Below are 72,089 nucleotides of genomic sequence, written 5' to 3' on the forward strand. Positions count from 1 at the left end.
AGATTATAATAAATTGACATCACAGAGATGTCATTAAACATTTGGTGCAGGTTGGAAGCCCAAAGAATGCAAAATGTTGCCCCCAGTTCTCCAGGTGGTCAGCCATTTAGGAAAACTAGACAAAGTGGAAAATGAGGTTCAATGTTGATAAATGCAAGGTTATGCACTTTGGCAAAAATAATATAAATGCAAGTTATACACTAAATGGCAATGTGTTGGGAGTTTCAATAAATGAAAAGGATCTAGGGGTCTTTGTAGATAACACGTTGTCTAATTCTGGGCAGTGTCATTCTGTGGCTACTAAAGCAAATAAAATTCTGTCTTGCATAAAAAAGGGCATTAACTCAAGGGATGAAAACATAATTATGCCTCTTTATAGGTCCCTGGTAAGGCCTCATCTGGAGTATGCAGTTCAGTTTTGGACTCCAGTCCTTAAGAGGGATATAAATGAGCTGGAGAGAGTGCAGAGACGTGCAACTAAACTGGTTAGAGGGACGGAAGACTTAAATTATGAGGGTAGAATGTCAAGGTTGGGGTTGTTTTCTCTGGAAAAAAGGCGCTTGCGAGGGGACATGATTACACTTTACAAGTACATTAGAGGACATTATAGACAAATGGCAGGGGACCTTTTTACCCATAAAGAGGATCACCGTACCAGAGGCCACCCCTTTAGACTAGAAGAAAAGAACTTTCATTTGAAGTAACGTAGAGGGTTCTTCACAGTCAGGACAGTGAGGTTGTGGAATGCACTGCCGGGTGATGTTGTGATGGCTGATTCAGTTAATGCCTTTAAGAATGGCTTGGATGATTTTTTGGACAGACATAGTATCAAAGGCTATTGTGATACTAAATAGTGATGGGCGAATTTGCGCTGTTTCGATTCGCCGAAAAATTAGTGAATTTCGCGCGAAATTCGCAAAACGGCGAAAAATTCTCGAAACGGCGCCGGCGTCTCGTTTTTGACGCCGGCGAATTTTTGCCGCGAATTTTCGCGGGCGTTTTGCGAATTTATTCGCTGGCGGCGAAACGCGCAAATTCGCCGCGAATTCGCGCCTGGCTAATAAATTCGCCCATCACTAATACTAAACTCTATAGTTAGTATAGGTATGGGTATATAGAATTTAATTAAAAGTAGGGATGGGTGTATGTATGGATGCTGGGTTTTCATTTGGAGGGGTTGAACTCGATGGACTTTGTCTTTTTTCAACCCAATTTAACTATGTAACTATGTAAAGTAATCTGTCTGGGGTTAGCCAGTTTGTGATATATGTGGTTTCCTTAACCAATAGGCAAAATAGTTCTCTCTTGTCCAAATATATTTCTATTGCAGTGATTCATTTACAGTTTTACCATTACTTTAGTAATGTATTTTCTCTCACTGAGGTTTTGTGGAGAAGACTTTTGTTTTTGGCCATACTTTAATCCTTCCATAAAAGCCAATCGTAAGAATGGTATTGCTCCAAATGTGATCATAAACCTAAGATGGCATAGATGAATAATATGTCTGCCTTACCATACAACAGCAGCAACCAAGATCACTTGGGGCACATTTACTTAGCTCGAGTGAAGGATTAGAATGAAAAATACTTCGAATTTCTAAGTATTTTTTTGGCTACTTCGACCTTCGACTACGATTTCGACTTTGAATCAAACTAAAAATCGTTCGACTATTCGATAGTCGAAGTACTGTCTCTTTAAAAAAAACTTCGACCACCTACTTCGCCACCTAAAACCTACCGAGCACCAATGTTAGCCTACGGGGAAGGTCCCCATAGGCTTTCCTAGCAATTTCTGATAGAAGAAAAATCGTTTGATCGATGGATCGTTAATCAAACGATTTTTCCTTCGATCATTCGACCGAACGAACTGCGGTACATCCTTCGACTTTGATATTCGAAGTCAAAGGATTTAACTTCGATGGTCGAATATCGAGGGTTAATTAACCCTCGATATTCGACCCATAGTAAATGTGCCCCTTGGAGTTGTCTTAAGACATATTTAAAATTCTGTGCTTAAAGGAAAACTATACCCCCCAAAATGAATATTTAAGCAACAGATAGTTTATATCATATTACTGTAAGTGGCATTAAAGAATGGATTAAAGAATCTTACTAAACTGGTAAATATGTTTAAGTAAATATTGCACCATTATTTCGTGATGGTCTGTGTGCTGCCTCAGAGATCACCTGACCAGAGATACTACAACTCTAACTGTAACAGGAAGAAGTGTGGAAGCAAAACATAGAACTCTGTCTTAACTGGCTCATATGACCCAACAGGCATGGTTGATTTGGTTTGTTTGTGCGCACAGTGAATCCTTTGATCCCAGGTGGCGGCCCTTAATTTTTAAAATGGCAATTTTCTATTTAAGATTAGCCAATGGCACATACTACTAAAAAATATATTATGAAAATGCTTTATTTACATGAAGCAGGATTTTACACATGAACCGTTTTAGGCAATATATTTTTATAGAGACCTACATTGTTTGGGGGGGTGTATAGTTTCCCTTTAAGTTACAAGAGTGTGTCATAATTGCAACTCTAAACCATAGGGGAAGACAGCAGCATTCTGGGGAGACAGCCTGCTGTACAATAGTTATTTATATTTATATAATAGATCCAGGGTGACCATTGGAGGAGCAACTTCTAGGTACTCTTTTGCTGTTATTTATCTTGGAAATAAGTGCGGTGACACACTAACCCCCTATCCTCTCTTCCGCCAGTCAACTAGTTGTAATTCGCCAGCATGTGAAGTAGCAACGGTCCTATTTTGTAACATTTGCAAACAAATATATTCTCATAAATTATAAAACCTTAAACTCCACTAAAGATAAAGCAAGTTTAACTTTATATCTTGTCTTCCAGAACATGAAGAAACTCATGGACTCAAGTTAAGGCAACTGTAAAGCAGGACATTTCTCTGAGTGTTCAACAAGTAACTAGTGCAATAAACCAGATAAAAGAGTTCAGGGGTTCCAAATTCAGGTTCTGCAAAAACAAGGAAACTTCTGAATAAAATTTTTACGATTGTTATAAAATAATCTTTCATAAACTGTGCTTAAGCTATAGTTTCCAATTAATTTAAAACTTCTATTAATATTGCAAAGAGCTCTCCAAGGTGCTTTCTTAAAAGATGCAACAGAGCTTCTAGCTCCAACCTCCCAGATGTGTTTTCAAAGGGCAGTCCTTATTATGGATCAGAGAAGCTAGAAGGGAAGCTACCTTGAAGTTCACTGTACCCTGTAAGAGACTTTGTGACAGGCCAATTCATTAGCAAAATATGCATCCACAAGCACAGAATTAGGAATACTACTGACTTCCAAACAAGTTTTTTTTACTATTCCATTAAAATTCATTTGCCAGGATGCGATCTGGCCATAAACTCATTTAGTGTTTGTTAAAATTACGTTAGCAGGGATTACAGTTTAATCCCATTTTCAACTACCTTTGCAATCAAATAAATAAAACTTTGGTCCACTTCATTTAGTTATATTCTTGTAAAACAAGAAAATATTCCTTTGGTTACAGCATTGAAAAAGTCTTCCGTTTTCTGTGAGTTTGTTTTAAATGTGGAGTCTACTGACAGAATTCAGGTGGCCTTTTCAACATCCTCTCCTGTCTTCTGTACTCTTGAATAGGTTTTGCATGTTGCTTTGAAGCAGCTGGGAGGCCAAGAGATGGGCCAGGAGTAAGTGCATGGAATACCGGCCTGAACATTCTTCTCAAAGAATAAAAATACTGGAAACCACCACGTTCTGGTAAGTAAATTTGTTGGAGAAGAGGTTTTTAAACACTGGGGGGAAAAACAATAAAATAACAATTATTTTAATTTCATTAATTCTCAGATTTAGTATAGTATAGCATTAATTAAGCACTATATTGATAAATCTACAATTTTCACACTTTAAGGGACACCCATTGGGATAAGTGCAGTGGCGTAACTACCGGGGGAGCAGAGGGTGTGATTGGGCCAGGGCCCGCACTCCCTCAGGGTCCCCCGGCAGCTTGCGTGCCAATGACTTCCCCGGCAGAAAATGACGTACGGAGGGGGGCGGGGGCCCGGCTGCACGTCCCGCACCAGGGTCCGCCCCCCTCTAGTTACGTTACTGGATAAGTGATGAGTGGGTTGACCCAAAACCCACTGGTTTGGAGTTAAAATCTGTATGGCCATTGAGGGTGTGCGTTGGAAATGCGTCACATTGGGGAGACAATCTTCTCCCGAAGACTCCCTTTCTTGGAACCAGATGGGAGTGCAGAAAAAGTGTATAGAACTAGTATACATGGGTGTGGGTCCTACAATGGCAACATTTTGCGTGTTTGGGATGAGTGCAGGTTAAGGTTTTGTGGGTAAGGGTTGGGTACAGGTTGAGTTTTCTCTGACCCACACATGACTATTTAAGATTACTTTTGGATAAAAGCAACAAACTATACGCTTAAATAGTGTAATGAGGGGGGAAATATGTTACTTTATTGTTGGAAAGGTTATTGGCACTCTTTATGGTTGCATGGAGGAAATATTTTGCTGTCCTGGTACTCATGGAGCTGGCTCATTTAGCAGTGAAAATGAGACTTATGAGAGAAACTAAATGATTGCACTACAATATATGATATCTGAACCTTACATGTGACAAAAAATTAAAGAACAGAATTCAAATATTTTGATTTTGTGGGATGGAGTAGCTTTATAGCCTTCTCTGTCTGCCAAGGCACTGCAGCAATGATGTAATGGCATGAGATGTGCACATTAATCTGTCTTTAATGCGAGTTTGAGCTGTGAAATGTGCCTCTGAATGAAGAGATAACACTAACAATTATTGTAAGATGGCTACACAAAATATAAAAGCATGTTTTCTGCAAAATGTACAGATCCAGACAAACTAGATAGATAGATCAATGCAGATAGATTGAAATAGATGCACACAAGGAAAGGAGGCAGAACAAAGATGAGAAATATACTTAAAAAGGGGGGTTTACTGGGGTCACTGAGGTGGTAGGATGGTATTGTCAGAAGGCTCCTGTTACATAAAGCAGCCACGTGACACAACTATGAAACATGTAAAAATGTATTCAGATGAAACAGCAACAAAGCTGAAATTCTCAACCTGATGGGAAAATGCTGCCTATGAGGTGCAAGCTGGCCCAACCTGTTTGAGGCATAATGACACAAAGATAATACCATGCAGTAGCACATTGAAATTACAACAGTGTTAAGCGTTATTTAAGAGGATGGGAAGCATGTCTCAAATCAAATCTTATCCACAACTTTCTGGGGGTTATTTATTTAAGTTTGAATGCCAAAAACTTGGAAAATATGAGGTTTTTTTTGCTATAAAATCCAAATTTTTTGTGGAAAAAGAGATTTATTATACTCCGAGCATGGATAAAGTCAGAATCCGAAAATCCGGCATCTCAGACCTACCAAGGTTGTATATAAGTTAATGGGAGAGGTCCCTATCCTATTTGGAAATCCAACAATTTCGAAATTTTTTCGGAAAAGCCCAAATTTTTTCCCAAAAAGTTTGAAATAGTTGGATTTTTGAGTGATTCCGGAAAAATATTTAAAAAAAAAAAAAAAATCGCACAATTTGGATTTTCACATGATTTCTTCTTGTTCTTCGTGTTTAATAATAAATAAATTACACTTGTGTATTCTAGTTTGGTCAGACTTTTTTTAATTAAAATAATCAGAAAAATTTGGATTTCGATAAATAAGGCCCTCCGAGTTCTCGAGTTCTCCTTCTCATCCTACCCTAGCTCTTCTGAAAAGTAACTCTTTAATTGTCAAGCCCAACTCTAGCCCAACACAGATATATGATAACCTTTTAATTTACTAGTCAGGATTAAAGATATCCTGTTATGTGATTTACAGAACAGAAAAAACACATTGTAATACAGTACGTCAGCACTTCATAGAATCAAATAACTGCATACACACAATAAAACAAAACTAAAATAATTATTTGTGCTTGAAAATTGGCAAGTTAATGAAAGTGGCTGAGCAGCTGTTTTCCATCTCATTGTTTCACCTGTTGCAAGCAAATGAAGCCAAAAATATTTCTACTGGGAGCAGTACAGTGTCAGAAGCATACATTCAGTTTATGTCAAAAACCTGGTCTTGTAGGATACATTTCTGAAGCCTCCCAAAATAGCACTTAGCTAGTTAATAGCTAATGGTAACCAGGTGTTTAATTTTGTAATTTTCTTTTAAATAATGAATTTCATAATGCATGAGGAATATAAATAATGGTTGAGTTAACCTTTACGTATATTAAGCTATACAGTATGATAAACAGTCACCTTCACTCATGTAATTTATGATACACTAGCTCTGAAAGCTGAAATAGGTTAAAAAGAAAACCTGTGACCTACCTTTTCATTAGCCATGGTATGATACCACCAGAAGAGTCTGGTAGTTACATAGTAGGCAACAAGCACATCCACTGTATAGTGTTCATGTGCCACTAGTATGCAGATGATGCCTGCAGCACTTAGTAGCCAGCAGATTAAATGATACCACCAAAAGTGTCGGGGAGAATCTACAAAAAAAGGGGATACATTTTAATTTTTTTATAACATCAACATATTCGGTATATATGGTAAAATTCAGAAGCAGGCAGAAACTACACAGATAATTGAGTGTTATTATAAGACAATAAGGGGGTTATGAAATTGGAAGTGCAACATTTACTTCAGTTCTTATCACCTTTAGCAACCAATCAACAGGTAGCATTTACTGGTCTCACTGGTCAATCTGGGTTAATGCACCTGGCAAATTTTGTGCCTATAGTTACAGAGCCTACAGAACATGCCTTCTCTGTATATTTATTTTGAGACTCTGAGCACTCGACTGATGCCCCATATTAAAATGCCACTTTACAGGGGTTATCTATTAAAGACTGAGTGCCAAAATCTCGACAAATTTGTGTTTTTTTTAGGGGGAAAAAAAGCAAAAATTTTTGGGATTCATAAAACCCCGAGGTTGTTAAAAGTCTGAATAAAAACGGACTACAAGATTTTGTGGTTTTCAGGCAAAAATCCCAAAAATTAGTATGATTCGATTCTTATGCGATTTTTTTTTTAGTTTTTTCTCGCACAGGAAATTTTAAGGAAAATGTATTGATAAATAAGGGGGAAAAAAACCCTGTGCGGATTTTGTCGGAGTAGTTTTCAGAAAATACTTTTTGATAAAGAACCCCCTAAATGTCAAAACCTACAGACTGCCTTGTGAATAAATGGAATGGAAGTGGGCTAGTCCAATTCATTTTCACAAGATACAGTAGGTGGAGAAAATAAGGGGCGCAGCTTTATATATTAGTATATTGCAGCTGTGTCTATAGAGAAATCGCCATAGAACACAACAAATCTGTCAGAAGGCATCACTACAGTATACTCAGAGACTAGAGGGAAGGCCACAGAGGGGTCCACAATAACACTGTACATTCCCCACAATAGTTATAATGAAAACTGTATATACACTGTATACACTGTATCAGCTAATGCTGATTATGCCTTTCCATGCATTTTGTTGTGCATGGGACAAAGCCCCCACTCCAACCATATAACTCTCACAGGGCAACTCTTCTGTACCCCTGTATTGGCTCCCCAAGTGCAAAGCTACACAGTGGATTTGGCATCTGCCAAGAGCAGGAGCATACACACAGGTCCAGGCCCACTGGTTGCCATCCAATGCACATGCTCCTGGTTCCTAATCACTGCCATGAAACCTGTGACTGGAAGTGACGGACTTTGCTCTGGCTTTAATAGTTAAAAGTTTGGATGGGTTGGGGGTTATTTTTCCAATAAAATGCATAATGCAATAATATGGGACATAAGATGATCAGATATCTTGCTAATTCGCCAGCATCTGGCCAGAAATGTCCCTTGAGAGAAAGCAGACATGCAAGGAAAACAGCCTATATTACAAGTTCAAATAAAAAAAAATATTTTTACAATTGGAAGCAGGGATGATGGTGGCTGAAAATGGCTAAGGACTCTCTTATATTTCAGAAATGTCTAATTTCAGAGACTAGTAGAATTTACTAATGAATGGATTCATGTGATTGAGGCATTTTACACTGATAGCATTTATACAAAGTGGCAGAATAGCAGTCACATTTGTATAAGGTTCAACCAGTGTCGGACTGGCCCACCGGGACACCAGGAAAACTCCAGATGGGCCTCTTGCTTCTTGGCCTATTTCATAGTCATTCCCTATTTCTTTATGGGAACACAAGGCTTAATAATGAAAGAATAGTAGGTAGAGAAACGAGACTAGAAGAATATAGAGGTTAAGTAAGGAGAGGAGGTATAATAGTTTGGAAAGTGGGCCCTCAGCCTAAGATTTTCTGGTGGGCCCCTGGCATCCCAGTCTGACACTGGGTTCAACTCTAAAGGGCAGCTACATTCAAATGCAGACTTGTTCTCTTAGCTACCCCCTATTCCCAAACCTAATTACACTCTGTTTAGGAGATAAGCCACCCCCCAAACCATCATCTATTTCAGGTACATAATGGCATACTGCGTGACAATGTTTAGGACAAGAGAGTATCTCTCTGAGAGGAAAGTAGCTATAAAAAGAAACCATTACAGCCTTCTGCATCCTGAGCTTGCAGCAACGATAAGTGTCTTGGCTTTGAAAGCTGTATAATCCTAATGATACAGGATGCTCACAAATGGAATTCTGGGTTTTAGAGAGAGCTTCTGACAATTTGGAGAAAATCAAGCACAGTTCTACTGAGATAAATTCATTATCATTATCAGATTTTTAAAGGAGTTAGGTTACTTGCAAAACTCACGTTCTCAGTAACATAAAAACATTGAACATTACAAACTGCAATAAATATGATACCACTGCAATCAAACACTCTATATATATATATATAGAGTGGGGGTTGCCACTTCCACAGCCAGGAAAGCCAGGTCGAGGGGAGGGAGGTTTGAGTGAAAGTTGGGACAAAAGGTACTTGTCTCGTGCATAAATTACCTCTGGGCTAGGCACTAGTTTCCATGACCCCCTCATTTTTTTCTACATTTTTGAATACAACAGCCAATAGACAATAATTTTCATACTAATTTTTGGGTTCCATGGCTCTGAAAATGCCCAAAATACAGTAGTCGATTAACTTTCCCTATGTGTGAGAATGAGAGTATCAGTTATGAGGGCTTTATGACAAAAAGAATTCCATATCACAATTGTTAAACTGCTGATATAAGAACACAATTAGAAATAGTCACAAGCAGGCCATTTTAATGTCTGTGATACAATATTACATGTAATACTATTGTGGCTATAAATTATTATAGTTTTGTCTGTGTAGACCGTATAAACATTTGCAGACATAGGATCAGCACACACATATAACTAAAACTGTAATTTCAAAAGTGAGCTATCAGATGGTGGGTGATTCCTATAATAAACATGTGGCCTACGACACACGTTGCATTTATTCACTGGCTTAAATACAGAGGTGAAAAAAACACCAATTTGGTGCCCCTCCCTATTTGTCAGTGTGTCTACAGAGGAGATTTTGGCCAGAAAACACACACGTGAGATTCATATATGTTGATGCACAAAGATACTGGGTGGACGGGCTTGAACCAGTGTTTTCTTTGCCAATATTTTTACTCTGGGCAGAGAACACACAATATGTGTGCCATAGGCCATAGATTAAAAAGGTTGAGAAGCACTAGTTTAAAGATTTTCCTGCACAAACTTGGAAATCACGAAATCAACATTAGAAGCACACAGGATAAGTTTGCTTTGAGCTTACATTCTTTAATAAACAGGTAAGTCAGGGTGAGAATAACAGTATGGCCACTGTACAGAAAATCGCCACACAATATGTGAGAGCCTGTAATAGATAAACCACCGCCAGATATTAATCGGAGGATCCTTTGCAACTGTGCGTAAAAATCACCATGCAGCTGGAAAAAAAGAAAACAGGTTTAAAGAACCACTAAACTCTACATGTCTACATATTATACACTTTATAACCTGAAATGAAAATATACATTCTACAATTTGGCAACCCATTTCAGGTCCAGGCCATAGCAGTCACAAATTTAATGGGGAAAAAAAAAAACCCTTCCCTTCAGATGGTGTATAAAATATATATATATATATATATATATATATATATATATATATATATATATATATATATATATATATATATATATATATATATACGGACATCCATGTTTTCTCACACTGAGACGAAACCATGACGGCCTGCCTCTGATTCACATGGTCCCACTTCAACCCCTTCCCCAACTTGTGTGGGAGGTTATTTCTATAATGTTATATGCTTTAACTTTAAGGGGGTTATTTATTAAAGTTCGGTTGGGCTTTTTGGTGCAAAATTAAAATGTTTTTTAAAAAATGTTTTAAGATCCTGCAAAAAGTCACAATCCAAAAATCTGCCATTTCAGACCGGCCAAGGTTGTATATAATTCAATGGGAGAGGTCCCTAAACAATTTAGAAGTTTATGTGGTCTATGCTGAAATGAGCCTGAAATTCTAACTATTTCGTGCAAAAATCTGAAAAATTTGGGTAATAAAAAAAAAAAACAAATAAATAGTACGATTCGGGTCTGAGGAGAGAGTACAAAGAATGACAGAGTGAAAATGTTTACCTTTGGAGCACACTGAAAATGGACACCAGGCACTGGCAGTGTAGTAACATACATAGTAATACATCGATACAAGTATAATGTTCCGATTATAAAGAAAAATCGTCGGCTCACAATTGATCTGCAAAAATTAAAATAAAAAAGGGTTAAAAAATTATTTAGATACTAGATCGTTAGCCCTCTTGCTTTCTTACCACTAAAATTTCCCAGTCACATTAGTTTCAAGCAGTGTAATTAAAGGAGAAGGAAAGGCTTGTTTATTTGGGGCTGCACATTTGTTAGGCACCTCACCATACCTCACAACTGTCCCGTTTTCAGAGGGACAGTCTCGCTTTTGCTCAACCCACAGTCCCGCGTTTGTACTGAAAAGTCCAGATTTCCTCTGCACTGAGCAGCCAGAAAAAGATACAAAGTTTCTAACTTAATTGGCTTTTGGCAGAGAGCCCAGAACAGCCACAGGTGCAGTTGTTTTGTAACAATTAATATTAAGTAATTGTAACAATTTAGATAAGGAGGTCCCTTGGGAAAAGTTAGACACAGCCTAATGGGCACAAACTTTTACTTCAGTGAATGGGCAATTCACCTTCATTAACAAAACTGTAATAACTGAAAAAAAACACAGAAATATGATCAAATTTTCATAACCTACCAAATTTTGTAAAATGGACATGGTAATTAGGGGGTGTGGCCACCAAAAATGGGAATGGTCAAAAAATTTAACTGTTGTATTATTTGTCCCTCTTTTTATTTCCAAAATGTTGGGAGGTATGACCTCACTGTAATTATATCGCTAACAGACCCTGATGAAAAAGGTCCCAATGGGGACCGAAACGTCGGGTATAGATACGATGTAACAATAAAATAACTGAATTTTTATAACAGGGAGTGCTGGTCTGAGAATAATTGGTATATATATATATATATATATATATATATATATATCTTTGTGTGAGCAGCACTCCGCTTGCCTCGGGTGCAAGGTAGTAAACTAAATATTGAAAAAATGTCCAGCAACTCCGAGATATTGGTGAATTATTAAAAGGTGTATTAAAGAATCACATGACAAGCCGATGTGACGTTTCGGTCCACACACGGACCTTTCTCAAGGCAACTGAGAAAGGTCCCTGTGTGGACCGAAACGTCACGTCGGCTTGTCATGTGATTCTTTAATACACCTTTTAATAATTCACCAATATCTCGGAGTTGCTGGTCATTTTTTCAATATATATATATATATATATATATATATATATATATATATATATATGTATATATATATATATATATATGTGTATATATATATATATATATATATATATATATATATATATATATATATATATATATATATATATACACATACATATATATATATATATATATATACATACATATATATATAATATAAGCCACATTAAGAAACCCATCCTAGTATAGTATAGTATAGTATATAGAATATAGTATTGTATACTTACTTGTATCTCAAGAAGACCCACTGGACTGTCCAAAGGCCAACTAAAATCATCCCAGCTATCTCTGAAACAGAAAAGGCCCATGTCACCCTACTGACGTAGTCAAAAAACTTGTCTGGAAGCGGAGGGCTGATTTCCTTTGGAGGCACTCTCTCATGTACCACTGTGATCATAACGGTGGTGAGGACCATGTTAAAGAAAGCATAAATAAAGGCAATGCCAGTTTTCCACCACTCCAATGGAAATTTGTTCCTAGAGTCCGCTGCCATAGTAATTCGAATATAATCTGGATAATGTTTCAGTCCTTTTCGCAAGCCATTAGACATGCTTTTAGGTTTGCTTTTTGCATTTTTCTCATCATCACTGTTTGATGAAATGGATCTTGGAAAACCATTTAGTGCTTTGTTATGATGATTTAAGGAATGGTTGTCTGTTGTTGTGGTCTCAATGTTATCCATTTGTGTAACAAATATAAAAATAAGGATTCTTCTTAAAGAAGTATGGATGGAATTACCACAGCATTCGTTTCTTCTACAAAATGTATCTGATGGAATCCAGATCTTGAAAATATATAATAACCCTTGCGAGTGCTAGCACCTGAGGCAAGTCATATCCTTATCTTATGAAGCGGTCACCTGTAAAATAAAATACTTTCTATATAATTATATTAAAATACATTTGAGACAATTAAAGTTGTAACTAGGTCACTAAAATAACATGCAGCAATGCTCAGAAGGCTATGACACAAGAGCACCGAATATCCTGGAAATTATATCTTTATAAACAGAGCTTAGTTATGTCACCAGATATAATTGGTGCATAGTTATATAATTTGTGGGACATGACCTGAAACTTCAGTTTTATAAAATATAATCTTCCCATATTGTAAATATGAGAAGACATCCACAATCTATATAAAATCAAACAGTTTGTGGCTTTTATACTCATATTTTACAATAAGAAAACACTATTGCTTACATATTATATTACACTAATGTTTAATTATATATAGGTATATGATCCCTTATTAGAAACCCATTAACGAAAAAGCTTGCAAATAATTATCATTTTTAAAAAAAAAAATTATTATTTCCTTTGAAAATAACAAAACAGTACCTTGTACTTGAGCCTAAGTTAGCTGCATAAATCCATTTTGGTAGCAAAACAATCCTACTGGGTTTAATTAATGTTTAAATTACTTTTAGCAGACAGATTAGAAATCCTAATTATAGAAAGATCCCTTATCTGAAAAACCACACGTCCCAAGGGCCTATAACTGTATTTTCTATTCTACTTAGAACCCTAGTTCAAAAAGCACAGTATAAATTAATATCGCCCAACTTCAATCTATTTTGCAAGAGCATTGAATGGAAAGGGTGTGAAATAAAGCCATGGGATTCAAATCGGGTGTGGCTAGACATGCCCAGGGCAATCAGGGATATGGAATAACATATTCAGATTTCAAGACCAGGGAATTTTGGGAGGTATGCAAGTATCAGCATCAGAATATCTGACTGTGGATTCATACTAGTGAACCAACACAAATTAAAACTCAGTAGTTAAGTAGTAAAAAGTATTTCTACCTCCACAACAGACCTATAGAAACCATCAAATGCTTGCATACCAGTCAACTTGAACTGCTCAGCCTTCACTATTGGGAACTAGAACTGGAGCAAATTCTGCACCTGTTATTACCCTGATCTTGTTTCACCATGTAAACCTAATCAAAAAACATAACATTTTGTCATAAATGCAAGAGTTCAGCACAAGGCTTATTCACTGAACTCATATTAAAAAAGGGGTATTATTCCCTGTCAAGTACTAAAAGTCAACCTTCTGGTTTGTGTTAGGCACTTTGCTCACACACAAACCAAGGACATGCTTGTTCCAATCAGCTTTTACTGAGCATGTGATTAGCTACCGCACTACACTGAATGTATGGTCTAATTACAATATAACACCAATACTGATAAAAGCTTGCACAGAGCAGTGGACAAAAGCCTTTATAGCAAATGCAAAACTATTAGAATTTTGGGGAAATTAAACAGACTGAGTAAGCAACATGGTCAAATGTGGTTAAAAAAAATACGTGTGCCTAAAACCAATGTAATATTGTTGAAATATTGGAAAAAAAAATCACGACTAGAAGAGTTGTCACTTTTTTATGCCTGTATGTTGGAAGCCAGGTTCTCATGTGACTATTTGTATATTCATTATGGCAAAAGCCCTATCTTGTTTTATTGCAGGGATTCTACAGATAAATTAAGAATTGGAGCTACTGTCCCACAACAAAAAGCAGGATCAAATAGCTTGTTAAGCCTTGAACTTCATAGGCAGGTGTATAAGGTATTTGAGGTGGCCAATTGCAAGTTGTGCTTCTGTTTGACTCTCCTCTGATGAGTGACAGAATGGGATCCTCAAAAACTCTCAAAAGATCTGAAAATAAACATCTGTATGGCAGGGTAATGAGAAAGAAGCCCTTTCTGCACTCACGCCACAAACAGAGTAGCTTGTTGTATGCAAAAGCTCATATTAGACAAGCCACAGTCATTTTGGAACAAAGTGCTTTGGACTGATGAGACAAAAATTTAGTTGTTTGGTCATAACAAAAAGCGCTTTGCATGACATAAGAAGAACACCACATTCCAAGAAAAACACCTGCTACCTACTGTCAAATTTGGTGGAGGTTCTATCATGCTGTGGTTCTGTGTGGCTAGTTCAGGGACTGGGGCCCTTGTTTAAGTCGAGGGTCGGATGAATTCAACCCAATATCAACAAATTCTTCAGGATAATGCTCAAGCATCAGTCAAGTTGAAGTTACGCAGCGGTAACTTGACCCTAAACAATGACAATGAACCTAAACACACTTGGAAATCTACAAAGGCATTTATGTAGAGGGAGAAGTACAATATTCTGGAATGGCCGTCACAGTCCCCTGACTTGAGTATCAAGGAAAATCTATGGGATGATTTGAAGCAGGCTTGGCAGCCATCAAATTAAACTGAACTGGAGAAATGTTGTATGGACAAATGGTCAAAAACACCACCATCCAGAATCCAGACACTCATCAAAGGCTATAGGAGGTGTCTAGAGGCTGTTACATTTGCAAAAGGAGGCTCAACTAAGTATTCATGTAATATTTTATGCACCTGTCTAAATTTGTTATGATGCATATTGCAAATTTTCTGTTAATCCAATAAACTTTATGTCACTGCTGAAATACTACTGTTTCCATAAGGCATGTTATATATTAAAAGGAAGTTGCTACTTTGAAAGCTCAGCCAATGATAAACAAAACTCCAAAGAATTAAGAGGGGTTCCCAAACTTTTTCATATGACTGTGTATATGCCAACTCTGTACATGTTCTAATTGATATATTTAGTTGATACATTTCTTTTCTTTGGCCCTGCTGAGCGGAGTTTCATTAAAGGCAGCTGTTAAAATTGATACAATAATTGCTAATATTCTACAGATGCTGCTGAGAAATGTATCAACTAATGGAGCTTATTGTAACAGTTCAGAATCTGCACCTTGATTACTAAGCTGCCAGACTGAAACACCAGAGACTGCAACATTAAACTTTGGTTTCACAAAAACTGTAAAAATTAAAAGATGGAAGGCAACTGAAAACAGTCTTTATTTCTGGTGAATAACCTAAAAACAGCTAAACTGAAAAAAAATGTTTGGAAGGTGAACAGGCAACTTCGGGCGACTATGGAAAACGCCTCGCCGTATGTGCATTAGCACAGGCAACTTTTCATTATAGCCTATGGGAAAACACGCTGAGGCAGTTCGGGGAGATTATCGCTCAGAAGACGAGGCGATTAGTCGCCAGGCGACAAAATCTCCCTGAATCTCCTAGTGTGAACTAACCCTTAAAGTGTGTAGAACATTAATGGTTTTATAATAAAAAGAGGAAATTAGGTGATGACTGTATTCATTTAATCTTGATACTAGGGTTCTATTAATTGTATATATGGGCTGTATATATAAATTAGTTCTTTTACCCATACGTTAGTGAACTTCATTAGCAAACATCCAGACTCTGAAAAAGCTTTCAATGTTAGTTGTTTTTCTTGAATATGAACAGGTAGTAAATACTTTGCATGTGTTGGTTTCTCACGGCTGCACTTTCATGCCTCAATAAGGATGCAGTTTTCTGACATAACTTGATTTTATTCCTTTACTACAAAAAGAAAAATAGAATACAAACTAAAAAGGGGCTAAAGGTTATTATCTTTGTTTACGTGAAGTTTCAATAAGGCAGCCTACACATTCTTGTTAACTCATTCACCAGACATACTGGTTAAACTGCTGCGATGTCTTACGGTAACAAATGATTCACAAATCTGCCTGAGGTGTGACCACAGGGTCTGAAGATGTCACTATTGACCCTTCAGGCAGGTTCATTCCAACTGGATAGTTCTCACATTACAAAATGCAGTTTGTTACCACACAACCAAAAACAAATCATTACATTTCCACTAAGAAAGAATCCACTTAGAAAATCCAATACCTACTGCCCTACGCGTTGGGGGGGGGGGGTTAGGGGCCAGAAGTGCAAAGTGCTTTGCAGTGCAGTCTAGCTTTTGTTGGTAAATAAACAAATCTAAGCAAATAATATGATGGTGCAATTGGAGGCCCACATCTAGCTCATAAGCCTCTTGTCAACGCTGATTTATGGCAAAACACCAAAAAAAAGAGTGAGTGACTGCAATGCCTTTTGACTGAGAGTAACAGAAAGAGGGTCTGCTACAATTTGCCCCAATACTGACAATTGCCTTCCCAATGATCCTTACAATGATGCATTGGAGGATGTAGTTGCATAGGAATGGCCACATGCAATTTGTAGGTGCTTCCAAATTCAGTGAGATCTGTCATTGGACTGATACTGGCCTCTTAAGGTGACAACAGAAGTTACAAATACAATCTTTCCTGCTACCTCATTAGTTTTCAATACAGATGTGTTAGAGCTGAATTGTCAGATATATAGGTAGAAACAGTAGAATTGTATCTGTATCTGACGATTCAGCACTAATAGTGGGAACAGCAAGTTCCCATTAGATCACAAATACTGATAATTGTCACTGTTGTGACTGCACTGTTATCGTTCCCTTCAACTTCCTAAATTTAGTGGGAGGGGGTTACATTTAAAATCCCAGTAGGTGGCACTACAAATTCATAGGGGGTGGAGCTACAGTGTTCCTAGTAGGCCAAGTTGATTCCTCAGATCCGTTGGTGCTTTTTTACTTATGAATGCTAAATCATGCTTACATTAGATGTGACATGATTAGGTTGAAAGGAATATAAAGTACCAGATTTCTATGAATAAATAAATAGAAAACCAACTCAATTTAAATGGCAACACACATGCAACCAAAAACCCTTTTCATAACAACTCTAATAAGTTTGGCTCAGTGATTTCCCACTAGAGTTTTAAGTGCACCAGCAAATGTTGTTAATGGAACATTATGCTAATGTAATGTTCACAAGTCAACCACTCTTTTTTTCTGTTTCCAAGAATTTAATCCATTTATTTGAAGCTTGGGATTGTTATTTGTTTACAAATAGAGTTGGCCAGATCATTCAACAGCATTTAGCAATGCTACATTCACTCATGAAACCCAACAGTGTAACAGAAATGGAAGAGAAGGGTAACTGGGAATTACAGCTGAAAAAAATGACTGGCCACTAAAGCAAAGTGTCTACAACATACTGCCTGTAAATATGAGCCAACAGCAGTAATGGTTCAATTTTTACTCTCTGGCTGCTAGGGTGCAGAGGTAAAATCTGTTCTGCATGAGCTACCAAAGAATTGTCAGTTTTCAGATGAAAAGCTGAAATCTGCAAAAAAAAATTACTGTATAAAAAGGAAGGTGTTTGCTGCATATATTGTGCCTCTTGGTGTGTATGCATGTGCAAGTGTGTGTGTGTGTTTGCCATCTCATTTCAGATAGCAAAAGCTACCCGCAAAACAGAAGGGCTGGAAGGACCAGTAGAGTCTATGTTTTCGCTTAAAATTACCATGTTGTTGAGTTCTTCTGGCTAACTGGAAAACGTTTTTACTGTAAAGTCAGAACTACACAGGAGATTTTGTTGCTGAATTGACAGATAGCGTCCTACAAGTCAGATGCAGTTATTCACATCTAAAAATAATGGAACAGACATAAAAATATGCATGCTGCTTTTAGTAAATTAAAATACATTGTTTTTGTCCTTTTTTCATGCACTATAGTGGCTACAACAACTGGAGGGCATTGGTTCCCAAACTGTGAGGCTGCCATTCTTATGGTGACTCAGAGCAATGGCTAGAAATGGATATCTTTAAAACCTTTGCTGAATTGCTGATAATTTTCAGATTGTTTTCATGAATTTAAGCCCTTTGAATTATGGAGTAGCAAAGACGTGGGCAGCTAGCATCAAAGTTTGCATCCTTTTGAAAAGTGGTTATGGCATGAGCAACCCAAGGCCAGAAGTTACGAGTGTGCCATTTACAGTATTTATATGGTTCTACACTCACTATACACATTTCAGTTATGAGAAAGAGAAACATGGGAAAGGTGATGACAGGGAAAACAAGACCAATGTTCTGACACAGCTTAAAATGTGGTAGCTATGGAGGTTGAAATATGCCTGTATAACTTTCATATAAGTAATACAAAACTGATTCTTGGTTTGCCATCTATTTAAGTGTGGTGCCTTGTCCTATAAGAAGTTTACTGCCCATTTACAGTGCATTGGACTAAAACAAATCCTGTTGGAAATGATAGCTCTGTCAAGCAATTTAGAATGGAAAGGAGGCTGGACAGTAGTCTGAAGGAGAGATAAAGGGTTATAATTAAGAATATATTGTGGTAATACAGTAATTAAAGGAGTTTCCTAAGTGTAAATTGAATGGGGTGGGTCTGTGTTTGACAGATGTGTTGGAGACAGGATAGAAACTATCAGAAAGAATGGAGGCATTTGTGCCATCAGTACAAAAGTATATAGCTGGGCTGAATGCATATTCCTATAAAAAATTTAATCTTCTTCCTCCCCCCTCCAAGAGCTAAACTTCATGTCAGGAAGGTGTCACATACATTTAAGCCCTATTTGGCTATTTTACAGGCTAACCACAATGCTACAATCTGAAAAGAGGAACTAATGGCTACACTTAAAAACCACTAATGAGTCACCACAATTAGAACTAAGGAAGATTTTTTACGTAGAAATAATACCTTCTAATACCTTCTATACCATTCTCTACATTTCCCAATATGTTTACTAACTGATCAGGACCAATACTTTTCCTTTTTCCTTCTAGAGTTTCTTCCTTTCTATATTTATGCAGACATAACATTATACAAAGGAAAAACATGGTATTTATAGGGAATAATGTGCATCCTTGTATACAAGTCATCAAACTCTGACATATCTTCTCATATCCAAAACTTGCAATGACTGTAAATGATGACATCAATAAGCACTGTTTATAATGTACAGGATAATTATGGCTTATGTATCTTATGTTTTATAGCACGGATACTGTATATACAGTCGTGCGTGAAAGTTTGTGACCTAAAACATCATCTGATAAAAGAAAACCTAGTTAAACAAATTAAACAAAAATGATTATATCTGGTCATGTATTTAATGAAAGAAAAAGACACAATCTGCGTGTGACAAAAGTAAGTGAACACTTAGGATTATCATATAATTTGAAGGTGAAATCAGAGTCTGGTGTTTCCAGTTAATAGGATGACAATCAGTGCGTGAAAGACCCGGTTTTATATAAAGAACGGGGATCCGACAAAGCCTTATCACATATGCAACACATTTGTGGATGCATATCACGACTCAAGCAAAGGAGGTGTCTGAGGACCTTGGAAATAGAGTTGTTGATGCCAATAAAGCTGGAAAAGGTAACAAGACTATGTCAAAAGAGTTTGGACTCCACCAATGAACAATCAGATATATCGTGTACAAATGGAGGAAATTCAAGACCATTTTTACTCTATCCAGAAATGGTCGGCCATCAAAGATAACTCCAACTGCAGGGTGTCTAATAGCATGACAGATTACAAAGGATAACTTCTAAGCAACTGAGGCCTGTCTCACATTGATGTTCATGAGTCCACCATCAGAAGAACACTGAACAGCAATGGTCAGTATGGCAGAATAGCAAAGAGAAAGCCACTGCTCTCCGCCACACATATTGCTTCTTCTACTTTTAAGACTTATTTGAAAATCAGATGATGTTTTAGGTCACATTCATATAAAAATATATAAACATTCACACGTTCAAACGTAGAACCTGTTTCCCAAGGGATAAAGGCTCTTTTTGTAATTTCGATTACCATACCTGAAGTTTAAGAAAAATCATTTAATCCTGAAGGAACAGTAACATCAAAAATGAAAGTGTATCAAAGTAAAATATAATGTGCTGTTTCCAAGTTTCAAGCGGCTGTCATAATAACATTGTATTTTGCACAAATTCATATTTATTTAGCAGCCCTTCATATAATAATTCACAATCAATTATACAGCTGGCCATATTGAACAACAGCTCCCCTCCAGCTGTCACAAACTCATGTATCCTTAGCCATCTGAGAATAAGGCACCGTTGCTTTTGGACCCATTGTAAGCTGCAGCTTTGAAAAAAAATATCTACCAGCACTACTGAGCATTGAATGTCATGTTACTGGCAGTAAACATCTTCAAAATAAAGTAAATAAGAACAAGAGCAGTCGGCTAAAACAAAAACTGTTTTGCTATACAAGTCCTGTCTCCAGGATTCTTATCCTGCTCTATTCACTGACTTCAGTTTCAATGCCAAATGTTTACAGCTGCTTTGCACATGAAAGAAACCATTCTACAAGTGGTGAAAAACTTTCCAAGTTTAGCAAGGATACTATAGTGATTCAGAAAGACTGTACCTAGTCATGTGATCATTTTTAACAACAGAGAACACCGTCACCCAGAGCCTGTGGAAGTTAAAAGACAAATAAAACTAAAAAAATCAAATGGTTTTATACAGTATGTATTATTTTATAAAAGTATGGGATCTGTTATTCCGATACCCGTTATCCAGAAAGCTCCGAATTAAGGAAAGTCTGTCTCCCATAGACTCCATTATAATCAAATAATCCAAATTTTTAAAAATGATTTTCCCTTTTCTCTGTAATATTAAAACAGTACCTTGTACTTGAACCCAAAATATAATTAATCCTTATTGGAAACAGAACCAGCTTATTTGATTTATTTAATTTTTAAATGATTTGCTAATAGTCTTAAGGTACGAAGAAGGTATTAAGAAACACACATTATATGGAAAACCCCAGGTCCCAAGCATTTTGGAAAATAGGTCCCAATACCTGTATTTTTATTTTGTATTGATAAAATGGTGTCTTTGTTTCAAAAATATTTCTAAGGTTTATATTATTATGCTGCTGTTTAGCCATGGGGTCAGCAATTCAAGTTGAAGGCAAAAAGGCATACGTAAAGGTGGCCATAGACACAAAGATCCGCTCGTTTGGCAACATTGCCAAACGAGCGGATCTTTCCCGATATGCCATTAACAAGCACGGTTATATCGGGGGTAATCTGATTGTTCGGCCATATGGCCGAATGATCCGATTACGATGTGCCATGGGCTCCGGCGGGATCGGTCGGGTCAAAATCAAACCTGACCGATTGACCAAACGACTGATCTCTGCCGGACGAAAGATGTTGGCACACGCCACACACGATCCGAAAATTGTACGAATCCTCGATTCGTACGATAGGATCTGTGTGTCTATGGCCACCTTTACACACACAGTAGATAACAAATAAGCTCAGAATAATTCAATGGTTTTAATTCTCATACAGCAAGGTATTCAGACAAAGGTCAAATGTCATTCAAGTCTCTCAACAGAACTTTAGAAAGAATATATTAAGATGCCCATACACAAGCAGATCTAAAGGTGGCCATCGACGCAAAGATCTGCTCGGGGGGTAATCTGAACGTTAGGCCACCTTAAAATGCTAATTTGACCCATTCAGACCAAGTTGGCCTCTGATTTGCCTATGGGGACCTTAAACAGACCTGCACTACTGATATCTGGCCAAATATAGTCCAGATGTCGACTGGACAGGTTTTGATTTTGACTGGACAGGTTATCCGATCATCTGGCCTATTTGGTAACCTTCCCAAATGAGCGTATCTTTACGTGAACGAACAGTTTTAAATTATATAAAATATTGCATTTGTTGCAAAGAAAATAGCTTATTTTTAGTGCTGGATTAACAGATACCTAACTTAAAAAACTTTGTTGGTGCTAAATCTTTGATATTTTATGCTTCTCCAATTCTCCTCACCCTCAGGTTCAACTGCAATAGGTGCGGCAACAACGGAATGGCAGAAACTTATTTAATCTAAAGGAACATATAGGATCCAAGATGCCACAAAACAAATCAGCACTACACAGTTTTTGTGGAATAATAATATTTGATGATTTCATGGGGCTAGCATTACTAGACTCCAGTGTCAGGCCTATTAAGGAATGGCTTTAGATAAGAAAGAAGAGAGCACTCAAATGCAGATTTACTGCTGTGATCTAAAGCTTTAACTTCAGATGTGTGGTACGTCTATGTTAAGAGGATTGAAGCATTCATCACAAGTGGCTATTGGCTGTGCACTTGATTCATTCATTTTCCACTATTTAGGAATGGTTTTAGGGCTAGTACCAAGATGTAAAGGACAGAGACAAAACATCTTTGAAGTGCCATAATAAAAAAATAAAAAATAAACAACAGTGTGACATTCTAAACATATCACAAAGCATGACCCTTATATTACATGTGAACAGTGGATTAGCAATGAAAATAAAATGACTGTTAAATTAATACACTACACAAAATGTCACTGCCAGTTTTAGAAGCATTCTAGTTAACACGTTTCTAGATAATAGATCCCACACCTTTTGCATCTAACAAATGTACACAAGATTTCACATTACAATACACTGGCACATGTCAAACAGCACTGTTCTCAGTTCTCTAGAAAAGACAGTGATGTACTACATGTGCTTGAAAGACAAACAGTTAGGTTAAATAGTAACTTGCCTTATCTTCCATACTGTATGCAGATATGTACTATCTTTTACCATGCATCAAAACACCCCTCCATTTTCACCATGGCATTGCATATGCCTTTTTATTGACGATTTTTAATTGCCATCCTAACAATCATTCACAGAGTTATGATTTAATGCATACCAGATGCCAATTCAGCTGATGCATCAGGGAATCCATGGGCTATTCCTCCCTTGCAGCTGACGTGTTCAATGATTCAATAGCATTAGGGTGTGCCAACACTACTACTCTACTCTATTACTCTAAGGCATTTAATATACCACAGGCATGAATCGCAAGGAAAAATACTGACTGCAAAAATACAAAGCAGCTAAAAGCACAGATATGGGGGATGAGTCAGCGGCCAACTCTGCTGTAGCAATGGTATCAGATATTCTCTATGAAATCAAACTACAGACCATTGCGGGGAATTTGGTATGTATATAAGGAATATGGATATCTCCATGGTGCCCCCCCCCCGCCTCCTTGACTGTTTTCATGAATACTTAATAAACACTCTCCCTTAACAGGTGAACAGTAGTATTGCTTTCCAGTTTTTCTTTTCGGATGCTTTACTTTTTCACCAGTTTTTAAATTTAAACTGATTGCTGGTTGCTAGGGTAATTAAATGCTACAACCATATACCAGTTTATACTCTGAGGCAGAAAAAAAATAATAATTTAAAAAAATGGAGGCCAAATGCAATTTTTCTCAGAATACAGCTCTCCACAACACAATTAAAGTTTATTTTAAGATGAGCAGCAGTTGTAACTATATAGACTATATATATGTCCTTTAATCATATCTCATTTCCAATGTTTTTTTTTTATTAATCTGAGAGCAACCAAACAAAATTTGAGAACGAAAAAAAGGCCAGAATTTAAAAAAAAAAAAAAAAAGAGCAAAGCATCAAGATTCAGTTTCTGGTTTTCTCATGAACTAAAACAGCAGTTTCAATGTTACTCCCATTTTCACTTCAGAGGAGTTAATAAAGGACAAATTCAGGCATTTGGACACTGCATTTTTATCAACGAAAGACTACAGCACGCTAAAGATTTTACTTAGTTTAAATAGCCCCAAGAAAAAAAAATCTGAAAACTTTATTTAATGAATTAGAAAATTTATATGGAAATAGAGCAAACTGATAAGTTATCTATTAAAGTTCGAATGCAAAAAAACTACTACAAAAACTAGAATTTTACGAGATTTATTAGACCACAAGGATGGAAACAGTCCACATGCGATAATCCGTCTTCTTAGACCTACCGAGGTTGTATAAGTCAATGGGAGAGGCTCTGATGCTATTTGGAAGTTTCTGTAGGCTGTGCTGGAATTAGCCCGAAAATCCAACTATTTCACACTTTTCGGGCAAAAATCTGAAAAATTCGGGCTTCTCGTCGAAAAAAATTTGAAAAAAATCGAGAGATTCCCCCAATCCGATTAAATCTTGCTTATTTTTAATAACAAATCAGGTCCAATCGGGGATTCTAGTTTGGTCTGACTTTTTTATTTAAATAAATTTTGATAAATAAGGCCCTTGGTGTTAGTTTCTCAAACTGAAGATAATTTCCTTAGCACATCCACGTGGACAAAACAAAAGCCTCATATGAAAACTACAAATATAAACTGCAGCTTCAGATTTACCCGCCAAAAGAGCCAATTATGTGTGCCCTGGCTGGGTACAAATTACAAGGAACCTGTTGGTCTGGCTGAATTTAACCACATCAGGGCATTCCACAACCACAAGAAAATGGCAGGGAAATGTGTACCATACCACTTATAAAGTATAACTGCATTCTCTATAGTTTATATTTACATAAAATAACAAAGACATGAACAGAAATAGCCACCAATATTCTTTCATTCAAGAGACAAACAGTTCATTTATACAGTACATGAGAGACAAAACTCCACATGTAATCAATAGTTAAGTTATATTAAGTTATATATAGTTATATTAAGAATTAAGCATATCTGATACAGGTAATAATATCTAGTGCAGTGTCAGACTGGCCCACCGGGATACCAGGAAATCTCCCGGTGGGCCCAGGTGTCAGTGGGCCCTCGTGCTGCTAAACTTTTGGCCTATTTCATGGCCATTCCCTATTTCTATTAGAACAAACAGGCTAAATAGATGGAACAATTGATTATTGTATGTAAAGAAAGACTAGAAGAATAAAGGTTGATTGAGGAGATGAAGAATATTAGTACTGAGAGTGGGCCACTGGTCTAAGGTTTTTGGGTGGGCCCCTGGTGTCCCAGTCCAACACTGATCTAGTGGCATTAGGTCTTCCAATAACAAAATCAATCAAATGTGCACAGTTGAACCATTGTTTTAGGAAGGATATAGAGGTCGATAATATCTATATAATGATTTTTATTTACTTATTTAGTGATGCTGTGTTTCCAGTCCATGTCAGGAGACTATTGGCATTCTCCGTTCAACTAAAAGGAAACAATGTGCTTTTATTTGCCTGTAACATTCTTGGCCAGCACAGAAAGAAAAAGGATTTCCTAGCTGCTGAAAAACAGCATGTCTGTTGTTACTAATGTTAACTCCTTTCTATCTAAGGTACTGAACAGTACAGCACACAGACAGGTTAACACTTCTTTTAAAGGAACAGTTCACCTTTAAACTAACTTTACATGCATTATTTTAAAGTAACCTTGATTAATAGACTGTTTGATATTTTTTTCTGTTTGATATTGATCCTAGCAACCAGATAGTGTTTTAGACCGTAGGTTGGAGACAGCATACAAAGAGAAATAATTAAAACAAGTCAAATACAGGGTTGTTTAGACAACCACAATTTTAGGTGCATTTCCCCATTTAACATAAAATATTTATATAATCATCCATGTAATTTACATCACACATCTCAGTCCCATAATATTTTGACCCATGTAACTACATCCGGCTTGGATGCAATCTGTTGATCCAACATCATCCTACAAAATTGTCTGTGTCTGTTTGCCTTAGAACTTAAATGTTATATAACTTTGTGAAAACAGATGGATCATATTCTTTATACAGGCATCTTGCACCTGCACAAAAAGCAACATTCATTTCTCCATCAGCAGAGCTACAAAAGCTTTCATTTAGGCTCTAAGCTTAACATACTGTAATTGATTTAAAGGTGATCTCCACCCAAAAGGTAATTTTGAATACAAATTTTAGTGATTTTAAGTTGTTTGTAAATGTATCTGCAGCTGAAAATAGTACCTGTTTATCTCTTTGTGCTCTTAGATTCTGACTCTTGAAACAATGTAGCAGAAGTCAGTTCTCCTCCAGGTCTTTTTGTCTGGCTTGCAACATTGTTTCAGGAGCCAGAACCTGAGCCTTAGATCATGCACAAGTGCATTACATGCTATGAAAAACAGCTATGCTCCCTAGTTAGAAGTAGGATAGGGAAATGCATCTTCATGCAACCATGGGTGATACTAGCAGTTGCAGGGTTACCAGTCCTCTTTTCACTGATATCAGTGGGCAGCAACATATAATGACACTGCTATTTGTTCAAGCCTAAATAATATACAATACATGGTAGAGTCTTCTGATTTACAAATATGGGTGCTTAATTTCGCCAGTGGAGTTACCCATAGCAAAAAAAAGGGCTTTGCTTTTACTTCCCAACATTTAGTGGCCTGTTCCAACCAATTAGGGTTGACTTGGAGCAGCAGCATGGGGACTCGTTTAAAGGCCACTTAGAGAGAGATTTGAAAAGAATTCCTACTTGTTTTTCTAGATATACCAGAAAACTCAATTTAAATTTCACTTGGGGTGAGATTAGTGGTGAATTCATCTCTGTTATCCTATTGCACTTTATTAGTTTTGCTTATGAATGCCATAATACCTTACCAAAGGCACACCTAATACCTGAGGGGTTGTGAGATTCATTCACAAAACTGTTGCAATTTTACTCTGGAGTAGTAACTCAGCACAATCAATCAGAAACTAGGTTTGATCAGTCAACTTGGGTAAGTTGCTACAGGTTACTGTACGCAGGCACAAAACACAACCCCCCCCCCCAACCAATTATACACCAATTGGCTTCAACAAATGTTTGTCTGGCATTTGTAGCTGGACCCAAGATTTTAATGTTTAAAAATGCCATTGCCCAAAGAGAGGACACCTATGAAAAATCCATAGTGTGCTGCAGGGGAGCCCAGGCTATATAGGGGCCCCATAAGGCCCTAATTCATATACGATTTCAATAAATATTGGAAAAACTGGTCAATCTCTAGACATTTTTGGGGCCTGAAAAATTAAGGGCTGCGAAGGCCCAGTAATATCTAGTCACGCTAATGATAGAGGTCCTCTTTAACTTTTCAATAGCAGAGTCCAGTACTAGGCCCGAACTGGCAATCTGCAGATTCCGGCAAATGCGGAACAGTCCATATTTTGACAGCTCATCCCGCAGTCTCGGTTCGTTACTGAAGTGTCCCCACTTTCTCTTCGAGCTTCTGCATGGAACAGCCAGAAAACGATACAAAGTTTCAAAGCTGAGGCTTTTGGCAGAGAGCCCAGAATGACAGGTGCACTTAGACAAATTTGTAACAATTTAAGATAAGCAAAGAAACAATTGTAACTATTTAAGATAAGCAGGTCTCTTGGGGAAACAGTAACTTGCAGCTTAAAGGGCAATTCACCTTCATTAGTAAAACTGTAACAAGACATAAAACCTGAACCCTAAAACGCACAGAAATGTGTTAAAGCTTTCCATAACTTGCCAAATTTTGTAAAAAGGATGTGATATTTATGGGGTGTGGCCAATTTTGATGCTACTCATACAAGTGTTCTTGTCCCTCTTTTTAATTTACAAATGTTGGGAGGTATGCTATAGACAGTCACTGTTTAGTGGGCTGGTAGGAGGCCTATTTGAACCTCTGTGTAGTTGAAATTCCAGAGCTTATTTTGTAGCCCAGTCCAGAACTGTCTGGTACCACATGGTGTTTTAAGAGTAAAGAGGCTGACAAGCAAGGGGTTTAAGATGACATAGACTCCCTTTACATACTAAATAATATTTTCACAAAACCCATGCAATCAGACCTGGACTGGCAATCTGTGGGTTCTGGCAAATGCCAGAGGGGCTGCTATAAGGTACCATAGAAAGTCAGTATTTAGTGGGCTGGTGGGGGCTGTTTGTGCCGATTGGGCCTCTGTGTACCTGAAATGGCAGGGCCTATTTTAATTCTCAGTCTGGACCTGCACGCAATAGCATTTAGGTTATCCCAAATCAATCACTTAAATTAAAATGTGGCTAGTATTGCTAGTTCCTTGGGAAGCTTGATTTAAAAGGGATGCAAACCCAAAAATACATTTTAATTTTGCAACTTAAACATTCATTAAAAGATATTTGTAAGTGTAACTGCAAGTGAAAGCAGTATTTTTCTCTCCAGCGCTACATGCTTCTGCACAGGTCTTTCAATCAGCTGGCTTGTGAAAAAGAAAATACCTGTTTTATACCCTTTAAAGCAATATATAAAATAAAGCTAAAAGCTCTTTAGCACACACATATAGTGGTAAATCAGCTGATAAATCCATCTCTGAAGCCTTTCATCTACATGTTGGTACTAAAAGCACGATCATTCCCACACGCCACACATCTTAGCATTGATTACTGTTGTCCTACAAGGCTGCTATAAAACCTATTTTAAGGTACAATGTGAAAGGGAGGAAGTGTTGTTCTGCCACAATCACAAACAGCACAGACCATTTCTTAGGCATCTGCACACAAAAGTACAGTCATTTCCAGCCATGAAAGAGTTAATACTCCCGCGAGCTCCCTGTTTTATGATGAAAGGAGCACCAGTAAATCCCTATTACAGAATCACCCTCTTTGCATTAAATACAAGAACACATCCACACTGACAGAAGGAGCAGCAGTAGAAATATGTTCATGTTACACTGGTGATCACCACTCCCAAGCTCCGCTCTGACACTCAGCCCTTATCCAAACACAAGGAGAACTGCTGCAGGCCAGATCCTGAAATTCACTCTTTGATAAATAGCGTTGACACACATAATCAAGGCAAGCTTACCTGTAATATCTCTGAGCTGCATTGCCAAGTGCTGTATTAAAATGTTAAAAGAAAAACTTGATATATCAAATAGATTCAAATACGTTTACAGGCATGCAGCACAGATTATTAATGGACCAACAAGAGCTGTGCTTTTTTTATGCCACTGTATTTGCCCTCATGGGTAGAAATAGAAACCTTACAAATGCCCCAACAGCAGCTGTCAGAAGAATGATGGGAGCTGTAGTTTAACTCGTGCTGCAGGGACTCCAGCTAATCACACAGCTCTCTCAAGATGTCCTGCATGGCCGCACACCCCTTTAATTAATTTACTACTATTAACCCCTGTGTAGGCCTAAGTTTAGTGACAAAGCTATTGTTTAGTAAAACTAATCAAGCATTCTTTTATTTCTGTACAGATTTGGTTATTTGCTATTGGCTGAGCTGTCGCCTGTCGTTTAATATTGAAAGGTAACAAGGGTGTAACTATAGAGGAAGCAAAGCAGTGGTGTACTTTTGTTTCAGTTTTGTATATTTTATTCCAAAACTTTAAAGGACCCTGAATTGAAATGAATTGTGGGCGGCAGTAACTTGTAATGAAGTCACTGGTTATGTAAGGGAGCAGCTCCCACTCATATGAATTGTATTCCAGAAATAATAATAATTATAATGATAACAATAATAATAATAATAATAAGGTGAGCAGCCACAATGTAGTCACAGGTAATGGTTCCATTTTCATTCTGACACAAACTTCTTGATTTACAAACTTCTCAGTTTAAAAGGAAGTGTCAAGCAGTTTATGTTTCAGTTTTCTATATGGAAAGATTCCCATGAAAGAAGTACCTTTGGACGCCACACTTGCCTGCACACGCCCCCCTCCACTTCTCAGCTCCGGAGACGAATCCTAAATAGTTTCCACCGAAAGGTTTCACTAGGTTTCTGGGTATCCACTGCTTTCCACCAACACCCCCTCCGAAACAACTTAATGGACTCACCTGACAGAAGTCGTGCTTTGGATGCAGAGCGCTGGGATCCGGACATTCCAATACAGGAGGTGTGCTGCTGCTTGTTCTTTCTGTGTTGCACTGACTCTGTGTTTACAGTTGTCTTCATGGTCTCCGCCCGACCCCTTTTTCCCGTTCACTCTCCAGACTGAGCGATCTCCTCCTACCACTGTCTGACATCACTGATCTCCATCAGGCTCATAACACGATCACTACTCTCACCGCCCACACCATTGCCAAACACTGACTCACTGCTTGCTCTGCTGTCAGTCTGCAAAACCAGTCAAACCTCCAGGAATGTACTGTCCCTAACTGAAAGCCATAAGGGAGAGGGAGCGGCAGATAATACAGGTGGTTCACCTTTAAGTTAACTTTTAGTTTGTTATATGATGACAAATTCTTTCAATTGGTCTTCATTATTTTTTGATTTATTTGCCTTTTTCTTCTGATTCTTAGCTTTCAAATATGGGTCACTGACTCCATCTAAAAAAAAATGTATATGTAAATGTATATATCTATAATAATGGTTGGGCTGAAGCATTGGGGGGCTATCGGGGCTGTGACAACAAGGGCCCACCGGAGCTTCTACAACAAGGGCCCACTGGGGCTGCGTCAACAAGGGCCCACTGGGGCTGCGACAACAAGGGCCCACCGGGGCTGTGACAACAAGGGCCCTCCTAGCAGTCACAGGCCCAGTCTGGCGCTGTCTGCAATGCTACAAGTTTATTGTAATTGCTACTCGTTATTGCTCACGTTTCTATTCAGGTCTTTTTCCATTACTATTCCAGTCTCTTATTAAAATTGATCCATGGTTGCTAAGGTAATTTGGACCCTAGCAACCAGATTGCTAAAACTGCAAACTGGGGAGCTGCTGAATAAATTAAAAAACACAAATAATAAAAAAAAAATGAAACCCAATTGCAGATTGTCTCAGAATATCATGCTCTACTTCCAGGGTTGGACTGGGAGGCCCAGGCCCACCGGGGCTACTGCCCCAGGGCCCCCCTCCGGCCACAACCCTGCCGTGCCGGTGTGCACCGTGGTTGTGCGCATGCGCACACACAAAATCTTTTTTTTCTTAAGGAGCAGATGTGGGCACGGACTTGGGCCAGCGGGGCCCACAAAAGCCCAGGGCCCGCCAGGGTTTTTCCCGGTGTCCTGCCGGCCCAGTCTGACACTTTCTATGTCATACTAAAAGTTAACTCAAAGGTGAACAACCCCTTTAAGGCTAGGGATATCTTCTGCATATATTCACAAATGTGCCCATCTGAACTTGACTTCTACATAAAACACAAATAGATAAGTAGATCTTTTTTTTCATCTGCATGTTATTTTCAGCTTCAGTGTTCTCCCTATACCTGAGTGACTATCAATTGCCTGTAGTTTTCTTTAGCCAAGTTTTCATTGTAACAATCATAATGAATCTATTATTATGGGGCGTGCAAGTAACTGGGTGTGTTCATTTGATGAATAGTGGGCTGGTGGGGGATGTTTGGGCCTCTGTTTGGGCTGTTGGGCCTCTGTGTACTTTAAAGTCCTGACCTGCCTTGCATATAAACCAATGCAGTGTGAACTGTGAACGTTTGTTAGCCATGGGTTAAGATAGTATAGCACAGGGCTCCCTGTGCATGGGCATGTAGCTCTGTTCTGTTACCAGTTTCCAGTGAGCACAGATGCATGCCAGTTCTGTGTAGAATCTGTGGATGTGAATAATGATATAGAGAGGCAATGAGTAATTTCAGTATGATGTGTTTGGCTGGATAAGCAAAGTTAAAATACAGCTTTGTTGTGCTGAAGCTGCCTCTTGATTTAGTTCTTTACAAAACTATTTTGTTGTATGTTGCTGTCCTGTCCTGGTTTGTGCCTTGGCTGCCTCCTGGCCTTGCATACTTCTTGCCTGTTTATCCGGACCTGTACTTTGTTTGCTTGGCTTCCCCAGAATTAGACATTTTTCAGAATACTGTTACCTCTGAAATCAACTCTGACCAAGACCCATCCTGATCTTTATTGAACCTGTAGTTCTTCCATTGTTGCTGAGCCATAAACTCACAAGCAGCTGGCAAGATTCTGGAAGTTGTAGTTAACTACTGTACAATTAACTTGGGGATCTGCTTGGTGTCCTACTGCCTAGGAGGTGCATGAACCCATATATATATATATATATATATATATATATATATATATACTGTATGTATATATACAGTAAAAAAATATATGTATATATAAAAAAACTCATGGTGCTACTACATAAGTACAAGATGGCTTGAAGTGAATGCAAATGTAGCTTTTATAGAGTGTGCAGTATGAAGAGTAGATGGAAGCTGAAGTTTGCAAGATTAATTAATATCTATTTGTTTTGCCAATGACACATATGGGTTGGGCCAAACTGAACATATTTGAGCTCAGACCAATACACAGGCTTATGTTCTTATTTGCTGACAAGTTTTCAACCTCATTTAATAGACCTTTAAAAGCCGAACAGATAATATTTTTGAAAACTTTTTTGGCCCAACTAGAATAGTAAGTGGTCTGACAATTCATCAAAAATTGATGGGGTGGTGAATCATTTCTGTATGGGCAGATTTAGTCGACAAGTATTCTGCTGAACAGGTGCTTGGATATAGTTTCCAAACACAGATTACATTGGGCATTGAGGAACAGAGTTGGCTGCAATATGTCTTTGTCTATCTGCTTATATACCTGTAAAGGCAAGTAGTTACTATGGCTTAGGTCTCAAATAAAGGTTTGCGTTCCTAATTGTCATGAAATCTGCATAAATTATACCCACACTTCAAGGCAACTGTATTTTGTGAATCATTAACATGTGCCGGAAAATTGAATCATTCAAATTGTAGTCCTCTTGGTTCTCTTACTGTTATCCTATGAATCGCAATGTTTTTAATTACATGTTTTTGTAATCAGTAGATCTATAGTTGAGCAGCAGATCAGCATGTTTTTCTAAGTGCAAGAGTGCATGCACACAGACATACATTTTTTTTTTATATATATGTATATATACTGATGGGCGAATCTGTGGCGTTTTGGTTCGCCGAGAAATTAGCGAAAAGCATTAAAGTCAATGGGCATCAAAATAATTTGGACGCGTGCGACAATTTTTATACGTGCGACTATTTTGTCCAAATGCATTAAAGTCAATGGGAGTCTGAAAAATTTGATTATGCATGCGACTATACTGACGCAAGACAATTTTTTTTTATTTTTTTTGTCACAACAGATTTTTCGCCAGCAGTTTCACGAATTTATTCACTGACGGGCGAAATGTGGAAATTCGCCGCAAATCCATGCCTGGCAAATTTATTCGCCCATCACTATATATATATATATATATATATATATATATATATATATATATATATGTATATACAGTAAAAATGTAAAAAAAACTAATAGGGCAAGAGTAACATGAAAGGTGTAAGAGTAGCCTGTCAAGTTAAGAATAGACAAAGTATCCACAGAGGCTCTTGAGGCCCCTGCCTAGAGAGTCCTAATGTGGATCTGAGACTGGTACTAATAGGCACCAATTGAAAAATCAGCAAGGGTTCTCATAAATCAAAGTTAGACTGTCCACAGCACAGTATGACTAATGGGACAATATGTACACTGCTGTAATCAAGGCTCTGATTAAATATAATATGTAATTATACATTCAGTTTTTAGTATTGCATCACTGCTGAGCATTTGTCAATATAACCAGTTCTACGATAAGAACCTGCTCACCTAAGTGTGGCTAAATTGACAACATGTTGCAAAAAAAGGGAAAGTAGGCCGCTCCACACTCACCCCCTGTGTGTACTTGTCAGTGTAGCTCCATTTCTTAGTTAGCATGGTCTAAATTGACAACATGCTCTATAAAGCAGATCAGCAACAGAAAAAAACAGGAACCCATATGTAGAGGGCCACTTGCATTTCTGTACCTGTCCTCAGTTCAAAACCTACAGTAGGAAAGATTTGCTAGAGTAAATTCACAAAACAGGTGGTTTTACTCAAAGGCTTTTTTAGGTCAGAGAGGGAATTGACAAACTGAACAAATTGTTTAACCAGTATGTGCTACATTTAGAAGCATTTTACATGAGCTTACCGCTGTAAACGTTGGGCCCGTGTGCACATGCCCCAGACCTTCAGCAAGGGGAGCCAAACACAAGAAAACTTCAAAAGAGGCTGGCACAGGCCTGGACCCACGAAGTAGTAAAGCCAGAGTCAGGTTGTAAAGGGTTAATAAAGCTTACATTTTATTTTCCATAATTAAGAACCAGGCCTGACGCGTTTTGTGTCTACCAGGGCCACTTACTCATAGGCTGAACAACATACACAGTATTTAAAAGAGAAATGGCCAATGGGAGATGAGTAGGCGGTGCTACCCTATGTGTCACTCAAAGAAGACATACAAGTCCTAGGATCCAATGGAATGGACACACCTCCCAGGCCAGAACACTACATGGGTTATCTTAATTATAGAATACAGAGTATTAATTGTAATATGTGAAATACAGTACAAAGTAAATTAATATAAGGGAAAAAGAAAAAAGGGAGATGAGGAATGACTATTATACATAGTAGGAAACATCAAAATCACAATTTAAACACACAAAGGTGATATTGTGTTGTTTAACAACAGCTAGATGTTTTTAGTATTTGCATCAGGAATGCCTATGTCCTAATTTAAGTTCTTCAGCTGTTGTTCATCTGTAAGTGCCATTGTCTAACTGCAAGCCTTCGTATTAATCAATAACCTACAACAGCCAATCAGAAGTATCATTTCATGATTATTATTATTGATGGTGTTAGCTTCTTTATCACAGGCTCAATATTAATACTGTTTTTAAAGGTCTAAAGGAGGTGAAACCTGGTAGCATTAAATGTACAGAGAAGGATGTGGGTCATTCATAAGGTAAATGTGTTCAATGTTGGATGCAAAGAGAAGTAGCAAGTAAATAATAGATAGAAATAAAAATCCCCATAGCACTCAGATACCTGCCAGATCCTAAGTGACTTACATTATTTGAACGTTAAATAAATACTGACATTTAATAAATGCTTGCACCTTAAATTTCTATTTAGATTTAAAGGGACAAACATTGCCGTGATTTTACCACAGTGAATCTTATGAAAAAAAGACCCACCGTCACACTGCTGGTTTCATTATTTCCCTTCAGAATAAACTGTACCTTTGTGCATAACTATAATCACCCCTTATGAATGCAGAAAAAGATGCATATTATCCAGCTATAACCTCTCTTAAATAATTCAGCTATACTCCTTCTATAATCTGACTTAATCGTAATAATAGTAATAACCTGCCTTTTTTTTGCTGGGAGATGTCATAGGAGCAGAATCACGAGTTACATTGAATAGACAGGAACTCGGTATGTATAATCAGCAAGAGTGCATGTTTGGCTATATAAAACTCATTTGCATTGTTAAATTGTAAAAGTCTGGATTGTTAATATGTTATTGAATGATAGATATTTATGAGGTACCAGAACCATTCTATCAAATATAATTAATTCTATTAAATGTCAGGGGATGGCCACCATAACCACATAAATACTGTATGTCAAGACAATCCAAGGTAAACATTTATAAGATATTTGTAAGGGTAACTCCACTCCCTTTTTTTCTGTAAACTGAATGAAAATATAATTCTTAGCAACTTTCCATGCAGTGGTGTAACCCCGCAGACCCCGCAGTCAAAGGGGGGCCTGGGCAACAGGGGGAGGGGGTCTGCTTCCTCTATAGCTAATAAAAAAACCCTCCTCCCCAGCCACTCTCTTACCTGGGACTAGGGTTGCCACCTTTTCTGGAAAAAAATACCGGCCTTCCTATATTTTTGTGTTTTTTCCCTATAAATAACATTGGCATCATGAAACATTTTTACCAGCTAGGCCGGTAAAATACCGGCCAGGTGGCACCCCTACCTGGGACGCAAGTCAGGGCGTGGGCAGAGTCAGGGCCAGGAGTGGGCGGGTGAAGGTGGGACATGGGCGGAGTGGAGAAGGGATGTGGGCGGGACAGAGGTGGACAGGAAGTGGGTGGGAGGATGGGGGGATTTTTTTGCAGGGTAGCCCGGCACACTCTAGTTACACCACTGTTTCCATAATATATTAGTTTCAGTGTTTTACACTATTTGTAACTGTAATTGCAGTTGAAAGCAGTATTTCCCCCTATGTTTAATTAGTGTATATTTTAAAGCTACTTAGAATTATATATAATTAGTTTTATTATTCATTATTTCATTCACTTAGGAGTAGTGGATGTTCTTCCTAAAAATTATTGTTATCTTGTTTATTGATGCAAATTAATAACTGAGAACTAGATGTGCAGCCAGAAACATAAGCATACCAGTCATCAGCCTACCAGCTTGGGTGAAGGAATGGCAAATGCAGAATTTAAAAGGCAAACAATATGGATAGCAGGGGATGTATGTGAGATAGGTCACTTGTTGATCAAGAAAAGAAGATAGCCAGTACATACTGAAGACTGATGGAGAACAAGTAAATAACTGCAGTGCAAGACCAGGCCAACTGAGCACCCTAGGCAACCAGGCTGGCCTTATCCCCCCCCCCACAGGAGCAGGTGCATATAGGGGCATGCAACCAAAGTCACACATGCACGAACAGGTGGCTGTGCACAAATTGACTATGGGAGCGCACCAGCGGCCATTGAGAGGACATGGGCCAGGAATAGGGGCATGAGACAAAGAGGTACATGCCCAGCGCCACCCCAACATTGTGCCCTAGGCATGTTTCTCTCTTCTGCCTACCCCTTGTTCTAGGCATGCCGAACAGATCCCTGGAGTAGAGAAACCAGTCTAAATGACAGCCCAATTTGGTTGATATATGGAGTTCACTGGCTGTCCTAGCAGTACATAGGCTCTAGCTTCCATGTAGAGGACTGGCTGCTTGTCCAGTGTGCTGATACGTTTTATTTATGTATATATATTTTTATTTATATAGCTCTACTTATGTACGCAGTACTGTACAGAGAACAATAAATTAATAGAACAAATAATGAGGGGGTGATTGTAATAGTAAATACAAAGTAGCATAATGAATACAAACAAATGCAAAGTACGGCTTCAATTAAGATTAAGGGCTTAGTGTCAAAGAGATAAGGAGAACGAGGACTCTGGCCTAAAGAGCTTACAATCTAAGTTGGTTTAGTGCAATATTAACATCCATGTATTATGACAAATTGTACCTCCCTGTAACTGGTAATCACAAAATAATTGGCTGATCCCCATGTATGGTCAGTAGTTGGCAGTATAACTACTGCTCCCTAACCCCAAAGCCCCCCATCTCAAATATCCTTCATTATTCTTCCACTAGCCAGCAATAATTAACAGTGCAGTACACTAGAGCCTTGGTATTGAGTAATGTGGAACTGTATATGCACAGTACTGGAGCCTCATACCCAAAGGAATTGCTTGGGTGGGTGGAATATTAGGCAGAGTATTAAAAGCAACTAGAATGTTTTTCACTGATTCTGATTTGATTCCTGCCTTTGGTAATGTGCCAATAGCACCATAATACTATAATACATTCTTTAAGATTTTGCTGTAAAGTGGTGCATCTGGATAGTGGTATATAAGGACAGGGAAAGTATCGGTGTATAAATAATTCATGGAAATCTGTATTACTAATGGACACTTATATGTGTAAACAATGCATTGCTGATGAATGAAGATGTGTTAGTGCTGTATAATGTACTGAGGAAGTGATAATGAGAAAAAATTATACACCCATCACGTGTCATTATTCAGTGATATGCAGTTTGCTCACCAAATAATGTAACCCTTGCTAACCTGCTCACTAATATGTAATACCTTTTTATCCTTTATCCTGGAGCAGATTATTATTTATAGTGATAAGTGAATTCACGAAACTCTGAAAAAATTTGCGGAACCTCGAAAAATTTGTGACACAAATTGAAGGCAAAATATTTTTCATGCAACAATTTTTCGATGCGTGAACATTTTTTACACACGACAATTTTTTCTCATTCCAATTGCATTAAAGTCAACTGGTGTTTTTTCTTAGGGTGACTTTTTTGTCTCAGTGACAATTTTGTCTTAGCGACTTTTTTGTCCAAATGCATTAAAGCCAATGGGCATTTTTTTGTCTCTGCGACAATTTTGTTGCGACAAAATTTTCCATGGCAATTTTTTGCTGTAGTTTTGCAAAAAATTTGCAGGTTCCAAATTCCTGGTGTGGAAATTCACCAACAGTGTGGAAATCCATGCCTGGAGAATAAATTCGCTCATCTCTAATTATTTATAATGTGGTCTGGCTACAGAGAGGATATTTTTTCATTACTGGATTACCATTGAAGTGTGGAGCAATAGCAGGTGTTTCTGCCAACTGGAATTCTGTGACATTATGAGGCCTATTTACTAAAACTCAACTTTTTCTCACTCTGTTATTAAAAAAAATAAATTCCCAAACCCTAATCCCCTTTACCAATAATTGTTCTCCAAAAAATTGGTGTGACAAAAAAATCAAGACGAAATCAAGCGTCAATTCAAATCGTGCAACTTTTTTGAACTCGGATTTATAGGGTTATGGAAACCAGCTCAAACAACCCAAAACTATTGAGAATCCTGAAGGTAAAAAACATGATCCGATTGTTAATAGGACTAAAAATGTTAGTTTTTTTTTTTAGAGTGGGTTGCCTTCCTACTAACTTTTAGTATATTATAGAATGGCCAATTTTGAGAAATTTTTCATTTGGTCTTTATTATTTATGTTTTTATCGTTTTTGAAATATTTGCCTTCTTCTGACTATTTCCAGCTTCCAAATGGGGGTCACTGACCCCATCTAAAAAACAAATGTTCTGTAAAGCTACAAATGTATTGTTATTGCTATTTTTTTCATCTTTCTATTCAGGCATTCTCCTAGTCATATTCCAGTCTCTTGTTCGAATCAATGCATGGTTGCTAGGGTAATTTGAACCCTAACAACCAGATTGCAGAAACTGCAAACTGGAGAACCTCTGAATAAAAAGAGAAATAACTCAAAAAACACAAATAGTAGAAAATTAAAATCAATTGCAAATAGTCTCAGAATATCACTCTACATCATACTAACAGTTAGCTCAAAAGTGAACAACCCCCAGAAAAAAAAAACTGAGGTTTAATAAATAGGACCCTTTATATATTTATATACAAGGAGTAAACACTTAGGAGGTTATTAACTAAACTCTGAATGCAAAAATCAAGAAAAAGTTGTGATCCTTTTTTTTTTAGAAAATCAGCCTTTTAAAAATCGAAAATTTTCTCGGAATTTTTGTATGAAAAAGTACGAATGTGAAAATCCAGCATCTCAGACCTGTCGAGGTTGCATAATGGGAGAAGTCCCAATGATTTTTTGACGTGCGCTGGGTTTCGTGCAATACCCCAAGGTTTTCAGAGTTTTCGGGTGAAAAATCATAAAAAAACGAAAAAAAAAATTTGAAAATCTATTTTTATCCCCTGCAAAGCAAATTTTCGCGAGAATTTTATAATAAATAAGCATAAAAAACCCGAGCAGATTTGATCGGAGTTTGTAGCTGAAAATATTGAGATAAAATCGGACTTTGATAAATAACCCCCTAAATCCCAGGCTTTTCTCTCTACCCCAACATGAAGAAGTAGAACTCTCATTATACATTAGGTTGGGAAGTTGTGATTTAAATACAATGCCTAATTAGAATGTTTGCAAATTGCTATATTTTAAAAAGGCAGGTGTCTAAAGTAAGCAGAGAAGACATCCAATAAAAAAGCAGTGCATAGGACTTTCTGCACTTTTTAATATAAAAGACATTCTTGTGTAAAGTCAGGATACATATACGTTTTGAGAACCAGTTTATGGAATACAAAAACACAGCAATAAAGTCATTAAAACTCACAGAAAATTACTGTAGACCTGCAACAATACAGCTATACAAAAAAAACTTATATCATCATTTTCTATGTATAATGGCATTCTAAAAAAGGCACATGCTGAGAAGTGCATTATTTCATTTAGGCTGATGTCTATATAAACTTTCATAAGAGTAGAAAATGCAGTCATATGCATGTTTGTACAAGATACCGGTAATATAAATAATTTTTATAAGACAACTTATCATTTTATAGCGAAAACATATACGTGTGTACCTTTTGACTTGTAAGGAAGGGTAAATGTATGGTATATTATGTTTCTACTTTTCAATGATAATTAAACATTAACTACATGGTTATAATAGATCAGGTGATCTATGTATATTTAAGAAAATACTAAGTAAAAAAGTTAAGTTTGTGCTGTTGAACAAATGCAGTTATGCAGTGAACCCAAGTCATGAAACCCCCATCAAGCAAATACTGTGATGCTGGAATTTGTGCTTCTTTTTCTTTGGAGTGTGCCATGTGCTATTGCAAAGGGTAAAACACACACAATCTTTTGCAAAATCTTTAGAAAACCTTATATTTTCAACAACAGAAATATCCTATTAATATTCATAGAAAGAAGGAGTAGACAATAAGGGGTGTTCATCTTTAAATTAACTTTTAGTAAGTTATAGAATGTTTAATTCTAAGAAACTTTTCAATTGGTCTTTATTATTTTTTTTATCGTTTTTAAAGGGATCTTGTCATTGGAAAACATGTTTTTTTCAAAACGCATCAGTTAGTGCTGCTCCAGCAGAATTCTGCACTGAAATTCATTTCTCAAAAGAGCAAACAGATTTTTTATATTCAATTTTGAAATCTGACATGGGGCTAGACATTTTGTCAATTTCCCAGCTGCCCCAGGTCATGTGACGTGTGCCTGCACTTTAGGAGAAAAATGCTTTCTGGCAGGCTGCTGTTTTTCCTTCTCAATGTAACTGAATGTGTCTCAGTGGGACATGGGTTTTTTTACAGTGCTACGCAATATGTTGGCGCTATATAAATACATGTTAATAATACTAACAGACAGCTGTTATCTATGGGGTGCCGTTTGTCCCAAATACATTCTGTATACAAAACTATCCCTAATACACAGAATGAATGTCTCTCATGTTATATAAGTATTTGTGACCATACACACCATACACAGAGAAAAAAAATATACAAAAGACTTATTTCTATTTAAGAATGAAAACAAAATCTGGTTAGTGCACAAAAGGATGTCTTTATATCACAAACTCTATTCTGTACAGTTTAACAAGCAATCTGCCTCACAAATGTTTAACCTCCATGTAACGGACTCACTTATGTGCAAAGTTACAGAATGAATTATGTAAAAACAAAGTTGGACATAATATCTAATAGTGTAAATAACTAGTGCTTGTCAAGCTAGATTTGACTGACAAAATAGATATCTGTGACAGAAAGCAATGTTTTATAGTACAGGATTCATTCTTTCCACAAAATGACAGTTTTGTTTCACAAAACAGATAAAATAACCATTCTGTGAAGCAACACTGTCAGTCACATTCTTGAACCAATAAGAACAAAGCTTATTGCCATATACAAACAAGATGAGAAGTGGCCAGCTCTGCTCCACATGGCTAAGGCAAAGTATCTGACCTGCTATAGAGGGCGCCCTCTAATGTCCCCTGTGCTGCATAGTAATAAACATGAACAAACCTTTCCTAAAAGAGCTGCTCTTAAACACTACAGGTTCATAAATGGAAGTTTTTAAAAATGGCTGAGAAATATAATGCTGCACTTATAATGATTGTAGATAAAGAAAAGTATGCAAAACTTATATAAATATGATCATTTTAGGTGATATGGCTATTCTTATTGTAGTAACCTGCTTGTGTGGCCAATTTTATTTTGCCCTACACATGTGCCCACTGTATAGGTAAGTTTCCATGAGTCAGGAAATGTAGGGGGGAAGGAGGGGAGCCCCAAAAAAATGTGCGATCTTTTTCAGCCTATCACCCATAATGTAGAAAACACGCCAGCGTTTTTTGGGACTTAGAAAAAATTTTGACTGTATTTGAAGCAATCCCTATCTACTATATTGCGCTTCGCCTGGTCTGAGGTGGCGAAGGAAGTCTAGCGTAAAAGGTAGCGTTCAGTACACTGCGCGCGTTGTGAATTTGCGTAGTTACGTCCGTAGCGATAATTCGCCAGGCGTAAGGGTGCGAAGTAACACTAGCGAATCTAGCATTCGTTAGTGAATTTGCGCAGTAACGAAAATGCCAAACGCTAGTGAAGTAACGCTAGCGTTCGGCGCTTCGGCGCTTAGTGAATTTGCCCCTGAGAGTCAGGCAAAGCAGCCAGACAAGCACAGTAACTTCTGGTACATTTAATACAACATCGCAGGTGGGTGTGGCCTGTCCCATAATTACTCTCAGCTTAGACAGGAAGAGGAACAGGAGTGAGTCATAAGACAATGGCAAAACAGCAGGAATACCCTTAACCAAAATGGCTACACAAGCAGGTTACTACAATAAGAATAGCCATATCACCTAAAATGATCATTATTATATAAGTTTTCCATACTTTTCTTTCTCTACAATCATTATAAGTGCAGCATTATATTTCTCAGCCATTTGTAAAAACTTCCATTTATAAACCTATAGTGTTTAAGAGCAGCTCTTTTAGGAAAGGTTTGTTCATGTTTATTACTATGCAGCACAGGGGACATTAGGGGGCGCCCTCTATAGCAGGTCAGATACTTTGCCTTAGCCATGTGGAGCAGAGCTGGCAACTTCTCATCTTGTTTATATATGGAAGTAAGCTTTGTTCTTATTGGTTCAGGAATGTGACTGACAGTGTTGCTTCACAGAATGGTTATTTTAGCTGTTTTGTGAAACAAAACTGTCATTTTGTGGAAAGAATGAATCCTGTACTAAAAAACTTTGCTTTCTGTCACAGATATCTATTTTGTCAGTCAAATCTAGCTTGACAAGCACTATTATATATTATGTCCAACTTTGTTTTTACATAATTCATTCTGTAAGTAACTTTGCACATAAGTGCGTCCGTTACATGGAGGTTAAACATTTGTGAGACAGATTGCTTGTTAAACTGTACAGAATGGAGTTTGTGATATAATGACACCCTTTAGTGCACAAACCAGATTTTGTTTTCATTCTTTAATAGAAATAAGTCTTTTGTATATTTTTTTCTCTGTGTATGGTCACAAATACTTATATAACATGAGAGACATTCATTCTGTGTATTAGGCATAGTTTTGTATACAGAATATATTTGGGACAAACGGCACCCCATAGTTATCTTGTGTTAGGGAGCTGCTATCTGGTTACCTTCCCATTGTTCTTTTGTTTGGCTGCTGTGGGGTAAAAGGGAGGGGGGCGATATCACTCCAACTTGCAGTACGGCAGTAAAGAGTGATTGAAGTTTACCAGAGCACAAGTCACATGACTTGGGGCAGCTGGGAAATTGACAATATGTCTAGCCCCATGTCAGATTTCAAAATTTAATATAAAAAAATCTGTTTGCTCTTTTGAGAAATGGATTTTAGTGCAGAATTCTGCTGGAGCAGCACTATTAACTAATTCATTTTTAATTTTTTTTTTCCCCATTACAGTATCCCTTTAAATGATTTGCCTTGTTTTTAACTGTTACCAGCTTTCAAATTGGGGACACTGACCCATTCTAAAAAAATGCTCTGTAAGGCTCTGTAAACAAATTGCATGGCTGCTAAGGTACTTTGGACCCTAGCAACGAGATTGATGAAATTACAAACTAGAGACCTGCTGAATAAAAAGCTAAAACATTAAAACCTAACTAGAGAGGTACATTTCCTGAAGAAAATGTGAGTGGTGCTTGCCGTGGCAAAACTCAGGCCCAAATCTGATTGGCTGTTGTTGCCCCGCCCCTTTTTTTCCTAATTGTGAACCACAGTCACTCAGTGACTAACATACCAAAGTTTGGGAATGCTGTCATTTAATGTGTAAAAATGGCAGCATTTCTATTTTTTTCTATTGAAAATCAATGAATGAAATTTGATTGGTTGTTGGTGGCTCCACCCACTTTTTCTAAACTTGAAGTGGAAACCCCCAGCGACCACATTTGTGATATTCAAGGTCCCTGACATCAATACTGAGAGAATGGCAGCCTTCTTAATTTTTCCCATTAAAACCAATCAAAGAAATCTGATTGGTTGGTTTTGGCTCCACCCACTTTTCTTAATTTTAATCCCAGTCCCCCAGTGACCAACTGTGCCAACTTTGAGGAGGCTGCCATTAACCGTCTAAGAGCGGCAGCAGTTTAAAATTTTCCTATTTAATTGAATGGCTGAAATTTGATTGGCTGTTGTAGACTCCGCCCACTTTTTGTAAATTTTGGCCGCAGTCACCCAGTGACCCACAGTGCCAAGTTTGGGAGCTCTGGCTTTATTACTGTGAGAATTACAGCTGTTTACATTTTCTCATTGAAGTCAATAGGGAAAATCTGATTGGTTGTTTGCGGCTCCGCTCACTTTTTTGGGTCCCCAAAATAGGACAGAAAAGTCACAACACCCCATTCCCGAATAAGCTGAACGGTTTGACACCTCATTCATGGGTCTGCGACAAACTAATTATTCGATAAATTCCCCATTATAAGTCAATGGGGCAAATTTGGGGACCTCTCCTGCCCCGGGGGTAAAACTTATACCCTCGTGTGGGGTATCATCTGACACAGGTCGCAAACCTCTTCAAATGTGGTAAATTTAACGTTTCTACAAGATTCCCTCTCTGCGCTAGAATCCGTCAAAAGTTGGCCTCAATGTTAATCTATGGGACTTTTCGGGGTGGTTAATTGCCCCCGCAAGGGGCAATTAACCACCCACCCCTTAGAAAAGTCATACCACCCCATTCCCGATTAAGCCGCACGATTTGACACCTCATTCATGGGTCTAGGACAAACGGTGCGGGACTAGTTACGCGCCAAACTTTCATACGGAAGAAGAATAAAAACTAGAGAGGTACATTTCCTGAAGAAAATGTGAGTGGTGCTTGCCGTGGCAAAACTCAGGCCCCCCATATATGTTGGGTGTTTTGCCCAGTCGCCCCTGGTGCCTAGAGAGTACACAAAGTCGGTAGAATCCGGATTAAACCGGTGAAATTTAAAGCCAACCAAATTTTACCATTGAAATCAATCCAAACAAACTGGCTATTTTTGGCTCCGCCCACTTTTAAAAATTTGCAACCCAGTCACCAAATGGACCAAGTTTGAGCACTCTTACATTAACAGTGTAAGAATGACAGGAATTTAAATATTCCCATTGAATAGCGTTAGGTAAAATTTGATTGGCTGTCTTAAGCTCCGCCCATTTTTCTGAATTTTAACCCCAGTTACCTAGTCATGGTCAGTGCCAAGTTTGGGGCCTCCGGTTTTAAAACTGTGAGAACGGCGGTAATCAAAAATTTTACATTGAAGTCAATAGGTGAAAACGGATTGGCTGTTTATGGCTCCACCCACTTTTCCTAAATTTTGACCGCAGTCACCCAGTGAGTAATTGAGCCAAGTTTGGTACACCTAGCATTTAAACCGTGATAATAGCAGCAGTTTATCATTTTTCATTAAGGTCAAAGGCTGAAATCTGATTGGCTGTTGTTGCCCCGCCCCTTTTTTTCCTAATTGTGAACCACAGTCACTCAGTGACTAACATACCAAAGTTTGGGAATGCTGTCATTTAATGTGTAAAAATGGCAGCATTTCTATTTTTTTCTATTGAAAATCAATGAATTAAATTTGATTGGTTGTTGGTGGCTCCGCCCACTTTTTCTAAACTTGAAGTGGAAACCCCCAGCGACCACATTTGTGATATTCAAGGTCCCTGACATCAATACTGAGAGAATGGCAGCCTTCTTAATTTTTCCCATTAAAACCAATCAAAGAAATCTGATTGGTTGGTTTTGGCTCCACCCACTTTTCTTAATTTTAATCCCAGTCCCCCAGTGACCAACTGTGCCAACTTTGAGGAGGCTGCCATTAACCGTCTAAGAGCGGCAGCAGTTTAAAATTTTCCTATTTAATTGAATGGCTGAAATTTGATTGGCTGTTGTAGACTCCGCCCACTTTTTGTAAATTTTGGCCGCAGTCACCCAGTGACCCACGGTGCCAAGTTTGGGAGCTCTGGCTTTATTACTGTGAGAATTACAGCTGTTTACATTTTCTCATTGAAGTCAATAGGGAAAATCTGATTGGTTGTTTGCGGCTCCGCTCACTTTTTTGGGTCCCCAAAATAGGACAGAAAAGTCACAACACCCCATTCCCGAATAAGCTGAACGGTTTGACACCTCATTCATGGGTCTGCGACAAACTAATTATTCGATAAATTCCCCATTATAAGTCAATGGGGCAAATTTGGGGACCTCTCCTGCCCCGGGGGTAAAACTTATACCCTCGTGTGGGGTATCATCTGACACAGGTCACAAACCTCTTCAAATGTGGTAAATTTAACGTTTCTACAAGATTCCCTCTCTGCGCTAGAATCCGTCAAAAGTTGGCCTCAATGTTAATCTATGGGACTTTTCGGGGTGGTTAATTGCCCCCGCAAGGGGCAATTAACCACCCACCCCTTAGAAAAGTCATACCACCCCATTCCCGATTAAGCCGCACGATTTGACACCTCATTCATGGGTCTAGGACAAACGGTGCGGGACTAGTTACGCGCCAAACTTTCATACGGAAGAAGAATAAAAATAAGTTTGCAAGATAACAGTAGTGATGCTTTGCTTCGCAAGCACCACTAAAAAAATAAGTTTGCAAGATAACAGTAGTGATGCTTTGCTTCGCAAGCACCACTAATAAAAAAATAAAAGAAGTCCCACATTTTTATACAATCTGCATTGATTATTTATCTGATTTCCAGAGTAAACTGTCACGTTTTGCTGGCTTAAATTATGCCATTGCCAGCATTGCGAGCATTTATTTTAACCATAGGCATGCCCAATCTGTGACTCTCTAGTTCTTTTTACAGCAATAGGAAGAAAGTAGATTGAACATCACTGAGTTTGCTGGAACAGCAAACAGTTGTTACATGGTGTTAATACTGTATATCATACTGTACATCAAGGTCTACTCATTTGGTGAAGTCACCAAAATGAACAGAATTTTTCCCTATTTACTGTTACAGTGGCCTATGTAGACCTGTTGATGGGATTTTTAAACCCACCCAAAAGAAATCTGGCTAATCCTCTGCCAAATATAGCTCAGATAGGCCATTGTTTTGGCCAATATTATAGTCTAGTAAACCAGTCTGGAGGGGCCCCATTGGCTGCTAAACTTGGCCAGTTTAATTAATGTATATAGCATTTGAACTGTTTCAGATGACTGCTGTGCATGCTGATACTGTACAGGCTCTGTAGGAGTTTATTCAAGTAAAAAAGTGGAATATTCTTGAATGTCAGTCGCCTGATCTGAATCCAATTGAGCATGGATTTCACTTGTTGAAGACTAAACTTCGGACAGAAACAAACAGCAACTGAAAGCCACTGCAGTAAAGGCCTGGCAGAGCATTAAAAAGGAGGAAACCCTGAATCTGGTGATGTCCATGAGTTCAAGACTTCAGGCTGTCATTGCCAGCAAAGGGTTTTCAACCAAGTATTAGAAATGAACATTTTATTTTCAGATATTTAATTTGTAATTACTTTTGAGCCCCTGAAATGAAGTGATTGTGTTAAAAAAGGCTTTAGTTCTCGCTTTTAGTCCTCACATTTTTATCCAATCTTTTTGTTCAACCCACTGAATTAAAGCTGAAAGTCTGCAGTTCAACTGCATCTGAATTTTTTTTTTCTTACAACTTTTAAAGACAATCCCACTTAAATATGAACAAACACCAGCATTTTTTTTTTACATTTTTATGACTCTTCTGCATTCAGGATATGACTGACATATGATTGAGGAGGCTGTGGCTTCATCTTATCAGTTCATCAGGTCTAGTCGATAAAGGAAACTCTGACGAAAGGAGAAACGGAATGGAAAATTCACACACAAGTGAATTTGCGGAGTAACAATTGTTCGCCTGAGCGGAAAGTCGCCTGGCAAAAGGGCACTAAACTTTGCTAGCGACAGTCTCTTTCAATAGCAAATTGTCCTCTATGACTGTTAGTAAATTGTCCCTGCGGATGGTATTTGTGGCAAATATTCGCTAGCAGCAGCCCCTTCGCCCTTTAGTTAATATGCCCCTATGTATTTAATTACATAACTATGATGAAATAAGTACATCCCATGCCCAATAATACCTGCTGTTGATATAGCTCAGATAAATCCCACACAGAAGTGTTTGAAGCAAGGCAGTACAGAGAGAAATAGGTTAAATTGATGTGGCACTAAAATAGAATGCTGATGGAGCATTTTTTATTTTAAGCTTTCTACATGCCAGGCTATATTAAGCTTTCTCTCCCAGTATCTAATAATGACAGAAATAGTTTGTGCTAGAGATTTCCCACGACAATTATGGGACATTTTGATTTTATTTGTTTGTAGTAGCAAGATATTCATAACAATCCATTTTGTATATCACAAGGGTAAACGAAGGGGCAGATTTATCAAGGGTCGGATTTTGATGTACTAAAAACTTCGAAATTCGACCGTCGACCATCGAATTTGGCAATCCTACGATCGAATAAAAATAGTTTGAATCGAACCATTCAAACTATTTTAGCGTATGGTTGAAGGATTTTTATTCGATGTGTAAAGACTTGGCAAAGTATTGAAGTCAAAGTTTTTTTAAAGAGACAGTACTTAGATTATGGAATGGTCAAATATTCGAACAATTTTTACTTCGAATTCGAAGTCGTAGCATCCAAAAAATTACTTCGAAATTCGAACTTTTTGTACATCAAAAAATTCACTCGAACCTTAGTAAATCTGCCCCTAAATATAAACTTCCATATGCCTGCTGCTCTATGAATCCCTCAGGCATCGGAAAGGGGATGTAAACATGCAATAAACTTCCCCGTTGTGCATTATATCAGTCATCTATCAGAGAGATTATTCTGATTTATTGTCTTGTCAATATTACACTGTCAGCAACCATCACAAGGGCAGATTTTATGTTGTTTTGCTGTTAAAAACACTGTGTTTAGAACATCTTGCAACAATAATTACATGAACTTAGAACAAAGAGCAGGGAGTACAAACAGCAGGCAGAAATACACCCCCCCCCACAGGCTCACCTTTTTGGCGCCAGAGGGGTTCCAGGGGGCCAGGACGCTAGTGCAGAGAATCGCAATTGTGCTCCCTGTGCTAGAAGAGCTGAATTTCCAGGTTGAAAAATGACATACTATGACCTGGATGAATGAGAACCTTCACAGGCAAATAAGGGCCTTGCCCCACAAGAGCTTTTATTTTATTTGGCTTCATCTCAATAGTAGTACTCCAAGCAATACATTATATATAGCACTTTTTCTGTTTAATCACAGTGTACTATATCTTATATATTGGGTAACATTTAAAACCAGCCCTACCTTCCTGCTGCTTTCTCAGCTATTCCATAAATATCCCAGCTATAATTTTCAGCAACCTAAATAGCCACACTTCCTATTTTTAATTTAGTTTACATCTGATTTACTCCTAATCATTCACAGCCTTAATATAATTTTATACCAGCAATGTCCCTGCAATGTATTTTATACCTTTTAACATGAAAGGACACTGACATACTTTATAGTGAAGCTCGGGAACATTTTAAGGTGTCTGTCTGTGGGCACAGGGCAAAGATCTAATTGGTGGGACCCCTGCACTACACCAAGAAATTGTGATAGTGCTGCCCTCAAGCACATTCATTTGTATAAAATAAGACAGAAATAATCTGTGTATACTAAAGTAGAAATGGGCATAAGCCATAATTACAAAATGAAAAATAAAAAGGTAAATTCCTTAAGTAAGGAATTAAAACCAGGGGTCTGCCATTTCTGACAGATGATTTAGTTAAAAAAAAATAGAAGATGAAAAGTCTGATTGTCGGCCCCCTTGTGCCCATTTATAAAAACAGCCATAGTGGTCTATGTTTACACTAAATAATTAATATACTGTGGGGGAAATTTACTGAAGGGCGAATTTTCGCCTCAGATTTCTCCGTCACACTTCACGCCACTTCATCAGATGTTAATCAAATTCATCAAAATGCGGTTACATCTCGGCAAACAAACTTTGCCAGCGAAATTAGTCAGCGCGAGCATTTCTGCTCGCTAGTGTTACTTTCTTCCTAGTTAACTTTGTGAATACACTTAAGCTTATGTCAATTTAAATAGGGCAGTTACATATACTGTAGGTCATAAATGTTTTTTTTAAAGATGGTGAAAATGCTTGAAGTGGCCACTTATTATTAAAAGTGTCCAAGGAAGCAAAATAAAGACAAAGGAGATCCTCTATTGTCCTAGACATGAGCCCACCCTAAAACAAATGTGGCCTGACTTTCAAATGGTTGAAAAAAAAAAAAAATATATATATATTGAACAGTTACTTTTAAAACTAATCCCACTTTAAAATATGAATGACTTTTCAACATACAGGATATGATGTCACTGACAAAAGATTGTTGAGGATGTAGCTTCATCTTATCAGTTCTCCAGGTGTAACCAGTTGAAGCAGACTCTGGTGAAAAGGGGAACGTAGTGGGGAAATTCGCACTTTTAAATTTGTGAAAGTTCATCTGGCGAAAGGGTGTGAAACGTCATTAGCGCCGCCGCCGAGCTCTTTCGCTAGTGAATTGTCCTCTATGCCTTTTAGTAAATTGGCGATGTCCCTGCGGATTGTCTTTTTGGCAAATTTATACTAGCGACGGCCACATCACCCTTTAATAAATCTGCCCTGTGTATTTAAGGTAATTTCTGCTTTTCAGTTCTAAATTAGACATTAAGACCCTTTTTTTAAAAAAATTGTACTCAACCGAAATCCTGAATGGTGTATTGGTGTGCTGCCCTTTTTATTATTACCATTATCTCCCACTTAGGATGCTCCCCCAATAATCTGTTACTCTTCTTACTTAAATATTATATGAATTTTTATTCATCTTTTATTCATCTCCAAATGACTGCTTTGCTCTGTTCAGAAAGTATAATATCCCAAAACACTCCGCCCGCTTGGTTCAGGAAAAGGGGTGCAACTTTCCTCGATCAGGTCACCGGTATCCTGATATCTGTAACTTGATTTGTAAAGAAATGAGGAGAGCACTCTGCAAGCATATAATGCTGTGGTTATCTTTTTATTGCTTGACTACTTGTACACGACATGTTTCGGGCCTATATGCCCTTTATCAAGTGTTGCTTTGCTCTGTTCTAGAATTCCATTCTGGAAATATCTGTAAACTCTGTAAATAGTATATGTGTATATATATATATATATATATATATATATATATATATATATATATATATATATATATATATCTATATATATATATATAGGCAAGTTTTGAAATTTTTACAGTTCCAACTTGACAAAACAATTTAGTAAATAATGCAACTTAAAAGTTTTGCTATGAGAACACAAAGATTTAACTCATACGATCGTACTATTTTATCATACAATCGTACCATTATTCTTTGATACCCAAAAACGTAGAAATATGCTCTGGCAGGTCCCCATAGGCTAACATAGCACTTCGGCAGGTTTACGTTGGTGAAGTATTGAAGTCGAAGTTTTTTAAAGAGACATGGTCGAATATTCGAACGATTTTTACTTTGAATTGAAGTCTAAGTAAATTTGAAATTCGAACTTTTTGTACTTCGAAAATTCACTGGAACCTTAGTAAATCTGCCCCAATGTGTTATTATACACTAAGGGGCAGATTTATCAAGAGTTGAATTTTGAGGGTTAAAAACCCTCGAATATCGAATTCGAAGGATCTTAGCGCAAAAGGTTAGATCGAAAAAATCGTTTTTTCGATTAAAAAAATCGTTTGCTCGATCGAAAAAATCGTTTGTTCGATCTAAAAAATCATTTGTTCAAAAAAATAAAATCGTTCGAATGGAACAAATCGAACGATTTTAAGCAATTGATCAAATGATTTTTATTCAATCATAAAAAGTGCCCAAAACCTATGTACAATGTCCCCATAGGCTAACATTCAATTCGGTAGCTTTTATTTGGCGAAGTATTGAGTCGAAGGATTTTTTAAAGAGACAGTACTTCGATTATCGAATGGTCGAACGCTTTTTACTTCGAATCATTCGATTTGATTGAATTCGATCGAATTTGACCAATTCAATGGTCAAAGTACCCAAAAAATTACTTCAAATTTGGAATATTTTTGGATTCGAACTAATCCCGAGACTGTGGGACACGAGGCAACTACTGCGTCCGTGAGCAGGATCGCAAGGAAAGCGAGCGCAGCATATTGTGAAACCGTGAGGAGAGCATTGACACCGCGTATAAGGAAAGGGCTGAGCCTTACCACACTGCGGATCTATACCAACTTGCAGCCGTGTCCGGGAAATCCTGTAAGTACCAACCAAGCAGGGCCCTGATACCGGCTTCTACGATATTTCACATTGGTGTGCCTTTTTCTTTTGTTTTTAAAGATAAGAAACGGTCGCTGGCTGCAGGGATTGTGAACATAATATTCGGACAGATCCTTTTGGCTCCGGATCTCTGTAGAATACAGGGACTTTTTGAGACATTTGGGGGACACAAAAGTTATTGTATTTTTATTTGTAAACGGAAGCGCATACAAAATCAAATGTTTTAATATTATTTTAGGGGTGGAATCCCTCTGTACTTTGCGCATCCAGTTATTTTTGCGCAAGACATATACTGCTATATACCTCTTTGTTAAAAACTGTGACTATGTTGTTCTTTATGATATTGTTTTCTTTATTTGTATTATATTTTAAAATACCAATAACACATATGGGAAAAATGTGTTTCATCATAAGGCAGGAATTATTGCCTGGTACTGACTACTTCAAATCTAAAGTCTAAAGTAGACAATTATAATGCCTTCTTCTTTAAGGGCTGGCCAGACCAGGGATGACCTTGACATAGCTTGCCAATTTGAATATATTGCAATATATATAGACAAACAATTCCTGTTTTGTTTAAAGGGGGGATAATTTTTTAGGCAGCCAAATGTCATTCTTAATATATTGATGTGGGTGCATGCAGATGATGTTTGTCTTGAAACATACAGTATCTGTATAAATCTCTTAAAGGGGTTGTTCACCTTTGAGATAACTTTAAGTATGATGTAGAGAGTGATATTCTGTGACAATATTTTTTTTTTATAATTTGTGGTTTTTGAGTTATTTAGTTTTTATTCAGCAGTTCTTCAATTTGCATTTTAAGCAATTTGGTTGCTAGGGTCCAAATTACCCTAGCAACCATGCATCAATCTAAATAAGACACTGGAATATAAATAAGAGAGGGTCCGAATAGTAATAAAAATTAGCAGTAACGATAAATGTGTAGCATTACAGAGCATTTGTTTTTTAGAAGGGGTCAGCGACACCCATTTGAAAGCTGCAAAGAGTCAGAAGAAAAAGGCAAATAATTACAAACTTATAAAAAATAAATAATGAAGACTGAAGAAATTGAAAAGTTGCTTAGAATTGGCCATTCTATAACATACTAAAAGTTACCTTAAAGGGGACCCATCACCCAACAAAAATTATTCAAAATCCTATTTAATCACATTAGTCAAGCAAAATGAACTTTAATTACACTATGTAAATTATTTGAATCTTGCTTCCTTCAGTCTGGGATTTCAAAATTATAGCAAGCAGGCAGCAGCCATTTTGTACACACTGTTATTAAGCAAGACTTGCATCATCTCAGAATCTTGTTTGTGCACCAGAATGGGGGACCCAATGTCCACCCTCATGCCCTGGCTACACAATTAAATGGTAAAGAGAATGGGGGAATGTGTGGAGAGCAGTTTCATCTAGGAAGTGCTGAATGGAAAGTGAAAGTAATTGTCTGCCCCGCCTCTATGCCCAGGGCATAGAGGAGTGGCAGACAATATTTGATTGACAGCTGAGATTTTTAAATGAGCTTACAACAGCTATGACTTTTATTATACAGATTTTTGTGTCTGGGTGACAGGTCCACTTTAAAGGTGAACCACCCCTTTAACATTTCCTGTTTTACAGGTGCCTTCTTATATCACAGTCCTACGTCTCGTCCCTGGAATAATTGCACCACCCTAAGATATCATAAGTAACAATAGTTATACAACAGGAACCACCTAGAGTTTAAAGGAGAAGGAAACCTAGTCGACGCAAAAACCCTCCCCTGTGTTGCTTCCCCTCTCTCCTCCCCCCTGGCATACCTGTCCCGCTGGGTAAATGCCCCTAACTTGTTACTTCCCCTTCTGCGCAGGTCCAGTCTACGGAGTTCACCGACGCCATCTTCTTCCAAGCGATCTTCCTCATGCTTTGACCGGCGCATGCGCAGTAGGTGCATTTCGCCGGTACGATCTACTGCGCATGCGCCAAAAGTCATGAAGTGAAATCGGAAAACTTCGTGACTTTTGGTGCATGCGCAGTAGATCCGTACCGGTGAAATGCTCCTACTGCGCATGCACCAAAACGCCGGTCAAAGCAGGAAGAAGATCGCGTGGAAGAAGATGGTGCCTGTGAACTCCGTGGACTGGACCTGCGCAGAAGGGTAAGTAACAAGTTAGGGGCACGTGCCCAGCGGGACAGGTAGGCCAGGGTGGAGGAGGGAGGGTGGGCAACACACAGGAGGAGGGAGGGTTTTTGCGACGACTGGGTTTCCTTCTCCTTTAAGATGTAGCAACATGCAGAAATCCTAGGACATGTTTTATGTATATTTCTTTATGCAGAGGCTCATTTTGTTGAGATACTGAATAAGGATTTTGTATAACTGTTACTGTTGCTTTTCACACTTCTTTTGCAGAGAGCTGTCATGTGTTTTGTATCTACTCTCCTAAATTGGCAACAAACTACAGATCTGTTGTCCTGAGCGCCTCAGTGGAATGTGTTTTGCCATCTTGGTGGCAGGTTGGTATAATGGTCAAATGAAAGGAAGCTAAACTCTAAGATTCATTTTGTTTTTACTAGCAGACTCCCTGGCATTGTAAAACTTTTTAATATTGTGTCCCTAATGTAGTCCTTGGCAGTTTCTACCTCGCCTGTTGCCCATGAAGACCTGTCCAAAGCAGTGTCTCTGTTACACACACCTACTGATTAAAGACTTTCTGTCCTCTATTAAGTGTGTATTATTAGTATAAGTATTGCTGTATTACGCTGTAATATTTCCTATAATACCTTCTTTTATTTTATGCAAAACAGTGTGCTATAATTATTGTTGTGTTTGCCAAGAATGTGTAGCCTTTAAGGCCTATAAGGGCATTGTGAAGAAGGATAAACATTCATGTGCAAATGATAGGAATGTAATTACATAGCATTAACATTAATTCACTAGGTACAGAATGTTTATAGAGAAGAATGAGGATGACTAAAATGGCATTGCCTTATCATGTACAGTAATTTTGTTAGAGATACTTCTACTCCCATCTGCACGGTACATGGGGAGGCCCATTTATGAAAGTCTGAATTGATCTCATTATTTTCTGAAAATACTCCGACGAAATCCGCACAGGTTTTTTCCCCTTATTAATTAATATATTAATTAATATATATCTCTGAAAATTTCCTGTGCGGGAAAAATAACTCTGTATCGTACAAAAACTCAGATTTTTGTCCTAACACCACGAAATCTTCGGATTATTGCACTTCTCCCATTGACTTATATGCAACCTCGGCAGGTCTGAGAAACCGGATTTTCAGATTCAGACTCTTTCCGTCCTCGGAGTATAATAAATCCTGAAAAATTTGTGGGGTTTTTTTTTCCACTAAAAGTTCGGACAAAACACAATTTGTTCGGGGTTTTGGTATTAGGCGTTTAATAAATAACCCCCTTAAACTGGCTTTCTAGTTGGGCCAACTATCCACTGCACGAGGCATTCACACAAGAGCACGTCACTTCCCTTTGGTAACATATGCTTAAATGTCTGAGACAACATTTGAAAATCACAAGTTATTGTAGCTCTTTGTCACACATGTACACACACAGACACACTGCTTTAGCACATGTCTCTGGTTAATTCAACCAAACAAGCATATTTTAAAGTTTTTATAAGATTTACATATTATCAAATGCCCCACTAGGCACAGGACAAGTAAAGAAGGAATGTAATAGTACCACTTTTTCAATTACCGACCCTATTTACATAAAATACAAGAAATTATTCTAAGGAGGGCTTCAATTGTGCACTGAAATAACAAAGTGTTTCAAGAATTATTTTAAAACAAAAGTGGGGCTCATTTACCATTGCCCTGGGTACAATTGCAAAAAAAACTAAGGGGAGCAAAATTCTTTTTCTTAGGGCCTATTCTGGGACAGTGGTCTGTGTAGCCTGTGCTCAAAATGACACAAAAGCTAGGGAATGAAAATGTGCCTTCCACCACCAGCATTTAGCATTTAGTGGGCAGCTAGTTCTTTCCTTGCATTATCTTGTCTGTTTCTGTGTGATTGTTTTACAATTATATTTTAACTTATTTTACCGTAGGGTGGATCCTGAATCTTGTCCACTGTAATTTTCCTAACCGCAGACTTTTGTTGACATTGTGTTTCAAAAGAAGAATGTAATTATACTTTTCTTTTTTAGTCTGACTTAAATATATACAAGGCTTGCCTGAACTATAAAATAGCCTCCCGACACAGGGGTATATTTATCAAAGAGTGAAGTTAGAGACCGCCACAGCCGTCTGAAATGAAATTCCGTCACTCTCCATTCATTTCTATGGGATTTTTGAAAGGATGAACTTTCACTTTCACCCATTGATAATACTTATTCAAATCAGTGCATGGTTGCTAGGGTAATTTGGACCCTAGCAACCAGATGGCTGAAATTGCAAACTGGAGAGCTGCTGAATAAAAAGCTAAATAATTCAAAAACCTTCAATAATAAAAAATTAAAACAAATTACAAATTGTCTCAAAATATCCCTCTCTACATCATACTAAAAGTTATCTCAACGGTAAACAACGAGGGAAATGCCCCATTGAAATGCATTATAAATTGGTGGGACCACAAATAAAAAATTTAAAATCAGGGGACATAAAACGGAGGTTTCACTGTATTTAAAAAAATAGCCTTTAAAATAATTTTTTTGGCCTTTAGATCATTCAAGTGATGATATATATTTTGAATATATTTGTGGAATATTGTAGTATATTCTGCTGCTGCTATTATGTATTGGGATGTCAGTATTCTGTAACATCTTCAGCCATCTGCTAGCAGGGGGTTAGATGCAGTTTTGTCTAATGACTTTTACTGACCAATGAGTGATTTAGTTTAATACAATTCCATTGTTTTAAAAGTTCAAGTGTTCCTTGAGTACAATATCTATTGCTGAATTGTTGGCATTATGTACATACCACAGAAAAAACTGTATATATTTACAAGAATGCGTTCATGCTTTCTACTGAATGTTCATGAACAGTTTAGTGACTTTAAGACTGCGATGGTCAGGTTATTCTATTTTCCAGGTAGGCTATTTATATTTACTAATGCAGTCACTCTCACCCCTCAAGGGATGTAGCATGGCAAATGGATTTTTTTAAATACCTTTAAATATCACCAGGGATTTGCTAAATCCATAACTGTGGAAGTGGCCACAAAATGATTTGACCAATTACCAAACTAACCAGGAACATTAATTTGCATATTAAAATGTTAGAAATGTAAAAAAAATGGTCAATTTCAGTTGAATACACCTTAAAAGTCACTTCATTTTAGGGGTTTGGTTGAACACTAACACCAAATCCAAATCCAGCAGGTTGCTAGGATTTGCCAGAATTCAAAGCCGAATCCTGGAGTCTGGTGACCCTTTTCGTAACTGGTCTGTATGCATATTTTACCTTTTTTATCAGAATGCCATAATTACTGGAAACATTAGATTGTAAAAAAAGGTTTGAGGGTGAATGTAGAACTTGTACCTGTACAGAATTATTTAAATCATTGTTTCACTACTACTATTCTACATACTCTCTGAAACCAATGGCCCCCCTCTAGCTAGCTAGCTGTATATCTGTGGCAGGATGCATATGTAAGATCAATAGCACAAGGGTATTTTATATTGGTACAGTCCTCTCTTCCGGCTGTAGCATCTGATATTGTAAATAACATCTATACTTCTGCAGGGCAATCCTGTTTAGACACACAGGGCCTTTTCCTGACTGCATTTGTTAACAGTGCTTCAATTAATGGAGACAGTCATATTTAATTACAGAATCCTGCAGTGTAATCCAGTTTCATATTTTGCATAGTAAGGCTGGCATACAAATCCACTAATAATGCTGTCCAGGAAAACTAAGCATTCTTCTGGCAGTAAATATGGACCACATCGTTATTTTGATATAGTAACTCTCTGTGCATTGATTGGTAACAATCTCTTGTAATATCTAAATTATGCATGAAATGCAGGTAGAAAATCAAATTTTCTGTTTAGTTAACCAGCAGAACAACATTTGTATATAGCAAAGAAAGGGTAATACAGATATGGGTTATCTTATCTAGAATTTTTAGGATCTGGGGGTTTCTGGATAATAGACCCATACTGGTATTTGAACTGTACTGCATGTAGATATGCAAAAAACCTTTCATTCAGGGGACATAAGACGTAATTTACTAGTGTTCCAGATGCAATAGCTAGAGTATTACGGGGGTCAAAATCATGCTCAGTTACTTGGTACAAGTATGGGATCCCTTATCTGGAAAATTTTTATCCAGAAAGCTCTGAATTACAGGAAGGCCATCTCCCATAGACTTCATTTTAATCAACTAAATAAAATTTTTGAAAATAATTTACTTTTTCACTGTAATAATAAAACAGTACTTGACCCCAACAAGATCTAATTAATAATTTTTGGAGACAAAAGAGTTTAATTAATATTTAAATTATTTTTTAGTAGAGGTATGGAGATCTAAATTATGGAAAGACCCCTTATCCAGAAACCCCCAGGTCCCAAGCATTCTGGATAATAGGTCAAATACCTATACTTACATCTCGACAGGATTCCTTTGCAATATTCACTAGCTAGCACTCCCTAACTTGCATGTCTACATGACACACAAGTTGGTGAGTATAGGGACTACGTATGGGGTTGCCACATTTCACTGGCCCGTGATCCGGGCAGGGGCTGGCTAGTGATGTCACCAGAGTGGTTCAGTGGTGCCACAGGGTGGACCAGTGATGTCATGAATGGGGAAAGTGCCATTGTGGGGGCGGGCTATGGCTTGGGGAAATGTGATTGGTTGATCACCATGTCAATGTGGATCCTGCCCAGTTGTCCTCATTTGGAAAACCAGGCAGGTAGTTTTGACCCAGGCAGCTTTTCTGAAAACTGGATGAGTGCCAACCTTTACTACATGACTCCTACATGCTTTCTTGATTTCATCATTCAAGCCAAGTTCAGCCAAGTGCTTCAGCTGCCAGTAAATCACAAGTTCCCTGTCAGGAAAGGTACTCAGCAGTACTTTGTTTGTGGTCTATCTGATTAAGTGCCCTTACATAGATAATTTGGATTAAAAAATACAAAAATCCATCAAATTCAACCCCTCCAAATAAGGGGAAGATGTAATTGCAAGACTGTGGTACCATCTTATCTTTCTTTACCAGCTGTCCCTTTATTACTACTACGTATGCTTATAATGTATATCTCTTGCACCTGTGGGAATGCTACACTCTGCACCAATCACCAGATAAGGGGTAGATCGAGATTATATTCATGTGCCTCCCCCTTTATCAATACAGTGCTGAATAACGCAACATTGAGGTCTTTTTATTGCACTTTGCACACTGCTTTCTATAGCAACTAAATGACCCCCTAAAATACACCTATCATAGGGAAATTGTTTTCCTTACCAGAGGCGCAAACTCCAGTTGGGGGAACAATACTATTTTTGGGGAGTGCTGTGCTGCCTGCACTGGAGAAAGCTCCATGCATTTGCATAGTGAGAAAGCTGGGAGTGTTCTCATTATTCCATTCTTAGAGTTCCATAATGGTTGCATGCTTCCCGGGCCAGCAGCACTGTCATCAATAAACAAACCTGCCAATTCTATTCAGTGAAGGTTGCCTAATATTTTGGCACCCCTCAGCAAATAGGGCTTTCTGCATCCTTAAAGATATAGTGCTCACTTGGCTTTAATGCCAGCATCTTTTGATCAACACCTCTCTCAAACTGAGCAAGAATCAAAGTTCATGTTTTAGTAAAATGTATTGCAAGTTACATCTGATTTTCAACCTAACGGTTTAGAAAATGACTAAGAAATATGTTCTCCTAGTCTTTGGAAAATCCATTTTTTGTTAAAGATTGCTAAACTGACTTACTATTTCCATTCACATGGAAACCAGTTGTGACTCCTCAAAGTTTCCCCAACGTGATACATTCTGTCATGAGGGTGTATTTTGCTCAATGTTTGCTTGGTTGGGAGCTTGTATAATACAGCATTCACAGAAAACAGTGTCTTATTATGCTATTTATGGTAATATTTATGGAACAGCAGTGATTCGCTTTCCATTTAGAAATCATCAATTTATTTGCTTCACCACTAAGCAAATAGACAAGAATTGATTTGGGAAAACAAACAAGGGATGACTGTGGGAATCAATAGTCAGAGGTAATGGAAAAAAGGAGGCAAAGTCTAGACCAGGTATAGTAACCCACAGCAACCACTATGATGTTTACTTTCAAACAGGTGACTTAAATGTTACATACTGTCTGGTTTATGTTGGTTATGCAGGGGGATGCGAAGAACTAATATATCTTACCTATTATTTTCTGACTTATTTTATTTCACTTCTCGTGTGCAGTAAACTCACCAACATCCTGCATTGTTTCTACTATTAAAGGATAACTTGTGCATTGGGCTTTTTAATAAAAGCAAAAGTCCACTGATTTGTATTTTCCATCAACAAGTACTTTTGAAGGAGAGAAGTGGAATAACAGCCTTCTCCACACTGAATATGAAAATCCAAATTGTTAGTGATTCTGGGGAACAACTATGCTGACATCCTACTTACCTAGGACTTGGGCAACCAGGAGCAAAAAAACTCTACGCTGTATATAGTTCTGGTGTTGTTCATCTACTTCTTCAGGTAATCTGATGGGCATGGACTTGACTGTCTTGACTAAGACTGTCTTTGACAGATTGTCAAGTTCTCCATCTACATATCTGGCCAGCGGTGGAGAGACTTAAAAAAGATATATAGGATGTATAATATATGGTATATACAATAATAATATGTAAAATATGATATAATGTATAATATACAGTGTTGGTTTTACTTTTGGCTGTAAATTAATTTTGTCTTCAAAAATGGCAACTTTATTGGAGCTCCCCATAGATGTTCTCTGGTCTCTGTCCGAGTTTCAAATGTGGGGCGGACGTGTCCTAACGCTACCTGCCAGAAGCACAGTAGGAGGGGGAGAGCCAATCCCAGGTCTGCAGTCACACAAAGGCAGACTTCAGTTCTCTATCAGGTTCTGCTAGTTGCTGATTGGTTCCTAACCTACAATGCAACTTTCTCAACATATTATTTGTTCTTGGATGAACTTATCATACTAAAGAAGATTCATATGTTATTTTTGCAAATAAGTATGTGCAAAAAGAGCCACAGTGGTAAAAATATATGCCACTCCTATATCATGGTAATTGAGGTTTAGGGTTGTCAACTATTCTGAGGCAAAATGCCAGCCTTCCAATATTATTATATTTTTATCTATTATTAACAAGAGCATCAACCATATTTTTTTTACCAGTAAAAGGGTAACTCGCCAGCCAGGTGACAACCTAATTGGGGTCATTCATAAAAACTTATCTTCAGCATCTTATTGACTTTACCTCAGTATTGTGCTGTATTCAGACACAGTGGAAAATGAAAGCAAGAAAGGCATAAATCTGATTGCAAAAAACAACAACTTGCTTATTCTATTGTCTATTGTTTCTGAAACTTTATATTCAGGTAGAAAAATATTGTTTAGGTCCAACATTATATCTATGTGCAAGCCTGCTGCTCCGTCTTGTGGCAAAATGAAAAACTGCATACATGTCACACAGGGGGCTGTGATTAGCATTCATATAGCGCCAACTCCTTTACACAGTGCTTTACAAAGATGATGCATCATAACCTCTGTCCCTGCCTCAGAGAAACTTACAATCTAGGCTCTCTATCACATTCACACACAGTAGCTATATTATTTGCTGTCCTTTATCATTCGCATGCTGAAATGATATCATGTATTTTCTAGGAACTTTTTCTGTCTCAGACTACTTTGACAGGGTAACCCTTCTGAAATAACATACAGTGGTATAAAGGTGTCCTTTAACATTCATGTGCTGAATAGCGATGAGTGAAATTTTTCACCAAGTTTTGCAGTGAACCCATAGACTCTAATGGTTGAAAAAATTTGTCACGTGTCAAAGAAAAATGTGTGCATTTTGGAGAATTTTCGGCGTTTTGCGAATTTTCGCTGAAATGGGTCAGATTCATCCATCATTAGTGCTGAATTTATACCAAGGATTTTTCGAGGAACTTTTTTTCTGTCTCAGACAACTACTTTTACAGAGTAAACCCATTTGAAATAAAAAAAAATATTGTTTTTACACAAAAAAATTAAGAAATACAAATAAATGAAAGCCTTGGATTTCTGGTAATTATGTAGATTAAGATAGCCATGGCTCCTAGAGATGAGCTTGAACAAATCCTGTGGTATCTCTTTGATATAATAATTATAATAAAATCACATAATTGATATATTTATGTAAATATGAAATATGCAGAGATCCATGCATTTTTCACTATGCTGGACAGCAGACCACATTACTTTTCATGTGCTTTGGTGTTGGGATTTTAGAGTGTACCAACTTCTGTCTCAGAGTGGTGCTTGGTTTGAAAAAGAAAGGATTGTGATGTTTGTTGAAAATGAATCAATGTTTTTCTGATGTTCCAGCCACAAATGCTTCAATGCTTTTCCCTTATGTTTGTTGGTCTGTTTTTTTTGCTTGACCTTGATTTGACATAGGTCCAGTCTGGGTATCCACAAGTTGAAGGTTGTATTCCTTGTCTTTAGCCTTGGCATTGGTTGCCTGCTGGTGTAGAGTTCTTATAAACTTAAGGTGATACTGACACTAGAAAATATATTTTCAAAATATTAATCTACATTAAAAGTTACCTATAGGTCATGCTGATCGTTTTTGCCTATAGTTCTGCTTTTGTAAGTAATTGTCACTTGAAGTTCCTAAACCTGACTGTTTTGCCAACCTGACTGTCCCTTCTTAACCTGTCAGTTAGAGTTTCTAATGCTAACGGACTACTGCTGCACAAATATGGCAGCCCCTCATAAAGGAACAGGGTAGTAAGAAAGGTAATGTAAAAGCATCAGGCAAATACTTTTATGGCAAAATTATAAATAGCATTCAAAGACAATATTATGATACATCATAAAAAATGTTATTTTATGATATCAGCATCTCTTTAAGTTTATGTTCCAGAGGGTGATAGGGATCAAACAGCAAAGACTGATCAAAATGAGTGAGTGGGTTTCCTCTATAATTCCATATCCAGGTTCCCCAACTCTTTGATAATTATTGCACAGTCCAAAAAAAACAGTTTGCTGTCTCTCGCATATTCACTATTGAACTTGATGGTTTTTGTCCACTGAAGTCATGTATTCAGTAAAGGGTGGACCTCGGGTTTAATTTTGACCCAAATGTCATCTACATATCTGAACCAATGACTTGGTGCTTTTCCATTGAAGGTGTTCAGGGTCAGCTTTCTATTCCGCTTATTCACTGTAAAGGAGATACAGGTGATTCCATGGCCAGCCATGTTTTTTTTCTATAAAAAAAAACCGTTCTTATGCTATCTATCTATCTATCTATCTATCTATCTATCTATCTATCTATCTATCTATCTATCTATCTATCTATCTATGTATCTATCTAGTGCTTTTAATACATCTATATACTATAGTGATTTTAAGACATAAGTCAAGTAAAGAACAAACTTGTTCTGGGTTCAGTTGTTTGCTTCAATTGCCTCTGTTGTAGGGATATATGTGAATAGTGATGTTACATCATAGGACACCATTTTCTCATCTGTGGGGCAATGATATTAATGGAGAAGCTGTGGGGCAAATTCTTGGGCAATGGGACAAAGAAAGTACACTTGAGCAGGAATTAAGGCCGATCAGGAGCAGAACAGGAGGGTATTACAAATTTCCCATCAAATGCATTGACAGTAAATTTGTTATACCAGCCTCAGCCTTGGCTGCTCTTTTATTGGATAGGGCAGTGAAATAATAGCTGGGTGACAATCCTAGAGATATAGGGGTCAATTACAAAATGCTATCATGTAAAAAATTGCAGCCCTTAGAGCCTCATGCACAAGTACTTGCACCTAATTCTTTCAGTGCCACCATCTATCATCTGCATTGGAGGCCATAGCATTCAGAACTGAGTGGTGACTCTGGTTTGTATGTTCTGCTTAACAATCTATGTGCAATCTATGGGTGGGCCAGGTTACACCCATGTGCAGCCCACCTCCTGCCCCTCCTGTTCACAGCAATGTTCACAGGCATTTTCACTTTGTTTACTTTTTTATTTATAAAGCCCCAGAAACCTAAAAACAGCTCCAGCCTCCTACAGACTTTTCCACATCAAAATCTGCAGTAAGTTCAGCAGCAGATTATCTCTCCAGAGTCACAGAGCAATATAGGTGCAACCCTCTCACTTATACCTCCAGCTTGCAGTATGTTGAAAGTAATTGCTGCAATCTCCTTTGCAGAAGTTAATTGCTATGCTGAAAAGTTCAAATTTCACTTTTGTTTGAGACATGGCTAATCAAATGCAAACTAGTGAAATATTTCCAGAATTGCACATCAATAGTAGCTTCCTAGTAACATAATCTTGAGCTGTAATGCCAAAAAACTCCATACCTTGGAGGCATGGGTCCAGTTTTCCCGTCCAATGTAAATTTTTTCAGTGCCTTCATCATGTTTCAAACACAGCAATAACTTATTATGTTACTTCAGTGAAGTTTGGAAATATAGTCCTCGACAAATATCACTATAACAAGGCTCAGTATAAAGATTGTGTTTTATTGGCAGCAGTGTAACAAATATATAGATTATATATTTATGATAAAATTCAATGTTTACGGCTATGGCCACATTGCCAAACAGGTGTGCTCTGGTATAGCAAGATCCTACCTGGAGAGGACAGGATAACCAAGACTTTATTTTTGCCATTGCCAAATGCACCTGTGTATTAAAAATTTAAAGGACAAGGAAAGGCAAAAAAATAAAATCCCATTTTTACTTTCTTTAATGAAAAAGAAACCTATCTCCAATATACTTTAATTAAAAAATGTGTACCGTTTTTATAAGAAACCTGACTGTATGCAGTGACATTCTCCCTTCATTTACTGCTGTGGATAGGAATTGTCAGATGGTCCCTAACTGCTGAGAAGGGAAACAATCATACTTATGAACAGCAGGGGGAGCCCCTGCCTTACTTACCAGCCATGCAGAATTCAAGCAGCTTTGTTTATGACGATCCCTAAGGAGCCCAGACCACACTGAGCATGTGCAGGGTCAGGCAAAGATGTTTAACAAAGTTACAAGATGACAGCCCCCTGTGGCCAACTTTGAAAGCATAAATCATTTGTTTGATTAGGCTTTGTGGTGCAGTTCGTTCATGTTTATATCTAGTATACAAAATACAGCATTTCTAGCCTTATTCTATTTTAGACTTTCCTTGTCCTTTAATGCTTGTTGTAAGCAAACATGGATATGGAGTTGGAGTGCTTCTACCCAAACAGGTAAATTTCCACCCATTGTGATAGAAGGTGCTCGCTATAGGTCTCCTGCCTGCATTGGAGTCATAATTTTAGATAAACAAGAAATCCAATGGCATACTATCAGTTGTAAGCCTATAGTGAGCATCATGTCTCTTCCACCTGGCTGCAGCACATGGTGCCCTAAAAGGCACTATAGAAAGTTGCATAGGGTCACATATACGGGTAATTTGCAACCACTAGTGTAGTGTACAAAATGCAATGTCTGATGCAGGATGTTTTGACCCATAATTCCAAAATCATTTTAGTTGTACATTGCGATTTTGCAAAATATGCAAAAACAGATTTAATTGCATTTTGATGTAAATCGAGTGCATGATGTATGTAGCATAATTTTTGTAGGGGTTGTGTCACCAGAGCCTGGATTTTACAAATCTGGCATGCCTACTAACACAACCTGCTGTGGAAACACTGGGGCAAGCATTAAGTCCAGGGTGGCCATAGCTCCAGGGTCCCCCATCCTCATTGCCTCTATCATTCCCTGCATATTGTAAACATATATTTATTGGTCCTCAGGAATCTATATGTAATTTGTGTGTTAATGCCATTCATAATTCAGCTGCAGAATATTGTCAGATATGTAATAAAGTGTATATTATAGCAAAATAATTATTTGTATGCATCTTTGCTCACCCTGTTTTGGCTGTGAATTAAGGTAAAATGATTTATGTGAACAATGTGGGCTTATTGACAAGTTGACAGATCTTATCCAAGTCAACTCACGTACATTTATTCAGTGTCCTAAAGCGTTTTACTAGAGAATTTAGCTCAGAGAGTATCTACACAAGAAGGAACAGAGTGTGGATTGGCAGGTTGGGGCTAAGTGCAGTGTTTATTCCAATGAACTGAACAAGAGAGGTGTAGTTCAGCCACATCAGCCTGGGGTCAGAAAACAGAACAAAGGAAAGAAAAAGGGTAGAAAGGAATAAAAATGCAACTGAACCTAGGACCCCAGTGCTACCAGACAACAATATTACTGTGCCATTGTGATGCCCAAAAACGTTCCCCTCTAGGTATATTTTGAAACCTTATTTCATGTTATGATACAGGGTGAAGAGTAATTAGGCTGTACAAAAAAAATTGAATCATGACCAACCCATACCTCGCAACTGTCCCATTTTTCGTGGGACAGTCCAACCCGCAGTCCTGGATTGTTACTGAAATGTCCAGACTTTCTCTCTCTAAAACTTAATTGGCTTTTGTCAGAGAGCCTAGAATATGTGGCAGGTGCACTTAGATACTTTTGTAACAATTTAAGATAAGCAAGAAACAGTTGGAACAATTGAAGCTAAGCAAGTCTCTTGGGGAAACCGTGACTTGCAGCAATATAAGATAACAGTTCTCTTGGGAGAAGATAGACTCACAGCTTAAAGGGCAATTCACATTCATTAGCAAAACTGTAATAACATAAAACCTGACCCTATAACCCCCATAAATATGTTCAAACTTTCCATAACCTGCCAAATTTAAAGGTAAAATGGACATGGTAATTAGGGGGCATGGTAAAAAATTTTTGCCATGATGCAAAACATTTTGTTCCTCTTTCTATTTTCAATATGTTGGGAGTTATGCCAACCACAAAGGTGGGACGCTGGAGCAGTGGTAGTCTTCTGTATGATAACCATTTAGGGTAAGATTTGGGGTATATGACTACACTTTCTCTTACTAGTGATTGGCGAATCTGTCCCGATTGGCTTCGCCAAAAAATTTGCGAACAGGCAAAAAAATTTGCAAAAAGGTGAGAAATTTGCGAAATGCATTGAAGTCAATGGGTGTCCGAATATTTTTGACACGCGACATTGCTGCAAATTTTTGCGGCAGTTTTGTGAATTTGTTCGCGGGTGGAAAAACATGTTGCAAATCCTGGCGCAGCTATTAGATAATATTTGAGGTATACCCTGTGCAGTCTTGCAACTGTGGTGTCTCTGTGGCAGCATATACTGTATTCTTGTATCATGGGCAAGGTTGGACCTCCAAACAGGGGCATGATTTTGAACTTAAAAGTAAAGAAACCACAGACCTTAAAGGGGTGGTTCACATTTTAGTTAACTTTTAGTATGGTATGGAATGGCTAATTCTAAGCAACTTTTCCATTGTTCTTAATTTTTTTTATAGTTTTTGAATTATTTTCCTTCTTCTTCTGACTTTTTCCAGCTTTCAAATGAGGGTCACTGATCCCATCTAAAAAAAAAAAACAAATATTCTGTAAGGCTGTATATTTATTATTATTGCTGCTTTTTTATCACTCATCTTTCTATTCAGGCCTCTCCTATTCATATTCCAGTCTCTTATTCAAATCAATGCATGGTTGCTATGGTAATTTGGTCCCTAGCAACCAGATTGCTGAAACTGAAAACTGGAGAGCTGCAGAATAAAAAAAGCTAAATAACTCAAAAACTACAAATAATAAAAAATGAAAACCTATTGCAAATTGTCTCAGAAAATCACTCTCTGTATCATACTAAAAGTTAACTCAAAGGTAAACAACCCCTGTAAGACAAAAGGTTACTGTGGCTGTACGTGCCACTACCCTCACAAGCAAATGGATGTCTCTGTGTATATAGCATTTTATATTTAACCTTTCTGGAATCAGGCTGTATAACTGGAGCCAGCACCTCTACGGCAAAGGTGGCAAAACGTTGTCCTTGATGGACTTGCCGGCCACACACTACGTGTAACATCATCGTACACAGCATGACAGGCTTTATCAGGGCCGCCATCATTGGGGGACAAGTATCCCGGGCATGAAGGGGGGCCTGGCAGTGCTGCATTTTTGAAAGAGCCGGGCCCCCCCGTGAGAGCGACGAAGCTGTGCGGCCATTTTTGAAGACCCGAACAGCCAAAATGTGGAAGTGCCGAAAAGCCGAAGGACCCAAAGCCACGAAAACAGCCGAAGCCGAACTCCCAAAGTGGCGAAAAGACCCGAAGCTACGAAAATAGCCGAAATTGAAGTCCTGAAGCGGCTAAAAGACCCGAAGTCACAAAAACAGAGAAATTGAAGTCCTGAAGCGGCTAAAAGACCCGAAGTCACAAAAACAGAGAAATTGAAGTCCTGAAGCGCCGAAAAGACCCGAAGTCACGAAAATAGCGAAATCGAAGTCCTGAAGCAGCAAAAAGACCCGAAGTCATGAAAACAGTGAAATTGAAGTCCTGAAGCGGCTAAAAGACCCAAAGTCACAAAAACAGAGAAATTGAAGTCCTGAAGCGGCGAAAAGACCCGAAGTCACGAAAACAGCGAAGTTGAAGTCCTGAAGCGGCGAAAAGACCCGAAGTCACGAAAACAGCGAAGTTGAAGTCCTGAAGCCATGAGTTCAATTCTACTGAATACCAATTTGTGTGTTTTTTTTTAATCCCCTGGCCACCAATGTTTTTTTAAAAAAATATTCTTTGGGGCCCCAATTTTTTTTTTTTTTTCAAAATAATTTTTTTTTATTGGTTTCACACAATCCACAGTACAGAATGAAAGGCATAATGCAAGCAACAGATCACAGCAGTGCATAAGATAACATAGTAGCGTGTCTACAATCAGACCAGTTTCCGAGCTTCCACATAGACGTGACAGCAGCCAGAGCAAAAGGGAAATGTGCTCGGAGTGATCGACACAATTATGTCCAAGACAGTCCTAAGTTTTACAATCGACCCTTCAAACTAGAAACGTCTGGTCAATATCAAATAAGTACAGATATGACAGTGTAGACAGAAGTCAGTGGGGTGGAAACCAATGAGTATTTTTGCATATCAAAAGCTATTGTAACAAAAAAACAAAAAGAACGGAAAGGATAGAAGAAGTCAAGAAAAGAGAAAAAGATCAGAAGGGAAAGAATGGGAAATGGGAAAGGAGGAGAAGAACTGTCCAGGATTATTCACAGGAAAATCGGTAAACGTCCCTTAGCAAAAACAAGACCATTACCTGAGTCAGCGCGGCCGAAGTCCGGGGGAGAGAGCTAGTAAGAGATATCACATAGAAATAAAAAGAAACATTTGACGGCCCGGAAAAGTCACCTTTGCCTACTCTGACTTCAGGTTTGGAGAAGCCGCAGGTACTGGTCAGAATGTACGTATTGGGTCCAATAGAACCATTTTTTTGTGAAATTCCTCGTTTCTCTTTCCGAGGTAGGTCTCAGCAGCTCAAATCTATAGACTTCCATCACCTTGTTACACCAGTCTTTAATAACTGGAGGGTCGGTCCGTTTCCAGTGTAGTGGAATTAGCGCCTTGGCGGAATCTAATAATATAGGTGTCAAAGATTTTTTGTAAGTAGACCAGGGAAGATGTGTATTGTGTAGTAAGGCTACGAGGGGGTCGTCAATGTCAATCCCGGTAATCTCTAAAATGACATTCCTTACGGCGACCCAGAATGGCTTCAGGACGGGGCAACTCCAAAATATATGCAACAGAGAGCCCGGATTGACCTTGCATCTCCAACAGAGAGGCGAGGCCGTCCTATAAATCAAAGCTAACTTAGTGGGGTATTTGTACCATTGTGTATATATTTTATAATTAAGTTCCTGCATTTTCGTACAAGTAGAGGATGTGTGCATTAGCTGAGTAATTTTGTCCCAACAGGCCATAGGTATCTCAATGGCCAGGTCAGATTCCCATTTAGATTTAAAGTAAAGAGCCGGGCGCCGGGATAATTCAGACATAATCTGGTAGAGAAAGGAAATCACTTTCGGAGGGGCCTTGTCTTTCGCCCAATCGAGTTCTATTTCAGTAGGCTCGGGACGCGGAATGTGCGAGGGAAATATCGAAGTGATAAAGTGCCTAATCTGGCGGTACTTGAACCTATCTAAATCAGAAATATCTTGAGAAGGAATGAGTTCTTCTATATGTTTCAATCGATTCCCGACATAAAAAAAGCTGGCCCCCGAGTGCAATTGTCGCTTCCAGCCTTTATAATAATCCAGATCTAGACCAGGGGCGAATGCTGAATTACCAAAAACTGGGGTATGTAAAGGGGGGGTATTAATCCATCTACCTGTCTTGACCAGGCCGTCCCAGGTGTCCAGAGTATACCTTAGCTTTAGATCAGTTTTATCTCTGAATACTCTTTGAGAGTGCAGCATCCATAGGCTAGCCCACTGGGGAGTGACTATGGAGTCTTGCTCAATTCTAGTCCATAATTTGGACTGTCTATGAAAGGACCAATCCAGACATCTGGTTAGGACAGCAGCCTTATGATAGTTAATCCAATTGGGGAGACCCAGTCCTCCCTGTTTTTTGCTCGCTGAGAGCTTTTGACGGGCGATTCTAGGGTTTTTGTTCGCCCAGACAAATTTACTAGTGATGCTATTTAAATTCTGAAACAGCAATTGGGGGGGGGGGGTATGGAATTGTTTGGGATAGGTACAAAAAACGAGGGAGGACATTCATCTTCAGTACGTTTATTCTACCTAGCCAAGAGAAAAGTGTCTTAGACCAGTTTTGGAGGTCGCGAGAGATGGCTTGTAGCAAGTCCTTATAGTTGTGTTCAGTAGTTTGCTTGGGGTCTGAGAATATTTTAAGTCCTAAATAAACAAAGTGAGAATAAGCAGGTTTTATCGGGAAGTTTTGTAAAATAGCCGCGAAATCAGCAGGAGGATAGGGGATGTTGAAAGCCACTGATTTCGACAAGTTTATCTTAAAATTGCTAAATTTGTTGTAGGTTTGAAGCTCTATTAGGAAGTTAGGCAAGGAAATTCGTGGTGTTTTGACAAAGAATAAAAGATCGTCTGCATAGCCTGCTATTTTATGCTCCCAAAGACCAACTCGAACTCCATTTATATCTGGGTTGGCCCGGACTCTATTAAGAAAGCTTTCTAAGGCGAGGATAAAGAGCAAGGGCGAAAGCGGGCAACCCTGGAGCGTGCCGTTCCTAATAGCAAAAGATTCCGATAAATCACCATTAATCTGCAATTTGGCCGTCGGGAGAGTATATAGATCAGAAATCCATTTTATCATATTAGGGCCTAGGTTAAATTCCAGTAGTGTGGCCTTTTCAGCGTCCGTGGATAACATTACTAGAGGATGGCCAGCAATCTTGGAATGATGCAAGATACTAAA

At 38.0% G+C, this 72,089-nt stretch overlaps 1 protein-coding gene across 3 annotated transcripts; it reads right to left on the minus strand.

Annotated features, from left to right (window-relative positions):
• Positions 1–3,319: 3,319 nt before the first annotated feature.
• On the minus strand, positions 3,320–30,486 carry sgms2.S (sphingomyelin synthase 2 S homeolog). 3 transcript variants are annotated; one of them, XM_041579653.1, is made up of 7 exons: positions 30,221–30,486; positions 25,587–25,646; positions 12,110–12,741; positions 10,638–10,755; positions 9,773–9,926; positions 6,372–6,538; positions 3,320–3,795 (listed from the first exon to the last, which is right to left on the minus strand). In XM_041579653.1, the coding sequence occupies exons 3-7, from the start codon at positions 12,562–12,564 to the stop codon at positions 3,592–3,594; spliced, it is 1,098 nt and encodes a 365-aa protein (XP_041435587.1). In that variant the 5' UTR covers positions 12,565–12,741; positions 25,587–25,646; positions 30,221–30,486; the 3' UTR covers positions 3,320–3,591. The 3 variants fall into 3 exon arrangements, with proteins under 3 accessions (XP_041435587.1, XP_041435586.1, XP_041435588.1); XM_041579652.1 differs by lacking the exon at positions 25,587–25,646; XM_041579654.1 differs by lacking the exons at positions 25,587–25,646; positions 30,221–30,486 and adding an exon at positions 29,244–29,967.
• Positions 30,487–72,089: the final 41,603 nt, after the last annotated feature.

The sequence above is a fragment of the Xenopus laevis genome, chromosome 1S (assembly GCF_017654675.1).
Source record: "Xenopus laevis strain J_2021 chromosome 1S, Xenopus_laevis_v10.1, whole genome shotgun sequence".
Taxonomy (NCBI): Eukaryota; Metazoa; Chordata; class Amphibia; order Anura; family Pipidae; genus Xenopus; species Xenopus laevis.

What these genes read in the sequence shown, in the direction of transcription:
- sgms2.S (XM_041579652.1), bottom strand. Translation starts at nt 12,564, where the DNA reads ATGGATAACATTGAGACCACAACAACAGACAACCATTCCTTAAATCAT. An exon ending in TGGGTCTTCTTGAGATACAA is followed by an intron (nt 10,756 to 12,109) that starts GTAAGTATACAA and finishes TAATTTTTGCAG; the next exon opens with ATCAATTGTGAGCCGACGAT. An exon ending in TTACCTGTTTATTAAAGAAT is followed by an intron (nt 6,539 to 9,772) that starts GTAAGCTCAAAG and finishes CTTTTTTTGTAG; the next exon opens with ATTCTCCCCGACACTTTTGG.